This window comes from Carcharodon carcharias, chromosome 3 (genome assembly GCF_017639515.1).
Source record: "Carcharodon carcharias isolate sCarCar2 chromosome 3, sCarCar2.pri, whole genome shotgun sequence".
Taxonomy (NCBI): domain Eukaryota; kingdom Metazoa; phylum Chordata; class Chondrichthyes; order Lamniformes; family Lamnidae; genus Carcharodon; species Carcharodon carcharias.
In genome coordinates, this window is record NC_054469.1 from 75,915,528 (window position 1) to 75,987,616 (window position 72,089).

Consider the following 72,089-nt stretch of genomic DNA (forward strand, 5'->3'; position numbering starts at 1 on the left):
CCATCAACAAAATTTGATAGATGAAGAGACTGAGGATAATGTAAGTCATAATATAGAGCGTAAATAGCTGAGGCCCCAGCACAGATGCTTCTGCCACTCCACCTGTTACAGCCTACTAACGTGAAAATGCCCTGTTTATTCTTACTCTGCTTCCTGTAAATTAACCAATCCTCTATCCAAACTAATTTATAATCCCCAACGGCATGAGCCTTTATCTCACCTATTAACTTTTTGTGTGACATCCTATTGAATATCTTCTGGAAATCCAGGTATGCTACATTTACTCGCTGCCCTTTAACCATTCTATTAGTTGCACCCCTCAAAAGTCTCTAATAGATTGGTTAAACATGATTTCCCTTTTATAAAACCATATTAACACTGTATGATCATACTATGATTTTCTAAGTGCATTGTTAAGTCTTCCTTCATAATAGATTCTGGTGATTCCCCAATGACAGATGTCATGCTAACCGACCTGTAGTTCCCTGTTTTCTCCCTTGCCCCCTTTTTTGAGTGCATTCACAATAATATGTCTTTTAGGACCCTCGATGTAGACCATTAAGTCAGGCTCTTAGACCCTTAATTTTCTCCAAAACTTTTTCTCTGCTGATATTAGTTAAGTTTGTCAATCTTGTTAGTCTCAAGAATACACAACTTTTTTTGTTCATTCATGAGATGTGGAGATCACTGGCTGGGCCAGTATTTATTGTTCATCCCTTGGTGCCCTTGGGAAGGTGGTGGTGAGCTGCCTTCTTGAACCGCTGCAGTCCATGTGGTGTAGGTATACCCACAGTGCTGTTAAGAAGGGAGTTCCAGAATTTTGACCCAGCGACAGTGAAGGAACGGCGATATATTTCCATGTCAGGATGGTGAATGGCTTGGAAAGGAATTTCCAGGTGGTGGTGTTCCCATGTAACAGATGCCCTTGTCCTTCTAGATGGTAGTGGTCATGGGTTTGGAAGGTGCGCTCTAAGGAGCCTTGGTGAGTTCCTGCAGTGTATCTTGTAGATGGTACACACTGCTGCCACTGTGGGTCGTGGTGGACAGAGTGAATGTTTATAGATGGGGGTGCCAACCAAGCAGGCTGCTTTGTCCTGTTTTGGCACGTAACTTGTACCTTCTACTGTAAAGGCAGACAGAAAATATTTGTTCAATGCCTCTGTCATTTCTGTACTCCCTCATGATAATTTCTCATGTCTCTGCCACTAAGGGGCCATCATTTAACAATGCCACACTTCTCTTTTTCAAATAATTGTAAAAACTCTTATAACCTGGTTTGATATTCATGGGCAGAATTTTTCATTCCGCGTGTGTGCATGCGCCCGACCTGAACGGGAGTGAAATAGTGTGTGCTGACATTGGGCGAGCAACCCTGTGTCATCACGCACCCTTGCAATCTTTTGGTCGGTGGGTGCACACGAGAGGCACCCGCCAACAATTAAGAGGCCTATTAAGGCCCTTAAGTCATTAATTAAGATGCATTTTTTGCTGCCCGCTCAACCGTTCGGTTGGTGGACGGGCGAATAATCCAGGCAGCCTTTGTGTTTTTAACAAAACCTCATCCATGGGCGGGATGAGGTTTCCAGCGCTTGCTAAAAGAATTTTTTTTTAAATTTTAACATCCTTTTTCACATGTCCGTCTTTATGTGACTGAGTCACATGTGTGGACATGTTTATCTCATATGTTAAAAGTTTAGTTTTGTATTTAAAATCTGTCAGTCCCCGAGGCAGCTCTGTGCCTTCAGGGAGCTTCAGTGCGCGCTCCCCCACACATGCGCACACCTCAGCGCTTGCGCTGTCCCCGCCCCGACCCCGACAGCGCTGAGACTCCCAGCGTGTGTTTCACACTGGCTGACCATTAATTGGCCAGCCAACGTGAACTCATAGTCGGAGCCCGATCACGGGCGGCGATCAGTTTTGCAGCCGCTCCCGGTCCCGCCCGCCACACCTGCCAACCGAGGGAAAAATTCTGCTCCATGGTTAGTTTACTTTTATATTCTGTTTTTTTCCTTTTTTAAATCATCTTTTTGCTCACCTTTTGCTGATTTCTAAAACTATCCCAATCCTCAAGCTTATTATTATTTTTTGCAACACTATAAGCCTCTTCATTTAATCTAATGCTATCCTCAACTTCCCGCCTAAGCCATGGATGAATTTTTCTTACTGAGTTTTTGTTTTTTTAATGGAATAGATTTTTGGTGAACATTTGGAATTGTTTCTTTAAATATTTCCTGCTTTATTTACTGCCATATATTTTAGACAACTTATTCAACCAACCTTAGCCAGCTTTTCCCACATGCCTACATTACATTATGCAAGTTTAAGGCTCCTGTTTGGGCTGGATTATGTCGCTCTTGAAGTTAATATGAAATTCAATTGTATTGTGATAACTTTTTCCCAGAGGATCTTTTACTCTGAGATTACTAATTAAACTGACTCATTACACAATACTAGATCTAAAATGGCTTTATCCCTAGTTCACTCCATAATATGTTGTTCCGGGAATCTATTGCAAAAACATTCTACAAACTCAGCTTCCAGATTGCCTTTGTCAGTTTGATTGTCTTGTCTGTATAAAGTTGAAATCTCCCCATGATTATTATGTTGACTTTGTTACAAAATCCAATGATTTCTTGCTTAATGTCCTGCCCAATGGTATAACTACTGTTAGGTCTATAAAGTACTTTTCTGGCTTTTCCTGACCCCTGCTATTCCTAACCTCTATTTATACTGATTATACTTCCAGATCTCCTTAGTCAAGGTCTTTTCTTGCTATTGTCTTCATATCATCCTTTACTATCAGGGCTACACCCTGACCTTTTCCATTCTGAGAATCTTTTCAAAATGCTATGTACCCTGGAATATTTGTTCATTGGAATGATATCAGGAATGAGACATTACTGTTATGAAGTCAGGTTTGAAATTTGGAGTTTATCATTGTAAACAAGAAGAGTTAGGGAGGATCAAGTAGAGATATTCAATATAATGAAAGGATAAATAGTGAAAAATTGTTTCCAATGAATTAATAAGAAAGGATTTTTTAAAAATTCATTTATGGGAGGTGGGCATCACTGGCTATGCCAGCATTTATTGTCCATTCCTAATTGTCCTTGAGAAGGTGGTGGTGAGCTGCCTTCTTGAACCATTGCAGTCCATGTGATGTAGGTACACCCACAGTGCTGTTAGGGAGGGAGTTCCAGGATGTTGACCCAGCGACAGGGAAGGAACGGTGATATATTTCCAAGTCAGGATGGTGAGTGGCTTGGAGTGGAACTTCCAGCTGGTGGTGTTTCCATGTATCCACTGCCCTTGTCCTTCTAGATTGTAGTGGTTGTGGGTTTGGAAGGTGCCACCTAAGTAGGTTTGATGAGTTTCTGCAGTGCATCTTGTAGGTGGTACACACTGCTGCCATTGTTCATCTGTGGTGGAGGGAGTGAATGTTACTGGAAGGGGTATCAATTAAGTGAGCTGCTTTGTTCTGGATGGTGTCCAGCTTCTTGAGTGTTGTTGGAGCTGCACACATCCAGGCAAGTGGAGAGTATTCCATCACACTCCTGATTTGTGCCTTGTAGATGGTGGATAGGATTTGGGGAGTCAGGAGGTGAGTTACTCACCACTGGATTCCTAGCCTCTGACTTGCTCTTGTAGCCACAGTATTTATATGGCTAGCCCAGTCCAATTTCTGGTCTGTGGTAACCCCCAGTTGATAGCGGGGGATTCAGCAATGGTAATGCCATTGAATGTCAAAGGACGATGGTGAGATTCTCTTTTGTTGGAGGTGGTTGTTGACTGGCACTTATGTGGTGTGAATGTTACTTGCCTCTTGTCAGCACAAACCTGGATATTGACCATGTGTTGCTGCATTTGGACATGGACTGCTTCAGTATCTGAGGAGTCGCAAATGTTGCTGAACATTGTGCAATCATCCCCACTTCTGGCCTTATGATGGAAGGAAGCTCATTTACGAAGCAACTGAAGATGGTTGGGCCTAGCACTCTACTCTGAAGTACTCCTTCAGTGAAGTCCTGGAACTGAGATGATTGACCTCCAACAACCACAACTATCTTCCTTTGTGCCAGGTATGACTCCAACCAGCGGAGAGTTTTCTCCCCGATTCCCATTGATTCCAGTTTTTCTAGTGCTCCTCGATGTTACACTCGGTCAAATGCCGCCTTGGTGTTAAGGCCCAACACTCTCACCTCACCTCTTGAGTTCAGCTCTTCTGTCCATGTTTGAACCAAGGCTGTAATGAGGGCAGGAGTTGAGTGATCCTGGCAGAACCCAAACCGAGTGTCAGTGAACAGGCTATTGCCACTTGATAGCATTGTTGATGACCCCTTCTATTACTTTACTAATGATGGAGAGTAGACTGATGGGACAGTAATTGGCCAGGTTGGATTTGTCCTGCTTTTCGTGTACAGGACATACATGGGCAAATTTCCACATTGCCAGGCAGATGTCAGTGTTGTAACTGTACTGGAACAGCTTGGCTAGAGGCCCAGCAAGTTCTGGAGCACAAGTTTTCAGTACTATTGCCGGAATATTGTCAGGGCCCATGGCCTTTGCACTTTCCAGTGCCTTCAGCCATAACTTGATATCATGTGGAGTGAAACAAATTGGCTGAAGACTGCCATCTGTGATGCTGAGGACCTCTGGAGGAGGCTAAAATGGGTCATACATTCGGCACTTTTAGCTGAAAATTGTTGCGAATGCTTCAGCCTTGTCTTTTGCACTGATGTGCCGGGCTCCCCCATCATTGAGGATGAGGATATTTGTGGAGTCTCTTCCTCCAGTGAGTTGTTTAATTATCCACCACCATTCATGACTGGATGTGGCAAGGCTACAGAGCTTAGATCTGATCCATTGGTTGTAGAATCTGTCTATCACTTGTTGTAGCTTCACCTGGTTGACACTTCATTTTTAGGTATGCCTGGTGCTGCTCCTGGCATGCCCTCTTGCACTCTTCATTGTACCAGGGTTGTTGATTCCCTTGCTTGGTGGTAATTGTAGAATTGGGAAATGCCAGACAATGAGGTTACAGATTGTGGTTGAGTAGAATTCTGCTGCTGCTGATGGCCCAGAATGCCTCATGGTTGCCCAGTCTTGAGTTACTTGATCTGTTCAAAATTTATCCCATTTAGCATGGTGGTAGCACCACACAACATAATGGGGGGTTGTGCCCATGTGAAGATGGGACTTCATCCCCACAAGGACCGTGCGGTGGTCATACCTACTGATACTGTCATGGACAAATGCATCTGTGGTAGGCAGGTTAGTTAGGATGAGGTCAAGTGTGTTTTTCCCTCTTGTTGGCTCCCCCAACCACCTGCTACAGACTTAGTCTAACAACTTTGTCATTTAGGGCTCGCCCAGGTCGGCCTCTGGTGATGCTACAGAGCCACACTTTGTGTTGGACTTTGAAAATCCCCTTCAAGAATATATTCTGTGCCTTGCCACCCTCAGTGCCTCCTCTAAGCAATGTTCAACATGGAGACGTACTGATTCATCAGCTGAGGGGATGTGGTATGTGGTAATCACCAAGAGGTTTCCTTGCCCACAGTTGACCTGATTCCACGAGACTTCATGGGAGCCGGAGTCGATGTCAAGGACTCCCAAGGCCACTCCTTCCCAACTGTTTACCGCTGTGCCGCTACCTCTGCTGAGTCTGTCCTGCCAGTGATGGTGGTGTCTGGGACATGATCTGTAAAGTATGATTCTGTGAGTTCTCCCAATTTTGGCACAAGCCACCAGATGTTATTAAGGAGGACTTTTGCAGGGTCGACAGGGCTGGGTTTGCCATTGTTGTTTCTGGTTCTGGTTATGAGGGGTATAGACAGAGTAAATGCGAGTAGGCTCTTTCCACTTAGATTAGGAGAGGTAAACATGAGATGACATGGCTTTAGGGTGAAAGGGGAAAGGTTTAGGGGGAATATTAGGGGGAACTTCTTCACTCAGAGAGTGGTGAGAGTGTGGAATGAGCTACCATCTGACGTAGTAAATGCGGGCTCACTCTTACGTTTTAAGAATAAATTGGATAGATACATGGATGGAAGAGGTCTGGAGGGTTATGGACTAGATGCAGGTCAATGGGACCAGTGGAATAATATTTCGGCACAGAATAGAAGGGCCGAATGGCCTGTTTTCTGTGCTGTAGTGTTCTATGGTTCCTGGGTCAATGCCGGGTGGTCTGTTCATTTTCATTCCTTTTTATTGACTTTGTAGTAGTTTGATACAACCGAGTGGCTTGCTAGGCCATTTTCAGAGGCCAGTTAAGAGTCAACCACATTACTGCAGGTCTGGAGTCACATGTGGGCCAGATGGCTGATTCCCTTCCTAAAGGGTGAATCAGATGGACTTTTACAACAATAGTTTCATCATTAGACTTTTTTTAATTGCATATTTTTATTGAATTCAAATTCTACTATCCGTCATGTTGGGATTCAAACCCAGGTCTCCCAGAACATTACCTTAGATCTCTGGATTACCAGTCTAGTGAAAATACCATTAAACCACCTGAGGATCATCACTAAAGGAACAAACAGGAATGTCAGAAAAATTTTCAAACATATTAGTTTATCAGAAATAGGAATGCTTTACCACAAGTGGCTATTAAAGTCAGAAGTATACCGGTTGAATCTAATATACAAACGTAGTCTGCAAGCTTGGATTAATTAACGTCTTGACATTTATTTCAGTTAATTGGCTTATTTGTTGCTTGACAAGCGGTAAAGGATCATTATTGCAGGAGTTCTTTGATTGGCTAATATTTCTCTATCAATTATGCATTTTCAGGTATCTCTTTTCAAAAACTTGCTTTCCTGCATCTTTGGCGTCATTCATTAACCTTCATAAAAATAAGGCAGCCTCTTCCACACTTCACAAAAATCAGAATTTTTTTGGACAATTGCACTGACCGTGTTTGTCACCAATGCACTTCAGTGGCAAATGATAGGAAATTTGGAGACATAGTTGGTAACAAGTAAGAAGTCATCACCTCTGACAGTAAATAAGTCAGTAGCTATTCTTGACCATGGATGTGGTGCGACTTCATGAGGATGGAGTGGCTCTTTGTGTTGACTTGACTGATGACCTGGACATGCATTGCACATCCTCACTGCTCACTCTATTGATCCCTGGCCAATAAGCTGTGTCACATGCAAGCTGTCTTGTTTTAATGTCCAAGTGATCTCGATGTAGCTGAGTAAGGAGTTCTTGACAAAGCACTTTTGGTATCAGCACTTGTCTGTCCTTGAAAATGGCCAAAAGGTTTTGAGGTCTGTGGAAATCTCTTGTTCTGTATCCGGCCATTCGTCAGTAATGACCTGCCCTAATGCCCCAAGATCTCTGGAAGTCTCTGTCTGGAGCTTCTCATGTTTATTTTGTCCATTTAGCATTGGTGCTTCACTGATCTCATGTATCATCGCAAGTTCACTGCATGCTGGCAGTCCTGCTACCACTGGCCCATTGGTGTCAACAATGTAGAAGACTTGTAATGACCATGCAGAACTTCCACACCTGTACTTCAGCTTCAATACATCCATCCAATACACTTGACAAACCATTATATGAGTCTAGATCTTGTTGGCTATAACATGGACTCCACTTTGTCAAGTACATGTCTTTGAGTATCCACAGTGGTAAAATGTTGGCACTTTCCCCAGTATCTATCTTCAGTCATAGCTTGTACTTGTGATTTTTACCAGGACATGTGGACCAAGTCTTCCAAGGAGTGGCAATCACCATCAGATTGCCAGTCCACTCCTTTTCACTTACCCTAGTGGAGCTGCACATTTCTTGCCTGGACTCCTGACCCTGGCCTGGAGAGAAATATGTAGCATAGCTGCTCCAGAAGACCCTTCTGTGCAGTGAAGCAGTGTCAGGGGAAGTGAAGCCACACCCCCTTTTTATGGCACTAGATGCCATAAACTGGTAAGATCAAATGTCCCAGTCACTTTGACAGGAGAGAAGGTAAATGTATAAGATAATTGGATGAGGGGTTAGGGTAGTCAGTGGGTGGGGGAGATTATTTGGGGGTTGGGGGATAATCGGGGGGATTATTCAGGGTTGGGGGTTGGTCTGGGATGGGGCTGCGAGTTGGGCAGTAAGTGGTCGGAGGTATCGGGTGGTCGGGGGTGTTGGGTTGTTGAATGGGTAATCAGGGGGTGGATGGGTTGTAGGGTGTGTGAGGTTAGTCAGATGATTGGGGGGATGGGGCCGGTAGTCTGGGGAATCAAATCAGGGGTCAGAGGGTCAGTACCATAGTTATCCAGGAGTTAGAAGTGGTTTTAAACCTTCTAACTTTTCCTGGGTAACTATTCTGCTAAGAGAACCATCTGGAGGCTCTGATTTAATTCATTGTTTCAGATGGTTCCAGACGCAGAGTAATTGCCCATTGGAAGTTGAAACTTCCCAGGCAATTCATGTGCAGTCCTTGTATGGGAACTTACGGAAGAATCCATAGCGCATTTTCAGGGATACCTCTGGGGTATGATGCCCCCTCACCCTGCCCTCCGCACCCCCCCCTCCCTCCCCCCCCCCTCCCACCCTGGGGAATGAAAGATCTGGGCCATGACATCAACCGTGGTGTAACCTTCCAGTGGGTGACTGCATCCACATACTGCACAACTGTCATTTATGTTACGATCCTTGGCCTGACCCCAAATTGTTGGTGAGATCTGGTTAAGGAGCAATAGTGCTTTAAGTAGACAAAATTTGAGATCCAAGACACTTACTAAGCGAAGAAAGCTACAAGATTGGAATGGTTTTGAACAAACAATAATAATCTTCACTATACAATGTTAGAAAGATAAAACAATTTACAATATCTATCTTATACTCAAATATTCAGGGTAAGTATGAGGTACATGTAAATTAACAAGCAAATTGTGGTCGAACACCATACACTATAGATTAAATGCCAAATGCGACCAAAACAGTTTCCATGGATTTTGCAATAACCCACCCAGGCATCTGGAACACTGAGTCAAGCAGTCTCACTGAAACTTCGTGTCTCCCAGGAGGGTTTCCAATCTTCACCTTTGAAGATCTCACCTTTGGATTCTCTCCAAAAGTTGCTCCAACTCAGACTTCTTCAATGATGACGCACCTCACAGGGTTTCAATCTCACCTTCCAAGATTCAATTCCCCATGGTTTGCAAGTGCACTCAAGCATCAGTTTACAAGCACAATTTCAGTTCTCCAGCTACGCCAGCTGAACATCCAAAGGGGAACCTTTTCCCCAAAGGCCTGCAACATGGAGCCACAAACCTTCAACTGCCTTCTTGGATCTTCAGGACTTCTTCTAAGCCCTCTTTGATTACCAGGGCTTCTCCAAAGCCCATTTCACTTCAAACTCTGCTTTCTGCAGTCCTTTTTCTTATTGGAGCCTGTTTCTCTGATCCTCTCTTTTTCTTAACAGAACTGGAATCTGTTTTTGTTCCCTGTCTTTGCCCCTTACCTTGGACTTCAAGTTGGGACCTTTCCCTTTCCCCGTCCCTTGTCCCCCTCTCTGGGACACTTCTTTTCAGATTAAAGCTGACTTACTGACTGCCTTAGAACTGTTATTCATTGACCCTTGAACTGATCTGGTGACCTATCAAAACTCTCCAAGAGTGTCCCACCCTTGTTACCAGGCAGGAACAAATGTAACAAGCAGTTGAGCATCCTGTCCCTTAAATGTTACAATCTCGATAATCTGCTAATTTAGCACATGGGGACACAGAAAAAATGGATTTCATAACACTGTATAGAAAGCTTAAAAGCAAAATACTGCAGATGCTGTAAATCTGAAACTAAGGGTCATACGGACTTAAAACATCAACTCTGTTTCTTTCTCCACAGTTACTGTCAGACCTGCTGAGCTTTTCCAGCATTTTCTGTTTTTGTATGGAAAGCTTGTCCACTTTTGATTAATCTCTCTCACTACCTCTTTGCTGTCCAAGTCTCTGCCTACCTTGTGGACATGTCTGTGCTTGAACTGGTATTTGGTTAATTATTTCTTATTCTTGCCCCAGTATGGCATATGCTTTTTACTGAGCTGTGGATTCTGACACCTCCCTCGCTGCCAAACTTTACGCACAATCTTGCCCAGTGTTCTTTTGAATCACATGCCCTGCAGTTATCTCTAAATGCAGGGCAATTACATGGTTGGCACATTAGACTGCACTTGCCACACTCGTTGCCCTACCTGGGTGCCTTGCATACTGCACCTATGGTTGTTGCTGCTCTGAGCAAGGCGTTGGGGAGTTTTGGAGACAAGAGCAAAAATGTTGAAGTTGATATGTTCAGAAATGGAGAGTCAATGATGCTTCACAAGGATGAACATGACAGATGAATGTGAGCTTGTGAAGAATAGGAAACTGTAAATAGGTCATCCAGCTGGTTTATCTCTTTGATACAAAAATTGGTTGTGTGGCTGGTGATGAAAAGAAAGCTGCAGACTGCAGGAAGATATCAATGGGTTAGTCAGATGAGCAGAAAAGTGGTAAATGGAATTCAATCCAGAGACCTGTGAGCTAATACACTAGAGGAGGGCAAACAACTCAAGAGAATATTCTCAGTAAATGATAGGATAATGAGAAGTGCGGAGGGACAGACAAACTTTGGATTGCAGGTCCAGAGATCTCTGAAGGTAGCAGGACAGGTAGATAAGGTGTTTAAGAAGGTATAAGAATATGCTCCTTTATTAGCTGAGGCATAAAATATATGAGCATGAAGGTTATGCTAAAACTGTACAAAACACTAGTTAGGTCACTGCTAGAATACTGCATCTACTTTTTAAAAATATTCATTCATGGGACGTGAGCGTCACTTGTTACGCCAGGATTTATTGATCTTCCCTAATCGCCCTTGAGAAGGTGGTGGTGAGCTGCCTTCTTGAACTGTGGTAGTCCATGTGGCGTAGGTACACCCACAGTGCTGTCAAGAAGGGAGTTATAGGATTTTGACCCAGCGACAGTGAACGAACAGTGATATATTTCCCAAGTCAGGATGATGAGTGACTTAGAGTGGATTTCCAGGTGGTGGGGTTCCTGTGTGTCTGTTTCCCTCGTCCTTCTAGATAGTAGCAATTGTGGGTTTGGAAGTTGGTGAACTCCTGCAGTGCATCTTGTAGATGGTACTCACTGCTGCCACTGTGCATTGGTAGTGGAGGGAGTGAATGTTTGTGGATGGGGTGCCAAACAAGCAGACTGTTTTGTCCTTGTTGGTGTCAAGCCTCTTGAATGTTGTTGGAGCTGCACTCATCCAGGCAAGTGGAGAGCATTCCATCACAGAGCTGATCTGTGCCTCATAAATGGTAGACAGGCTTTGGGGAGTCAGGGGGTGAGTTAGTCATGGCAGGATTCCTAGCCTCTGACTTGCTCTTGTAGCCACAGTATTGATATGGCTAGTCCAGTTCAGTGTCTGGTCAATGGTAACCCCCAGGAGGTTGATAGTGGGGGATTCAGTGATGGTAATGCCTTTGAACATCAAGGGGCAATGGTGAGGTTCTCTCTTTTTGGAGGTAGTCATTGCCTGGCACTTTTGTAGCATGAATGTTACTTGCCACTTGGCAGCCCAAGCCTGGATATTGACCAGGTCTTGTTGCATTTGAACATGAACTGCTTCAGTATCTGAGGAGTCGTGAATGGTGCTGGACATTGTTCATGAACGAACAGCTCCATTTCTGACTTACGATGGAAGGAAGGTCATTGATGAAGCAGCTAAAGATGGTTTGGCCTAGGACACGATCCTGAGGAGCTCCTGCAATGATGTCTTGGAGCTGAGATGATTGCCCTCCAACAACCACAACCAACTTCCTTTGTGCTCGGTATGACTCTAACCAGCGGACAGTTTTCCCCCAATTCCCATTGACTCCAGTTTTGCTAGGGTTCCATGATGCCACACTTGGTCAAATTCTGCCTTGATGTCAAGGGCAGTCACTCTCACCTCTGGCATTCAGCTCTTTTGTCCACGTTTGAACCAAGGCTGTTAATGAAGTCAGGAGCTGAGTGACCCTGCTGGATCCCAAACTGGGCACCAGTGAGCAGGTTATTGCTAAGCAAGTGCTGCTTGATAGCATTGTTGATGACCCCTTCTATTACTTTACTGATGATAGAGTTCAGACTGATGGGGCGGTAATTGACAAGGTTGGATTTGTCCTGCTTTTTTTGTATAGGATCTACCTGGGCAATTTTCCACATAGCCAGGTAGATGCCAGTGTTGCAACTGTACTGAAACAGCTTGGCTAGAGGCGTGGAAAATTCTGGAGCACAAGTCTTCAGTACTAGTGCTGGACTATCGTCAGGGCCCATAGCCTTTGCAGTATCCAGTGCCTTCAGCCATTTCTTGATATCATGTGGAGTGAACCGAACTGGGTAAAACTGGCATCTGTAATGCTGGGGACCTCCAGAGGAGGCCGAGATGGATCATGAAATTGGCACTTCTGGCTGAAAATTGTTGCAAGTGCTTCAGCCTTACCTTTTGCACTGATGTGCTGGGCTCCCTCATCATTGAGAATGGGGCTATCTGTGGAGCCTCCTCCTCCAGTGAGTTGTTTAATTGTCCACCCCAATTCACGACTGGATGTGGCAGGTCTGCAGAGCATAGATCTGATCCGTTGTTTGTGGAATCGCTTAGCTCTGTCTAACACTTGCTGCTTACGCTGTTTGGCATGCAAGTAGCCCTCTGTTGTAGCTTCGCCAGGTTGACACTTCAATTTTAGGTATGCCTGTGCTGCTCCTGGCGTGCCCTTCTGCACTTTTCATTGAACCAGGGCTGATCCCATGGCTTGGTGCTAATGGTAGAGTGGGGGATATGCCAGGCGATGAGATTACAGATTGTGGTTAAGTACAATTCTGCTGCTGCCATTCACCCACAGCACCTCAAGGTTGCCCAGTTTTGAGTTGCTAAATCTGTTCAAAAGCTATCTCATTTAGTATGGTGGTAGTACTACACAACCCGGTGGAGGGCATCCTCAATGTGAAGACGGGACTACGTCTCCATAAAGACTGTACGGTGGTTACCCCTACTGATATTGTCATGGACAGATGCAAATGCAGCAAGCAGGTTGGTGAGGATGAGCTCAAGTGTGTTTTTCCCTCTTGGTTCCCTCAGCACCTGCCGCAGACCCAGTCTAGCAGATATGTCCTTTGGGACTCACCACCTTGATCCATAATGGTGCTACTGAACCACTCTTGGTGATGGATATTGAAGTCCCCCACCCAGAGTACATTCTGTGCCCTAGCCAATTTCAGTGTTTCTTCCAAATGGTGTTCAACATAGAGGAATATTGATTCATCAGCTGATGGGGGGGGGTTGCGGTATGTGTTACGCAGGAGGTTTCCTTGCCCATGTTTGATCTGGTGCCATGAGACCTCTTGGGGATCGGGAATCGATATTGAGGACTCCCAGGGCAACTCCTTGACAGTTTTATATCACTGTGCCGCCACCTCTGTTGGGTCTGTCCTGCCGGTGGGACAGGACATACCCAGGGATGGTGAAGGTAGTGTCTGGGACATTATCTGTGAGGCATTATTCCTTGAGGATGACTATGTCAGGTTGTTTCTTGACTAGTCTGTGAGACAGCTCTCCCAATTTTGGCACAAGCTCCCAGATGTTAGTGAGGAGGACTTTGCAGGGTCAACAGAGCTGAGTTTGCCGTTGTCTTTTCCATTGCTTACATCAATGCCAGGTAGTCCGTCTAGTTTCGTTCTTTACTGAATTGTTTTTAGCAGTTTTGATACAACTGAGTGGCTTGTTAAGCCATTTCAGAGGGCATTTAAGACACAACCACATTGCTGTGGGTTTGGAGTCATGAGTAGGTCAGACCAGTTAAGACGGCAGATTTCCTTCCCTAAACCCTAGATGGATTTTTACGACAATCGACAATGGTTCCATGGTCATCATTAGGTTTTTAATTCCTGATATTTTATTTAATTCAAATTCCACCATCTGCCTGGGTCTCTGGGTTACTAGTCTAATGACAATACCAGTACGCCATCGCCTCCTCCTCTGGTCACAGGATTGCCGAAAGTATATGATCACACTAGAGAGGGTACACAGGAGATTTACAAGGAAGTTGGCAGGAATGAAAACTTCTGGCTATTAGGAAAGATTGGATAGGCTGTGCTTGTTTTCCTTGGAACAAGGAGGCTGAGGCAAGATTTAATCAGGATGTATAAAACTATGAAGGGCTTAGACAGGCTGGACCTATTTACCTCACCTGCTTACTCAGGTGAATGTAAAACATCCCATGGCACAATTTCGAAGAGGAACAAGTTGTCCCTGGTGTTTTGAGCAATATTTATTCCTCAATCAATGTCACAAAAAATAGATTATTTGGTCATTATCACATTGCTGTTTGTGGGAGTTTGCTGAGCACAAACTGGCTGCTGCGTTTCCTAAATGAAAACAGTGACTACACTTCAAATGTACTTAATTGGCTGTAAAACATTTTGAGGCATCTGGCATAAAGGCGCTATACAAATGCAAGTCTGTCACATCTGTCTAAACAGAGGTCAACAGGAGAAATTGATTTAAAGTATTTGGTAAAAAGATTAGAGGGGACTATGAGGAGAATGCAATAATGTCTGCAACTGAAATGGTTTTAGAGGCAAAAAACTCCTCATTTAAAAAATACTTCGATGTGCAGTTGAAGTGCCATAACCTATAAGGTTGGATCAAGACCTGGAAAGTGGGATTAAGCTGGATAGCTATTTTTGGTCAGCACAGACGTAATGGGCTGAATGGCCTCCTCTGTGCTGTAAATTTCTATGATTCCACGATTGAACAGTACTTCTGCGAAGGATTGTGGCAATTACTCAATGCAGTTTCCAGTGAAGGAGTAAAGATGTTTGCAGTTTTGTTTTCAAATGTGTCATTTATCACAGTAGGATCTACTCTAGAGGTTCCATCCTCATTCTTAATTCCCATAATTATTATTTTGGCTATCTCCTTATCGTCTGAGCAAACCAATGATTTCCCAACTCTATTTCATGTTCAATTTTGTTGACTTTTATCCTTTCATGACCACCAGGGTTAAAAATCTGATGTATTTTGATTTTTTTTTCTCTTAAAGTTACAGCAGATGAGACTGCACTAACACTTAAAATTATTTCCAGACAGTCTCCGAGATCTCAAGCTTTGACAACTATCTGATTTTCTGCTCTTTCTTTTCCTGGATGGTGCAATCAATTTTGGGTCACGAACCTGACCACCGCAGCAGTGGGACTGCCCATGCAATCTTCCGGTCGGCACCCAATGAAGAGGCATCCAATTAAGGGATGGCGGGTAGATTGAAGAGGCAGGAGGGAAATTCAGTATGTGTGATTGCAAGGGCAGCCGCGGCTTTCACTATGTCTGGAGTGAGAGTACTGCTGAGGTGAATGGGACGAGAGAGGTCAGGACGAAATGAAAGCATGAAATACCTGGAAGAAACAGTAGCCACTTCGTCACATTGTGCACCACCCATGAAATATCTATGCAATTGATCATGCAATTGCAGGCCACTGCCTGCAAATGTAAGGAAATTCCTAGTTAATGCAGGCTGGTAAGTTTAACATCAGTGCTGGGTAAGGTTTTGGATACAATAATTAAAGAAAGATCAACAGGCACTTGGGAGGTTTGAGTTAATTAGGGAGAGACAGCACGGGTTTGCAAAAGGCAGATGGTGCTTTACTAAACAAATTGAATTTTTTGATGTATTAACAGAGAAGGTTGATGAAGGGAATATAATGGATCTGGTCTACATGGATTTTAAGAAAGCAATTGACAAATTACCATACAAAGGGCTGGTAAACAAAATTGATGCTCATAGTATAGGAGAGTCAGTGCCTCTTTGCCTGTTTTATGTGCTCACCATTTTCCCTGTTATAAAAACAAAAAACTGTGGATGCTGGAAATCCAAAACAAAAACAGAATTACCTGGAAAAACTCAGCAGGTCTGGCAGCATCATTTTCTGTCGAAGGGTCATGAGGACTCGAAACGTCAACTATTTTCCCTGATATCCCTGGTGGAGTGTATATCATTCAATCATCACACTTTTCTTTACCTGAAGTAATTTTTGAGAGCACTTACCACCATATCGAAAGTGGATGTGTCTTCTCTGAGTTGCTCCTATATTTGCTCGCCTTGTACTCTGAGGCAATGATCTTATGGCAGCCTCCCATAAGATTGCGGTGGAGGTTACACTGATGAAGTGAGCAGAGTCGAGACCTGCAATTGGTCTCATGCCTGCAAATTTTTAAAGCTGAGAAGATTCCACCCTAGGTGAGCCCTGATCATTGTGCCCTGATCTAGGCTGCAATGTATAAAATGGGTTAATGATGTCATGAGGTCAGGAATTGTTCTGCTGAAGGGTCATGAGGACTCGAAACGTCAACTATTTTCTTCTCCGCCGATGCTGCCAGACCTGCTGAGTTTGTCCAGGTAATTCTGTTTTTGTTTTGCATTTCCAGCATCTGCAGTTTTTTGTTTTTATAAGTGAGTACATTTGTTGGCTCAACAAAATCCTGCACTCAAAGCCCCCCACCAACAGCACCCTCCACCAACCTGCCCACTTCACTCTGTCACTGTCACAGCATGCATTCATCCATTGGGTGAATAACTGACCTTCAATTACTCAAAGGTCTATGGTTTTTTTTGGCCCTGGTAGAAGAAAGGAGCACAAAATGCAAGGGAAAAGACAGAACAGGAGATGGGTCACCACAAATAACTGACAGATGCAGAGGAGGACACACTGGAGGTAAGTGGCACAACTGTATCCCTCTCAAGCAGAAATGAAGAGACAGGGAGTTCACAGATAGCTGGTGACAGAATTACAAATGTCTATGCCACATATATGCCAACTTTATTTCATCAATGACTAAAACTATGAGAAAAATGAGTGTGGTGATTGTCAAGATTGTACTTTGCCATGAGTAAATCATTTTGGCCCAGAAGACATAAGCTGGAAACATCTCAGCAGTCAAAGCAGGAACCTGAGCAGCCTGCCACTAACTCTGCTGAAGCCACAGGGGATGCATCATTTAGAGATGGTAGGAAGCATTCATTGACGAAATTGTAATTCACCGAGTATATACACATGGATGTTTGACAAAATGTTATTTGTTAAGTTTCCTGTTTTTTTAGGTTCGGGTTCTGCAGCTTCATGGAAGAATTATTTTATCACTTATAGCATGTTGTTGACAAACCTAAATATGAGTGTGTAGAGATGGACTTCTCTATGAAAATCCCTCCCTTTCTGAGGAGGAGGAGGAAGATCTGGAAGCAGATAGAATGAGGAGATGCTTGTTTCCAAAATGTAAATACCTATGCCACAAGGCATAAGATCACAAAGGCCCTACTTAGTTTGCTCATCCCATCACTGTCTCTGAATCCTGCCTTTCTCCCTGGTGGCTATTGCAAAGTTATGGCAGCTGCTGGCTGAACATTTTCTGCACCACGTGTTCAGGGGAGCTTCTGTAGTACTGAAAGCATACAATGCATTGAATTTATTTTGCAATGGTTCCTTCCAGGTAGCCTTGTGTGACCTTTATCATATTAGTCAGTTAGGAGCTCACTGCTGCATAAAGGTCACTGATACCCAATTCATTATTTTTCCAGTGGAACCTGCAAAATAGAGAGCACAAGAAATGCAATTCTATAGACTGTCAGGGTTTCCAGAGGTTCAGTGAGCAATTTGCTGTATGCACATGACCTTTGAAATTCATGAAAACAATTCCTTCAAGTTCATTAAAGTAAGGAACTCTATTCAATTACAGTCCATGTCGTGTGTGATACCAATCACCTTATGTTCCTATCCATGCAGTTGTTGAGCTGCCCAAAATACAAGTTAACTGCTAGTTTAGGCTTCCATTCCTCGACCATGCCTGTTGTTTGTTTCATTTGTTCTTGGAATGTGAGCATCACTGGCAAGGCCAGCATTTATTGATTGTCCCTAGTTGCCCTTGAAGTGCTGCAGTCCATCTAGTGTAGGAAAAGCCACAGTGCTGTTAGGGATGGAGTTCCGGAATTTTAGCCAGCAGCCTGAAGGGACAGAAATATAGTTCCAAGTCAGGATGGCATGTGGCTTGGACGGGGACTTAAAGGTGTTGGTGTTCCCTTGTAACTGCTGTTCTTGTCCTTCTAGGTGGTAGAGGTTGCAGGTTTGGAAAGTGCTGTCAAAGGAACCTTGGTGAATTGCTGCAATGCATCTTTCAGTAGATGTTACACATTGCTGCCACTGTGTGCCAGTCATGAAGGGTGTGAATAATTAAGGTGGTGGGTGTAGCTAATTTTGGAGCACAAGACTTCAGCACTATTGCTGGGATGTTGTCAGGGCCCATAGCCCGTGTTGTATCTGGTGTCTTTAGCCATTTCTTGATATTATGTGAAGTGAATGAATTTGTCAGAAGATTGGCATCTATACTGGCGGGATCTCAGGATGGGGCCAAGGTGGATCATCCACTTAGCACTTGACTGAAGATTCTTGCAAATGTTTCAGCCTAGTCTTTTGCACTGATGTGCTGCACTCCCTCATCATTGAGGATGGGGCTATTTGTAGAGCTTCCTCCTCCAGTTATTTGTTTAATTGCCCACCACCATTTACGACCAGATGTGGCAGGATCACAGCTTTGATCTGATCTGGTGGCCTGGGATCGCTTAGCTCCGTCTATAGCATGCTGCTTCTGCTGATTAGCATGTACGTAATCCCATAATTGCAGCTTCAGCAGGTTGGCACTTCATTATTAGGTATGCCTGGTGTTGCTCATGGCATCCCTGCGCTCCTCACTTGAACTAGGATCGATTCCCTGTCTTGATGGTACAGGTGGAGTGAGGGATTTGTCGGGCCATGAGGTTAAGGGTTGTGGTTGAATACAATTCTGCTGCTGCTGATGGCCCACAGTGCCTTATGGATGCCCAGTTTTGAGCTACTAGATCTGTTCTGAATCTATCCCATTTAGCATGGTGGTAGTGCCACACAACACGATGGAAGGTTTTCTCAATGTAAAGATAGGTTTTCATCTCCACAAGGACTGTGGTTACTCCTAGATAAATGTTCATAAGTATCATCAGTGAACGGCAGCAGTGATTGCCATGAACATGAGAAGCTGGCTCTTGGTGATCAGCCTGCTTGGATGTCAGAGATTTCAGGCAGATTGTGCAGAAGCTCGCTATTCCCACCATCGCCCAGCCATGCTCCTGCAAGGCGGTTCAGGGCATCTTAGGCTCTGTTACTACTTTCTCAAAACTGGCATACAAGAAGAATATAGTTCCAGAAAGGAGAGGGAAAACTAGGATTTTCATTGATTGTGACAGACGTTGTCTGGAACCATCTCCTTTGTTAAATGGGCTGCTGCAGAGTCCTAATGTGCGTCTAATTAAAATCTCTCAGCTGGTTAAGAGAGCATTTTTAACCACTGACTGGACTGGTTTTGGGGTGACTTTGTTCTACCTAAACAAAGTTAGTGAGATCTTTTATTGTGAATATACATGTTGAATCTCATCCACCTCACACCTACAGTATTTGTGCATGAGAATCTGTATCACTGGTACTGCGTCACTTTTGAGATTGGAAATGGGGTATGGCTGTGCGCTCAGGATCATTTGAGGTGAAATCTGCATTTTCAAAGTTTGTATTTTGTGAGGCAGAACCAAACTGAAAACAGAACCTGAAAATAGAAACTGAAAAAGGAAGCAGAAACCCCAGATTTTCCAAATCCCAGTTTATAAGAAAACAAAAACTGAAACTGGGATTTGGAACTGAAACTGGTTGAGGCTATGCAAAGAGACACAGAACTACCCAAGCTCAGTAATAGTAATTGATGAGCCTAGTATTGCCAGGCAAGCTGAAGAAGACAAAGTCCAGGCTCAGAAGCTGAGAATAAGTTGCTGCAGCTGTGTCTATTACTTGAAGATAACATTGGTGGATCTATGCCCTCCAGGCCAAGTTGAGGAAGTTCTGTAGATGTGTGCCATTTTTGGTGAAGGCCGTGCCCTTGGAACTCAGGTTGGTTGTGCGCTGGTGTTGGTTGTGGATTAAGCTATATCCTAGCTGGGGAGGAGCTGAAATTCTTTGTGAGGAAGATAGAATTTTGAACGACTTTGTGACTGAGATTAATGATATATATCTGGGTGGACTGCCGAGCCAATTGATAAGATCTGTCTTAGTTGTATCTGCTACTTAATGTGCAATTTGCAGTTTATAATGGCCCACATTTTGACTGTTAATTCATGTTTAACTTATGTTGATTCTGGATGTGAGAGTATAGGAGTTATCTACGATAATGTTTAGTGTTTGTATTTTTTCTCTTATATAGTAAAAATTCTTCTGTTTTGAACCATAGAAACTTGTGACTTCATTCTTTTAGTAAATAACTGGGAATCGGATTTCCTCTTTTTAAAAAAAAGTTACTGTTCTCTTCTGAGATTGTAACACATTGGAAGACTAGGATATGGAAGGGCACGAGAACCAGTTAGATTGTTATATTGAAAGAATGGACATGACTTTTGTAGCTAATAATAGGATAAAAGGGAAGAGATCATGACTCAGAATAAGGCAATTCTTGAGTGCAAGAAAGCAGTTTTGTTATTGAAATTGATCCAGCAGGGCATGGCACACTGACAAATCTTGCATCCAACAAGGCAAAGTAAATGCCTTTCAAGCTCGTGACACTAGATTCCCAAGAGTATAGCATGGACAGAATGACCAGAGAGACAAGTTTCTTCTGAGAATTCACAATCGATTTATTGAATTATCTACAGCCCTCAGAAAAGGACTGCATTCAGCAATCATGGGAAGAATTTTCCCCCCATTAGGGGGGAAGTGCAGGTGCGCCTCCGATCGGGAGCGTGCCACCATTTTACGTGGGCGGGCCAATCAAGACTCGTCCAGCGTGGCATCTGCCAGGAAGTGCTATGTGCTTCCTGTGTGGGCTGGGGGGATTCCCTCAGCTGAGAGTGGGCTTTTTTGCGCATGCACGCAAAAGAGCGCACTCATCTCCCTGAGGCTAAGTGCTGCCTCAGGGAGATCGGCTCCAAATTAAAAAATGCTAAAGGTGCATAAACAAAATTTCCCTGACATGTCCCCTCATGTGACACTGTCACGAGTTGGGATATATCCATCACTTTAAATCAAACATTTATTAAATTTTTAAAAACCCTCATGAAACCTCATCCCGCCCGTGGATGAGGTTTCATGCTTTTTCTGAAGCCCACCAGGGCTCCTGGCCTGCCCGCCAACCTTAAGGTTGGATGGGCAGGCCCACTAATTATATCAATTGCTTTTTAAATGGCCTCAATTGGCCATTGACAGGTCGCCAGCAGTACAGCTGATTCGGCTGCGCCCCCGCTGACTTGAAAATTGAAATGACGCATTGTGACATTGGGAGTTCCGCCCAACGTCATCCCGTGTCCTTTTACGCATCAGCGAGCGGGCCCCGCCCTCCCGCTCACTGACCTAAAGATCCTGGCCCATGAAATACAGTTAGAATCACAGTTACCCAGATCCCTGTCCCATCAGAAGCTAAGCCCCCACCTTCTTCCTAACTTAATACTTAAATTTTTATATCCTAACTTAATACTTATGATCACCTATATTGGTCTTCCAATAGTGCTGTAGGTCCTTCGGTGGAGTTGATCAGACTCTACCAACTTCCTTGCCTGCCTGCAGAAAACAGTGGCATCCTATGATTTCTATCCCCAATTTTACCATTTCTGCTGCTGGCCTGGCCAACTCATTCCAATGTCCAGTAGTTAGCACTCTTAGTTTATTCTACACATAGTCCAGACACATATGATCAGCTCATGCTAGTTGAAACAAAAGTCTTTCCATGGAACATATATCCCAGAAGAATATGATCAGCTCTCACATTGTTTAAACAATCCTCCTGCTGTTTTGAGACAAAACAATCACAGCACCTGTCTCCGAGGTTGAGGAAAGTTTGAATATCAATGGCATGTTCCTTGTGCCATTGCATTGGGTAATCAGTCTCTTAATTGCATTAGCCAATGAAAGCTAATGGCATTTCCCTGGCACCATTGTTCGATGATAGCAATCAGTCAATGTCCAAATCTATTGATGAGCCACTGACTTACTAAGTGTTCAAATTAACCCCTTGCTGCACAGCCCTGTGCAGCTTGGTTTCTATATTGTGTCATACAAAATGAGGTCAAAACATATCTGTGGGTTTGGGTTTTATACTTCATAAATTACCCAGTTGGAAGGGATTTCATCCTACAATACATTGTGGCAATGAAGAACTTGTCATTACATTGCAACTTTGTACATTGTTAGGCTGTGCATTATGTTAGAATCCCCATAGAGACCGATAACTTTAAAAAAAAGAAAGGAATTCCCACGACGCCAACGTAAAGAAACACTGGACAAGATCATACCTTTCTAAAATGTTTACTATAAGAAACCAACTAAAATCAAACATTGATTAACAGTTGAAGGATATTTCAAACAAAGAGGTAAATTTCACTTTAAATCATGAATACAACAAAGATACACCTCACATAGTTACAAGCTCTCACATTACTTCCGATGTAGGATCTCTACTACTGACTCAATCACTTTGACCCTTGAGCCATATTCACCAGCAACCATATTCCATCTGAATTCCCTGGACAGGGTTACCAGTGACAAGGCACACATCTATGAACCTACTCTCACTCAGGTCACAACAATCCTGATGGCACAGAAACCTCACAGACTCTTTTCTCCATCCCTTTAAATGGTCAGGTAAGCTCTGGCAACACTGAAATAGCAGAAATGGGTCTTGTCTAATCCACAACCCCTTCCCTTTTATGTCTTCAGCTCTCTGCTCTTTCCAACTGGATAACACACATCATTGCACATTCTCTGCTCTATTCTCAGAAACCTATTTCAACTTCAGGATCTTTTTGAAAACTGCCAAACAGAAAACTGTTCCATTTTGGACAGAACCTTGCTTGTTTTCAATTTATATGAATTTTCAGTATTCAGTATTCTGAATTGCCTGTCACAGAGGCAGGCTAACAAAACCCAATCTCTGTGTAATTAGCTTTCTCTTTACCCTTTGCTTCTTAGCTGTTCATCCTTTTAGCTACCTCAGATTACATGGATATTTCCCGGAACATAATGATGTCATAAGCAAGAGACCAATTAACCATCTTTCAGAGTACTCCTAAGTTTGCCCTGGTCTTAAAGGGACAGCGCACAAAAAAAAATATAGGCTGCAGATTCACAGGAACAAGATTCACCTAACATCCACCCCCCCCCCTCCCCACACAACCCCCACATTCTCCATACCTTGGAGCAAGTTCAAGATGAGCAACAGCCACCTTGCCTTTATCCTAGAAGAAGAGGATAAGGTGAGCGAGAAGAATGTACTTTGTCAGTGACTATGACTATTATAAGATCTAGTTGAGAGTCTGGCACCATGTGTAACCTCGAGGGTAGCTTAGAAATAGATCCTCAAAGTGGGACTCAATAGGCACTGGTGGGCAGTTGACGTGCAGACTGGAAGGGACACCACGAGTATCACTTCTCCTGGGCTAAGGTCATTAACTAGTTTTGCTGTAGAGGGGTCAGATCAGGACCCCTTCAGAAGAGGCTGATGAGTGTGATAAACCTAATGCTGGGTACAATGTAGAACAGCACTGACACAGCACTGTGGGTGTGTCTACTGCAGATGGACTGCAGCAGTTCAAGAAGGTGGCTCAGCACCGCCTTCTCAAGGACAAGTAAGAATGGGCAATGAATGCTGGCTTATCCAGCAACACCCACACCCTGCAAAATGTTTAAAAACCTGCATGCAAGCTTACGGGTTGGGGTTAGGGGGATGGGGTCCAACTCCACCTGGGTCTGTTGCTGGATACAGAGCCTGGAACCCGATCTGTCCAGTGTGGAGATGCTGGTCAGTTCCAGCCTGTGGAGTTTGACATCTTGCAGCATCTGACAGAGCTGGCAGTTTCCAATGTGGTTGTTGCAGTTTACATAGAACAGCTAACTGCTGCAATGGAAGCTCAGGTAGCAGCCATTGAGCTCTGGGTCCCTTGCTTGAAAAGAGCTTGTAGGTTGCCTCTGATACCCACAAAACCCACAGGTTTAATGAAGCAGGAACCTACTGTTTTTACCCCCCCCCCCACCCCCCCTCCACCGAGATGCCAGCATGGCTTCTCCCTCCCCCAGCACTCCATTCTTATTCTTGTCCTTGTCTGTCAGACAGGCAGCTTAGTGTACTGTGGCCCATGCCAAGGTTGTGCAGCCTGAGGCATAGCCATCACAGCCCACAGTTCCTTGACGGTGTCCCAGGAGTACATCTGAACTGCCCTCTTCAGATTTTCAGCAGCCACCTACCTCACTTTCTGCGGCCATTGGAGTTGCGCTTCATTGAAGCACTTATAGATATCCACTAAGGGTAAGCTCCAGGGTGAATAGTTTAATATTTATTAGCGCCTTTGGTTGTATGATGTTTACATTGTCTGTTCTGGATGTATATAAACAATAATTATGGTAATTGGGTAGTGGTGAAAGCTTTAGTCTTTTTATTGTGATTTTCATTCAGAAAAACCTGAAAGAACTGCTCCTAAGTTGTGAATGTGTACCTGTGGTAATGGTACTCCTGATTTTGATGGTGGGATACACCTCTCGAAATCACTCTTCAATTAGAGGATGACAAGTGTACTTTCCAGATGTGGATCTTCTACCTGGAACCCTCCAGTGTTCCCCCTGGTTCCTCCCATCTTCTTCTGCTTCCTTTTGTTGTGGATCCTGCACTTGATCCTTTGGCACAGTTGCTGGTCATAATGACTTGTCTCTCATGAGTGCCAGATTGTGGAAAATGCAGCAAATAACCATGAATCTGGACATCTTCTCACCCGAGTGATAGAGGGAATCTCCTGACCAGTCAGAGCATCTAAACCTCTGGTTGTTGATGCCAATTATCTGCTCAATGATATTTCAAGTGACTGAGTGTCTCTCATTGTATGAGGGCTCAGATGGTGTCTGGTGCTTTCCCAAGGAAGTCAATATGGCATCAATAGTCATCCCTTGTCACCTATTAGCTAGCCATGCAAATTACACTGGGGCTCTAAGATCTGTAGATTGATGGCTCATTATAAAATCCTTTGTGGCAGCTCCCTGTATCGCAGGCTTATGATACGTTACATAGAATAGGAGCAGGAGTAGATCATTCGGCCCTTGAAGCCTGCTCCACCATTCATTATGATCATGGCTGATCCTCTATCTCAATGCCGTACTCCCTATTCTCCCCATGCCCCGTGACACCTTTAAAGTCCAGAAATCTATCTATTTCTTTCTTAAATATATTCAGTGACTTGGCCTTCACAGCCTTCTGTGGTAGAGAATTCCATAGGTTCATCACCCTCTGAGTGAAGAAATTTCTCTTCATCTCAGACCCAAATGGTCTATCCCATATCCTGAGACTGTGACCCCTTGTTCTAAACCCTCCAACCAGAGGAAACATCATTCTTCAATCCAATCTGCGTATCCTTGTCAGAATTTTATATGCTTCAATGATATCCCCCCATTCTTCTAAACTCCAATGAATACAGACCAGTCAGCCCAATCTCTCCTCATATGACAATCCTGCCATCCCAGGAATCCATCTGCTGTACTCCTTCTATGGCAAGTATATTTCTTAAGACCAAAGCTACACACAATACCCCAGGGGTGGTCTCACCAAGGCTTTATACAGCTGCAGTAAGACATCCTTGCTCCTGTACTCAGGTCCTCTTGCAATGAAGACCAACATACCATTTGCCTTCTTAACTGCTTGCTGCACCTGCATGTTTGTTTTCAGTGACTGGTGTACAAGGACATTCAGATCCCTTTGTACTCCAACATTTCTCAATCTATCACCATTTAAATAATACTCTGCCATTCTGTTTCTCCTACCAAACTGAATAACTTCACATTTATCCACATTACACTGCATCTGCCATGTATTTGCCCACTCACTCAACCTGTCTAAATAGCCTTGAAGTATCTTTACATCCTCCTCACCGCTCACGTTCCCACCTAGTTTCGTGTTGTCAGCCAACTTGGAAATATTACATTTGGTTCCCTCATCCAAATCATTGATATATATATTATGAATAGCTGCGGCTCAAGCACTGATTCCTGCGGTATCCCACTAGTCACCATCTGCCACTCCGAAAAAGACCCAGTTATTCCTACTTTCTGTTTCCTATCTGCTAACCAATTCTCAATCCATGCCAATATATTACCCCCAATCCCTTGGGCTTTAATTTTACACACTAACCTCTTATGTGGGACTTTATCAACAGCTTTCAGAAAATCCAAATACACCACATCCACTGGTTCTCCCCTATCTATTCTGCTGGTTATGTCCTCAAAAAACTCCAGTAGGTTCGTCAAACCTGACTCCCCTTTCATAAATCCATGTTGACTTTGCCTAATCCTGTTGTTGTTTCCTAAGTGTCCTATTGCTGGTGGTTGCAGACAAGCTGCACAATCATGAATGGAATCACTTCCAGTTTCTGAATATTGCTGAATTGAAATGAGAGACTCACAAGGCCACATGCGCTCCTTGGACCATGGGGACTCCTGCAACCCTCTTGATGCCTCTTGAGTTTCCTACCTCTGGTTTTCTTTGGTAATAGGGAATGACATGTATTCATTTCTTAGAACAGATACAGACAGGATCAGAGACCTCGCTTACACAAAAATACACAAGGGATTGTGATTATATTACTGTATACTTGGGGCAGCCGGAAAGTACTACTCTGAACTTGACGGCTACAAGTAATGCAGTCTGGCTATGCTGCAGCATGCCTTCATCCTACAAGGTTTCAGATCTCTATAATGATCTCCTTTTAAAGTGCAGGCTGCTCATGCACTGCTCTTGGGTCATGTCAATATAGGTCTACTGCTCTTTGAAGACCCTGAGTGGATAGAGCCTCCTGTTGCAAGCTCTCTTTGCCCTCCCACCCTTCGCTTCTACATCTACTGATGCTCTCTGTCTGCCTCATCACTTCCTCTGATTTCTCATGCAGATCAAGAGCCCACCCCACCCCCAGAAGATGCTCATGATCAAGCACGCCCTTTCTCCAGGTGACACCTGTAACATAGAATAGCACACCACTGACTCTTTTTAGATGAATCCTTCAAAGAATATTTGGGGAACATGCTGATAGGATGTTGACGTAGTCTTGATAAAGGTGAAGTGATTTTTGTCTTAATGAATCTGCTATTAAATGTCTGGTCACCTAGCTTTTTGCATATTTAAGGGTGCCAGGCGCAAAGATTGTAATAATAGTCTAAGGTCGCAGCTTTTGTCTGTGTACCAGAAATAAAAATTCTAAATGCGGAGTCAAACTCTTATTAAGGGTTAAAGGCATGATAATGCTTTACTGCAGAAGATCACATGTTAAGGTTTTGAGTTCAATTAACCATGGATCTACTTTTTCTTCTTCCCATTTCCGACTACAATCTTGCTCTTTTTTCACTGATCCACATACATTCCAATGTATATTCCACTAGCTCGCACCAGTTTTTATCAACTCTCCCATTGACTACAATCTGTCCTCACAATCCCACCACAAGACTCACGCACCAGCTGCAATCTCTCCCTCCCTTCTGCCTGTCCCTTGACTGTGGCCTAGTGCCACAAGCTGTCCCATCTGACAGTCAACCATCCTGTCAATACGTCTTGCTATTGGAAGAGGAACGATCGGGAAAAAAAAACCCAAATCTGAATATGATACAAATCGATTTGATACTGTTGTCTGCATCATAAAGTCAGCTATTATCAACTAAACCAGGTTTAGTTTAATGCAACATGTGGACAGTTTTTCAGATATATGCCATATATTTTAAATGGACTAAATGTTTTATACATAATCAGTGTTAAATGACTTTAATGAAGTTATTAAATTATCTATTGGACCTTTAAACTGAAATTCTACGTTATTTCACAAGATTTATCATATGAAGAATTTATTATATTTCATGCTTGCTCATTTTACAATATTGACAGAGAAGGACATTAGTATTAGAAAGGGACATAGGAACAGGACTGGGCCACTCAGCCCCTCAGTCTGTTCCACATTCAGTGGATAATGGCTGATCTATATTTTAACTCTCTCTACCTGCCTTACACCCGGGGCTATGGCCCAGATTTTTACACTCAGGTCAGGTGCGCAAGGACTGAAAATCCGGAGGGGGTGAGGATGAGTGGGCTAGAATAGGAATTGGGGTGGACAGAGGGATTTGGGAGTTCTTATGCATGAATCCAAAAAAGCTAACATACAAGTTCAATAGGTAATAGGGAAGGCAAATAGAATGTTGATCTTTATTTCAAAAGGAATGGAGTATAAAAATAGGAAAGCCTTTCTAAAGCTATACAAGGCACTAGTTAGACCACACCTAGAATACTGTGAACAATTTTGATCCCCTTATCTAAGGAAAGGTATACTGGCATTGGAGGCAGTCCAGAGAAGGCTCACTAAATTTGATCCCGGTTAGGGAGGGATTTTCTTATGAGGAGAGGTTGAGTAGGTTTGGCTTGTACTCTTTGGAATTTAGAAGAATGAGAGGCGACTTTATTGAAACATATAAGATTCTTAGGGGTCTTGACAGGGTAGATGCTGAGGGGTTGTTTCCCCTTGTAGGAGAGTCTAGGACCAGAGTGCATAATCTCAGAGTAAGGAGGCACCCATTTAAAACAGAGATGAGGAGGAATTTCTTCTCTCAAATGGTAGTTAATCTGTGGAATTCTTTACCGCAGAGGGCTGTAGAGGCTGGGTCATTAAGTATATTCAAGGCTGAGATAGACAAATTTTTAATCAGTAATGGAATCAAGGGTTATGGGGAAAAGGCAGGAAAGTGGAGTTGAAGATTATCAGATCAGCCACGATCTTATTGAATGGCAATGGGTGGAATGGCCTACTTCTGCTCCTACATCTTATGGTCTAACCTCCAGAAGAAATGAAGAGGTTGTGAGGTGCAGAGGCAGGGTGATAACCACTTAGGTCCTTCACTAAAAATTTTCACATATCCGTCTCTCTTACAGTAAATTTTCTGCCACGACTATGCAATTTTCTGACTTCCCTGGCTTCTTTCCACCTTCCCCCCTAAACTTGGTGCTACTAAGCTCAGTCTCATCCTGAGATGGCGATTCATTGACAATTCCGCAGGTGTGACACCTGTTGTCATGTGAGGGGTGGTTCTATAATGGAAAAGAAAACGTGCTAATTTGGTCGCCATGGAGTCTCCAGTTAATTTCTTCATACTATTTTTTAATGTTTGAGCTGCTCACATGGCCAGTCCATTCCAAGAAGGGCGGTATGGTGAAGTTTTCACATGAGTAATACCGTTGAGGCTGATAAACCGTTGAAACTCAGCACTTGTAAACGTTGTCTCACTGTCTGATATGACCACTTCTGGTAGTCCGTTGATGGCAAAACTTTGAAGAAGCTTGTTAATTGTAGCAGAAGATGTTGGTGACTTTACCTCATATATGTCCATCCATTTTGAGTGAGCATCAACAATAAGGAGAAACAATGTTCCCATAAACTGTCACACATAGTCAATATGCAATCACACCCATGGCCTTCCTGGCCACTCCCAAGGAGTAACAGAGCTGTTGGAGGTAGCTTTTGCACTTGCTGAAACTGCATACAACTTTTCATTAAGCTCTCTATTTCTCCATCCATTCCAGACCACCATAAATATCTGTGTGCTATGGTCTTCATTTGGGAAATACCTGGGTGTGCACTATGTAGTTCAGTTAACAATGGCTTTCATCCTTTTGAAGGAACAATCACTCGAGTTCCCCACAATAAGATACCAACCTGGCTGGTTATCTCATACCTTCTGTGAAAATGCAGTTTCATTTTGTCAGGTTCCTGTTCTTGTGACCAACCGTGAAGAACTTGTTCTCGTACTTTGGATAAGACTGGGTCTCGACTTGTCCAATCTCTGATCTGTCTAGCACATAGATGAATCTAAGAAGTTCAATAATAAAACAAGTTCTTGAGGATCTGGAACATCCTCATCGTTTTGTTTCAAAAGCAAACGACTAAGTGCATCAGCGTTTGCAATCTGATTTCCAGGCCTGTGGATGAAAGTATACTCATACGCTGCAGAATCAAAGCTCATCTCTGTATTCTTGCTGAGGCTATGGGCGGTATAGCCTTGTCCTCGCTGAACAATCCTAGCAAAGGCTTATGGTCCGAAATGATAGTAAAATGACGACTGTGTATATACTGGTGAAATTTCTTGACACCAAAGATGATTGACAGGCCTTCTTTTTCTATCTGTGAGTATCCCTTTTCCACTATGTTGAGCATTCTTGATACATACCCAATAGGTCATTCTGAGCCATCATCCATTCGATAGGAGAGCACTGCTCCCACTCCATAAGGAGATGCGTCACATGTAAGAACTATCTCTTTTCTTTGGTCAAAATGTACGAATAGGGTGGATAAATGCAACATCTGTTTCACTTTTGTGAAAGCTTCTTTCTGTGGTGTTTGCCAAGGCTAACATTGGCTTTTCTTGAGTAGGTAATTCAGGGATGCCAGCTCTGTCAGCAAATTAGGCAAAAAGCATCCATAGTAATTGATCATCCCCAAGAATGATTTGAGCTCAGAGTATCCCTTGGCGCTGGTGCCTCTCTAATTGCTCTCACTTTTTCTCCAACCTGATGGAGACCCTGTGCATTTAACCTGTGACCTAAATAGACTAGCTCTTTTGCTTAGAACATGCACTTTTCTTATTTTAAATGCACTCCCACTTGTGAAAAATGCTTCAAAACTTCTAGGTTTGCCAAATGCACCTTTTCAGTGAGTCCTGTCACAAAAATGTCATCTAAATAAACTACAATATGAGGAATCCCTGCAGTAAATTTTCCATTGTCCTCTGGAATATGGTGCATGCAGAGGATACCCCAAAAGACAAGTGGATATACTGGTACAACCCTTTGTGTGTATTAATTGTGACAAATTTCTGGGATGCCTTATCTAACTCCAATTGTTGATATGCATCGCTCATATCAAGCTTTGTGTAGGCGATTTCACCTGCCTACTTAGCATAAAAGTCTTCAATTTTTGATATAGGGTATCTGTCCAACTTAGCCACTTTATTGATAGACAATTTGTAGTCTCCACAAATTCGAAAACTTTGGTCAGGCTTAAGTACGGGGATTATTGATGCTGCCCATTCCGAGAACTGTACAGGTCATAACACTCCCAGTTTCTCTAATACATTCAATTCGGCATCTACCTTTTCCTGCATTGCCTTCATAAATTGGGGGGTAGAGTCTGGATCAACATAATTTTTTGCTTGTTGCCCTTGGATCTTCCTAAGTTCATTTTGGGAGAAAGGCATATTTTTGTAGTAGCTCAGGTAACCCAGTGGCTCTCAGTTGGAAGATCTCAGACAATCCAACTGAATTTCCTTCAGCCAATTTCATCCAAGGAGACTTGGCCCCTCACCTGCTACCACCATCAAGGGTAATCTCACTGATTGACTTCTGTACTGTCCAGTCAGCCTGCTTTTATCTTTGATTTGATGCCTTCTCCTATGTAAGTTTTCAATTTGACATGTTTCTTCCAAATTTAATTTACATTTCCCATGATTCAGGTATTTAAAAGTATGCTTACCTATCGCTGTAATGGAAGCCCCTGTATCCACCTTCTGACGGGCCTATTATTCATCCTCATTGTTACATAGGTTCTGTTCTTCCTACATTTAAATTATACAATGAATAAATATCTGAATCTGTTACTTCAGGTTCTTCTATGTTATGGATCTCATGGGGCTTTTTCTTTTGATTGAAAACTTGCCGCCTTCTGTCCTTACAATGTCTCATGAGATGTCCGTTCCGATGATAGTAAAAATATTCGATTTTTTTTAACTTTGATTCATAACAAAGTTGTCTGCTTCCACCTCTATTATCATTATTCCATGGCTTTGCTGCTAAGTCATTTCTTTTTATTTGTCTGTAAGCTGTTGCTGCTTCCCACTTTCCATCAGAGCTGTATATTTTCACGCCCTTTTTGGCTGGCGCTCCCTATTCAACGTAGAGGAGGGTGCTATTTTGTATGGCGTTCGAGTCCCTCACTGCGCCTTCTTTAGCCAGTGCTATTTCCTGTGCCTTCTGAAAGTCCAAATTTGTTTCAGGCAGTAGTCTCTTCTGAATCGAATTTTCATTTTTACAGCACAATCTCTAAGCATTTAATTTATAGATGTACCAAACTTGCAATATTCTGTTAACTGTTTCAGACATGCCACATAACAAGCAACTGTCTCCCCGGGCCTCTATTTCTTGTTAAATTTGAACCATTACATCGTTACCGAAGACTTGGGCTGATAATGATTCTTCACAAAGTTCACTAAATCATGAAAACATTTTGAATTTGGGGCACTGGGTGCCATTAACCTTCAGATCAATACATAAGCCTTATTCCCACACGTGAATGAGAGGATCACGTGCCTCTTTTCCTCCCTCACAATGTCATTAGCTTGGAAAAAGAACGTGAGGTGTTCAACATAATGAGACCAATCATCCACCATTGGATCAAAAGGATTAATTCTTCCAAACTGCTGCATGCTTCGAGGAGACTTCTTCGATGATTAGGATGGAAATCCTATTTACAATTATCATGTGAGGGACTGCCTCACCTCGGTTCACTTGATTTCCTTCCTCGCTTTTTTTCTCATCCTTCCTTCCTTGTCCTTGCTTTTTTTTCACCTCATTGCCAGTTTGTTGTCACTAGTTTAGTTGGACTAATGAATCCAGGTTGCACGCTTGTTTCAGGATGACCAAGTTGGTACCAGAGACATAGCAGATCAGTAGACGGCTCTTATGTAGAACACATTCTATTTATTTGCAAAGATTCAGCAGCTATGCTTGTGTACTTACAACTAAAACCCTATTTCTACATTACAGTCTCTTACTCTAGACTATTCACTGCTGACTACAGACTACAGGCTACTAGGGTAACCTGTGCTACTCTGTCATTGGATAATAAGATCATGTGATCTTCTATTATAACATTCTTCTTAAAGGTATATTATGCACCAGATTACCACAATAAAAAGTAAAGATTAAAACATAAAACATCTCTATAGTCCTCACTCTCCTCAAACCCCCACATACTCCCCATGCCCCATCCATGTCAACCCAAGTCCTGTACTCACTCCCATAGCCCTTCATATTTCCTATGCCAGCCTATGCCCCTGTACCTACCCACCGTGGTTGTTTATAGCTCCATGCCAACCTATGCCACCTCATGCCCTGTACCCACCCCCATGTCCTATTATAGTCCTTATGCCAACCTATTTCCCTGCACCCACTCCTATGGCCCTTAATAGCCCATGCCAACTTAGTGCCAAATCATGCCAATCCATGCCCTCCATCTACCACCCCTTGCCCTAACACCTATCATGCCAACTCACCAATATCCACCATAGATAGGCATTATTAGTAAGTGTACTGGGGGCCTTGCATGGTTGAAAGCCATGGTGGTGGTTAGATGTCTCTTGCTTCAAATCCTCAGCTATTCACCCTTCAGAAGTGAGAAGAATGTGTACTGCATTGAGAAAGTGAGCAATCCTCCAACCAGTTAGAAGAACAGCATTTGGAACAATGTTGTGCAATGTTTGTCACATTGTCCAAGTACTGTCTTCAGTTCAATAGACAGTAGAAGCAGAGTTCAGCACCACCTCATGCTACCATCTGGTGGAATTGCAGAGATACATTTTTCTATACACTAAAGCATCATAATGCTATTCCCAAGATTTTAAATAAAAGAGGTAGTATTGATGGCAGTATTGATATTTTGTAGGAGAGAAAAAGAGAGACCTTTTAATTCAGTGATATTATTGCCTCTAAAATGCTCTATTCCAACTGTTTTATGTCCATCAGTAGAAGTTATGTTTGCAATTCAACACAATTAACAGCTCCTGCAGAAAAAAATAATCTGAACAGTCAACCAAATCTTCTAGAAAGTGTAGGGATTAAAGGAGGAGCACTGCAATGAATTCTGAATATTTACCTTCCTCTACATTTAAACTTCCAAATTTAAAAAAATGCCCATTATTCAATCAAATTTATTCCAACATTTTTAACAGCCGTTGATAGTCCTGCTCACTGTTTTTTTTTCACATCATCAATAGACCAGGGTAATTCCTTTATTTTACATGAAATCTTATCCAAAACTTGTAGTGTGATTCTTTTCTTTCCAGTATTCAGCCATTTTCCCCCTGGTGTAAGATATCACAATCTTTTATTAATAATTAGAACTTGTCCTCAAAATTGTCAATAGGACATGTTGAAATTCCTATCTTAACAAAAATGACAAAATATGTATTTTAATCATCAAGAATGTTTCATAGTGCTACTTTCCCTGACTCTTTTGTTCAGTGTATAACTTATGGGAAAAAAACAGCATTCTCGTATTTTTTTTTTGCTATTTGAGATTGTGACAAAATGAAACTGTTTTTGTCTATAATATACCATGATGTTAGCTTCCTTTTATTTCTCAAGGTAAATAAGGTGTTAAAAATCAGGTTTTGCAATAGAAAATGATTCAGCTTGTTTTGATGGGATGAGGGAGGTTTTGAAGTTTCCAGCCTGGTGGAAATGAGGCGATCGCATCAAATAAATGACTGGGAACAATTAATCTCCTCATTCCTGTCATCGCTATGGCTGCCGCAATTTTGCCAGGGTCTTTGAAATATGTGACCCAAGCAGGCATCTAAAGCAAGTGCACTGATAACATACATATTTAAATCAAAATTATATAACATCAGTAGGATCTGGATGTTATTTTGGACTGAACTGGGGGCAACATGGGTGGTGCTGGTTCTCCATCCAAAGAGCAGCTTCTCAGACTCCACAAAATCAACCTGGTGTGCTACTGGTTTGCCAACACTTCTACCATCAACTCTTCTCTTACCTGCCCGAAGTTCATGAAAACCATACAGACTTACAGAATCACAGAATTTTACCATGCAGAAGGAGGCCATTTGGTCCATCTTGTCTGTACTGGCTCTCTGAATTAGCATTATGAATTAGTGCCATTCTCCTGCCTTCTTCCCGAACCCCTGCACATTGTTTCTATTCAAATAATCATCTGCTGCCCTCTTGAATGCCTCAATTGAGCCTGCCTCCACCATGCTTCCAGGCAGTGCATTCCAGACCCGAACCATTTGCTTTGTAAAAAAGTTTTTTTCTCAAATCACATTTGCTTCTTTTGCAAATCACTTTAAATCTGTACCCTCTCATTCTCTCGGTCCTTTTATGAGCAGGAACAATTTCTCCCAATCTACTCTATCCAGCCCCCTCATGATTTTGAACATCTCTATTAAAACTCCTCTTAGCCTTCTTCTCTCCAAGGAGAACAGTCCCAACTTCTTCAATCTATCTTCACAATTGAAGCTTCTCATCCCTGGAACCATTTTTGTAAACCTCTTCTGCACTGTCTCCAATATGTTCAGCTCCTTCCTATAATGTGGCACACCGAACTGTATACAATACTCAGCTGAGGTCTAACTAGTGCCTCAGTATAATCTCCCTGCTCTCGTACTCTATGCCTCTATTAATAAAACCTAGGATACTGTATCCTTTATTAACTGCTCTCTCCATCTGTCCTATCCTTCAATGATCTATGCACATATACACCCAGGTCCCTCTGTTCCTGCACCCCTTAAGAATTGTACCCTTTATTTTATATTGTCTGACCTTGTTCTTCCTACCAAAATGCATCACCTCACACTTCTCCGCTTTGAACTTTATCTGCCACCTATCTGCCTACTCCACCAACTTGTCTATGTCATTTTGAAGTTCTACACTATCCTCCTCACAGTTTATAATGCTCCCAAGTTTCATATCAACTGCAAACTTTGAAATTGTCCCCTGCACATCAAGATCTAGATCATTAATATATATCAGGAAAAGCAAGGGTTCCCCTGGGGAACTTCACTACAAACCTTCCTCCAGCCCAAAAACTATTCATTGACCATAACCCTCTGTTTCCTATTACTCAGCCAGTTGTGTATCCATGTTGCTACTGTCCCTTTTATTACATGAGCTATAACTTTTCTCACAAGTCTGTTGTGTGGCACTGTATTGAATGCTTTTTGAAATTCCATGTACACCACATCAACAGTATTACCCTTATCAAAAAACTCCAGATAACTAATCAAGTTACTTAAATCCTATTTTCCCTTAAGAAATCCATGCTGGCTCTTTCTAATCAACCCAAGTTTTTCCACATGACTACTAATTCTATCCTGAATGATTGTTTCAAGAAGATTCCCTATCACTGAAGTTAAACTGACTGGTCTGCAATTGCTGGGCTTACCCCTACAACCATTTTTGAACAAGGGCGTAATGTTTGCAATTCTCCAGTCCTCTGGCACCTCCCCTGAGTCTAGGGAAGACCGAAAGGTTATGGCCACTGCTCTTGCAATTTCCACTTTCACTTCCTTCAATATCCTTGGATGCATCTCATTCAGTCCTAGTGCCTTGTCAAGTTACGTATCAATAGTTTATCCAACACTTCCTCCTTTTCAATTTTGAACCCTCCTAGCGACAGAGTTTCCTCCTCTGTGACCTCGGTAGCATCTGCTTCCTTGGTAAAGATGCAAAGTGTTAATTTAACACCTCAGCCATGCCCTCTGACTCCATGTGTAAATCTCCTTTTGGTCCCTAATCGGCCCTACACCTCCTTTTACCACTCTCTTACTACTTGTGTGCTGACAGAAGACTTTGGGATCTCCCTTTATGTTGGCTGCCAATCTATTCTTATAATCCCTCTTCACTTCTCTAATATGCTTTTCCACCTCCCCTCTGAACTTTCTGTATTCCTCTTGGTTCTCAGTTGTATTTTCTACCTGACACCTGTCATTAGCACACTTTTTCTTCTTTATCTTAATTTCTATTTCCTTTTTCATCCAGGGAGTTCTGGATTTGTTTGCCCTACCTTTCCCTTTTGAGGGAATAAAGCTTGACTATGCCCGAACCATTTCTTCTTTTGAAGGTAGCCCATTGTTTCAGCTACAGTTTTTCACATCAACCTTTAGTTCCAGTTTATCTGGCCCAGTTCCATTCTTGCCCCATTGAAGTCGGCTCTCTCCCAGTTAATTATTCCAACTCTGAATTGCACATTGTCCTTTTCTACTGTCATCCTAAAACATACAATACAGTGATCACTGTCTCCTAAATGTTTCTCCACTGACACTTGATCTACTTGGCCCACCTCATTTCCAAGAACCAGGTCTAACAGTGCATCCTTTCTTGTTGGACTGAACACATATTGCTATAGAAAATTCTCCTGAACACAATCTAGGAACTCTTGCCCCTCTCTGCCCCTTATACCACCATTGTCCCAGTCTACATTTTGGTAATTAAAATCCCCCATTATAACAATCTATAACATCTCTCTGTAATTGCCCTGCAGATTTGCTCCTCCACATTCTCCCCACTAGTTGGTGGTCTTAAGACTACATCAAGCAACGTAATTGCATCCTTTTTGTTCCTTAGCTCTAGCCAAATTGATTCTGTCCTTGAATACTTTGGGATGTCTTCTTTCTCCAGCACTGCAATTCTCTCCTTAACCAATACTACCACCCCTCCCCACTTTCTTCATTTCCTATCTTTCTGAACACCTTGTACCCGGGAAGATTTAACACCCAGTTGTGCCCTTCCTTGAGCCAGGTCTCTGTTATCGCCAAAACATCATATTTCCACATGACAATCAGCACTTGGAACTCCCCAATCTTATTTACTGTACTCCGTGCATTCACGTACATACATAGTAACCCTGATTTAGATTTCATTACTTTTTCCCTTACTTTGACTCCACCTATTAATTTAATATTCTCTATAGTGTTATCTGTCTCTCATAGTATTTTGTGCACCTTGGTATTCCTCTGTAATATTCTCCCCCAGTTCCCACACCCCTGTGTAATATTCTCCCCTAGTTCCCACACCCCTGCCAAGTTAGTTTAAAGGCCTCTCAACAGCACTAGCAAAACGCCCTGCAAGGAATTCAGTCCCAGCTATGTTCAGATACAACCAGTCCAGCTTGTACAGGTGTCATCTTCTTCAGTCCCAGTGTCCCAGGAATCTAAAACCCTCCCTCCTGCACAACTTTCCAGCCAAGCGTTCATCTGCCTTATCCTCCTATTTCTAGGAGTAATTCAGAGGTGACTAAATTTGAGGTCATGCTTGCTAATTTTCGACCTAGCTCCCTAAACTCTGATTGCAGGAGCACATCCCCCTTTCTACCTAAGTTATTGGTACCAATGTGGACCACGGTCTCTGGCTGATCACCCTCCACCAGAGGAATGTCCTACTGCTGCTCGGTGACAACCTTGACCCTGGCACCAGGGAGGCAACAGACCATCCTGGAGTCACGTTTACGGCTGCAGAAACGCCTGTCAGTTCCCCTAATTAATGAATCCCCTATCACTTTTACTCTTCCTTTCTTCTTCCTCCCCTCCTGTACAGCTGAGCCACTTGTGGTGCCACAAACCTTGCCCTGACTGCTCTCCTCTGAGGAACCAGTGCCCTCACTAGCTTCCAAAATGGAAAACCGATTTGTGAGCAGGACCCTGGCGGACTACTGCCTACTTCTCCTGGACTGCCTGTCAGTCACCCATGCCTTTTCTGCCTCCAGGCTCCAAAGCTGCAGTGTGACCATCTCTCTGAATGTGCTATCCACGTAGCTCTCTCCCTCGAAGATGTGTTACAATGACTCCAGCTACCGCTTGAGCTTGGAAACCTGGAGCTCAAGGTTCTGCAGCTGGTAGCATTTCCTGCACATGTGGTTGTCTAGGACACCGGTAGCATCCATGACTTCCCACATATTACAGGACACACAATCCACTCGACCGAGCTGCCTTACCATGTCCTAACTTTATTTTACTTTGGTTTATTTATATTACTTTATGATACTGACCCTGATTTTCCCTTATTCCTGGTGTTTCTCACTTAAATCCAAGTATAGCTAATTCTTTAAAAATAATGCGCTTTTCTAATTTACAGCAATTTAAAGTCCGTCCCTAACAGCAGTTTCTTACCAACCAATGAACTGAAGGTTTTCCTGTGATGTCAGTATTTGTTTTTCTCATTCTCCTTCTGAACTCAGCGTGGGCCAGTTCCAGCTGACTGGTCCCGGCACCTCTCCGACTCCCAGGTAAGTGGTGTAGGTCTCAAACCTCGGTCCTGATTTATATTCTCCCACTCTGATTTGCTTTCTCACAGGTCTGCCGCCTGTCTGATTCCTAGAGGAAATCCTAGCTGCACCAGATTCCACTTTCATGAGGGTATTAGAACATGTGCTCTGTAAAACTGATTTGATGTCAACTTTGCTGTTTTTGAGCTCAATGCTCCAGCTAATGCCATTATTTAATCACACACAGCTGAACATAAATTCCACAGTAGGAAGGAACCCACACCAGTGCCAAGTAAAGGGATCAACAACTACTTTCAGGTTAGTAGCTGGAGCTTTTCTGCAATTGTGGAAATGTTTGGTGGTTTTACAGGTTGTTTGAAGTTATTAAAGTCTTCAGCGAGTGGTGTGCCACATGCCGAAGGACTTCCCCCGACTGTAAGGATTCTGTACAAGCCTCTTGCTCCCAGATATGAATGCAATAATTTGTATCCTCTGTGGATCACAGTGTGACATGGAGAATGAATAGACATAAAACTAAGTAAGATAAATTCCTAAAACAAAGAAGGTGGGGGGTGGGGGGTGGGGGGTGGTGTTGGTGCGAAAAGGGATCTCAGCAGGAGACCATATCCATCAGGGTGTTCAGAGAACAACCCTCCTCCCTGAACCTCAGCGAGGAATGCGTCAGACATCTCTACTTCACTAAAAAGGTCCTCACTGAAATCTGTTACCTGGTGCAGACACAACTGCAGCTTCAGATCAGGTCAAGGATGACATTGCCAGTGGCTGTGGAAGTGACAGTGGCCATGAACTTTTATGAATTCCTCCTCCTTCCAGGCTGGAGCCGATGATATTTACGACATCTCCCAGTTCGCCATGCACTGTTGTATAAGGAGGGTCATTGAGGTTCTTTGTTTCAAGAGAACTGAATAAATTTCACTTTCTCTTGCCAGAGATAAGCAGGTGGGATGAGCACACAGCTTCACAAGGGTTTCAGACTTCCCCATAGTGCAGGGTGTCATTAACTGTCCAGGAGGCATGCTGCTTTGTGAGAGTCACATGTCAAATCTGAGGTGTATTCATATGTCAATTCTGAGGTGTATTGTAATGAAACAGGATTCTACTCCATTAACATCCAGCTGGTATGCAACCATATGCAGTGTATTCTGCATCCTTTGACAACATGGCTCATGACTCTGATCCGCAACCAAAGCGCATGTAATGAAAGCTATGCCACATGAAATATGATGCAGCAGACCATTGGGTTGCTTGAACAATCCTTCCACTGTCCACTGTCGGCACTGCTCTGGAAGAGCATGTGTCATGATTTGTGATGCTCTGACCCATAATGTGCAATTCACCATCATGTAGTTATAGCCCTTTCCACTGATTATACAAAGACCAGCTGAGGAGGAGCTAGAGGAGGAGGAAGGGGGAAGGCACCAACATTGCTCCTTTCTGGCTGTCCTGTCTAGGGTAGACTCATCTGACTGTGATACCAGAGAACACAGCCCCAATTCCCCATTCACCATCAGTCCCATACCTTACCACTGTCATTGACAATTACAGCATCTAATTGGCCTTGGTGTAAAAATAAAAGCCACTGCAAATTTCCAAACCAAATTTATAAATCAATTTATGCCATATTCCATAGAAAAGTCAACTAACTGCCCTTGTAGTTAATGCCTGTCTTCCCAATGTCTTTGCCTGGCCTAGTACTACAATGTAGTGCTGCACCCCTGGCTGATGCATGGCTGATAGAAGGCTGCTGACTTTCAGTGGAGAAGACTGAAGATAGCCTTGCAGTAGCTAGAAGGCAGATTTGGACTTCACCACCTCTGCCCCAGAGTGGTCCTCAGCAATCTTAGTAACCTGTTGTTAGACTGATTGATGGACTGTTGTGAAACCCTGCAAGCCCCTTTGAACACTGGTATCCACAACCATGATGGTAGCTGTCTGAGCTTATTTGGCAGCAAGCTGACCTTGCATGGCTTTAATCTGAGCTTCCACTGCAGCTGGATAGCTTTTGCTTGTGCTGCAATGCAAGCTGAGACATCAGGCATCAGATAACATATTTGGGTCTGCAAGTGCACTGATGGTCACCACCTCCATGCTGTAAAGGATGTGCTCCAAGATCTGCAGAAAGTCCAATACCAAGTTGGTGCTGGCTCCTCCTTGTTCCTGGACATTTCCAAAAGGCGTTCGATAAGGTACACAGGGCTACTTAATAAGATAAGAGCCCATGGTATTAGCAAGGATAAAGGGTTGGCTAACTAATAGACGACAGAGAATTGGGATAAGGTGATATTTTCAGGATGGCAACCTGTAACAAGTGGAGTTCCACAGGGATCAGTGCTAGGGCCAGAATTATTTACAATATATATTAATGACTTAGATGAAGGAACTGAATGTACTATCACCAAGTTTGCAGATGTCACAAAAATTGGTGGGAACGTAAGTGGTGAGGATGACACAAAGAGTCTACAGAAGGGTATAAACAGGTTAAGTGAGTGGGCAAAAACTTGGCAGATGGAATATAATGTGGAAAAATGTGAAGTTATGCACTTTGGCAGGAAGAATAGAGGAGCTGAATATTATTTAAATGGAGAAAGACTGCAGAAACCACTGCACAGAGGGATTTGGGAGTCCTCGTGCATGAATACCAAAAAGCTAACATACAAGTTCAGCAGGTAATAGGGAAGACAAATAGAATGTTCGCCTTTACTTCAAAGGGGGTGGAGTATAAAAATAGAGAAGTCTTTCTAAAACTATACAATGAACTAGTTAGACCACACCTAGAATACCATGAAGAATTTTGGTCCCCTTATCTAAGGAAAGATATATTGGCATTGGAGGCAGCCCTGAAAAGGTTCACAAGGCTGATCCTGGGTATGGAGGGATTTTCATATGAGAGGTTGAGTAGGATGGGCCTGTATTCATGGAGTTTACAAGAATGAGATGTGACCTTATTGAAACAAATAAGATTCTTAGGGGGCTTGACAGACTAAATGCTGAAAGGTTGTGGGAGAGTCTAGGCCTGGAGGGCATAATCTCAGAGTAAGGGATCATCCATTTAAGACAGAGCTGAGGAGGAATTTCTTCTCTTAGAGGGTAGTGAATCTATGGAATTCTTTACTGCAGAGGGCTGTAGAGGCTGGGTTGTTAAGCATATTCAAGGCTGAGATAGACAGATTTTTAATCAGTGAGGCAATCAAGGGTTATTGGGAAAAGGTAAGAAAGTGAATTGAAGATTATCAGATCAGCCGAAATCTTATTGACTGGCAGAGCATACTTGATGGGGCGAATGGCCTGCTTCTGCTCCTATGTCTTATGATCTTATGACATTGACTGCAGGCTTTCTGGCATGCCTGCCGATACACCAATCATTTCATTGCACATACCCATCTGCCTTCTTTTGTAGGCTGCCCTCTTCTGTGTCTCCTGCAGTAGAACCTGTGTGACCTCACCATGCAGTAAGGTGACACCTGTGGTATCTTTCTCCCCTGCCCTGGTTGCAGGCTGCTCATTCTTGATGTCTCACCATGTCAGATTCTGCTTCTAAGCTGTCCTGTAAAGTACAGTCAGTGCCAGTATCTGACTATTACCCACAAATGTGAAAGTGAGTGAATACATTTCTGGTTCATCACTGTGTTTCTGCTCTTCCAGTCCTTGCTTCTCCAAAAGTGCCTGGCCATGTTACAGCTCTTCCATATCTGAAAGGAGAACGGCACAAAGATAGGAATGTAATGAGAGGACTGGAGGAAAGCAAGAATGCATGTTTACACTATCTGCAGCTTGTATATCAGAAGAGTTTGGGGAATGAGGGAGAAGTGGGTTGTGAGAGGAGGATTAGGATTGAGGATACTATTAACTTTAATTGTTTTAGCCCCATTGCTGGCCATGGCCTTAGTGATGGGCATTCCAATAATGGTGAACACTAACTGCTCCATCAGGGTGAGGACATGCTCGTCTCCCACCAATTAGGACAAGCTTCCCTTGGTTATGTAGTTATGCTCCCTCCAGTTACGTTGTCCTGCAAGAGAGGGAAGTTTTTCAATGAGTATGGTGCAATGTATTTGAGTGATGTGGCTGTCATGGTTGAATAGCTAGCAGTGTGCCTAGGCTGTCAGATATGAGTATGAGACTTACAGCAGTGCCAAGTACGCGAGGGTGAAATGGAGCTATGAATGTGAGTCATAAGTTGCGATTGATAGAGATTGTTGGTAGCGAATAAAGGGGTTGAGGTGCATTGAGCAATGTGAGTCTAGTGGTATAGATGTGGCATTTGAGGATGAATTCACTGACCTTGGCCATTCATGTTAAGTCATTGAACTTCTTGCAGCACTGCATTCAGATTCTTGGGGCTCGACTCCTGGCATTGACCGCCATGGCTATCTGCTCTTACTGCCTGTGTAAAGTTTGTTTGTGGGGCCTCCTGGTCCACTGTGAATAGAAGACCACTGTACTGTTTTCAATCTCTGCACCAAGCCATTCAGACCATCTAGTAGCATGTTTTCAGCCCTGTTGCAATTCATTAATCTTCTTGCTCACAGTCTATTCTGCAACCAGATCGTACAGCTGCTCCTACCATGAATGCACGTCCCCTTTAAAAGTTGCAGGCTGGCTTTAAGTAGTCAGGCTAGTTTGAAGCGATGCTAGCTTTGCGCAAACTTGGGCTACCTGCTGATGCATGCAACCACAAACAGCACATTTAGCAATGGCTGCATGCAGCTATCATGTAAGTCAGCAGGCAGCACAAAGTTTGCATGCTGCTGGCCTCAGAAGCAACAGGCATGAATTAATTATACATTGCAGTACTTGTGCCCATTTTCAGGCCCTGACCAATTTCTCAGCCTTTATGTCTGTTCAGGCGTCCAATGAAGACCCAAGTTATTCAATAAAATGCAAGTATTTTGTGTATACATGGCTATGGTATCCTGTTTGATTCCTGGCTGAGTTTTCAACCCCATATTCTCTCCATCACAATGACTGCCTATTTCCAACTCCATAACACTACCTGTCTCCACCCTACATCAGCCCATCTGTCTTGAAACCTTCATCCAGACCTTTGTCACCTTTAGACCTAACTAATCACAATACTCTCTGGCTGGCTGCCCATACTGCAACCTCCATAAATTTCAACTCTCCAATCAATGCTGCTTGTATCCATTACTCCTGTCATCACAAACCAATATTGGCTTGCAGCCCCCAAGTACAGTACCTCCAATTTAAAATTCTGATCCTAGAGTTTAAATTCCTTCATATTCTTGCCCCTCTGTTGGACCCAGTGCCCTAGTTTGTTGGGGCTAAAGGATCCAGTTGCACGCTTGTTTCGGGGGGCTCGAATTGGTACAAGACAGAGAAGATCTGTAGACCGTTCTTAGATAAACACATTCTGTTTGTTTACAAAAGGAACTCAGCAGCTACACTTGTGCTTGCAACTCAAAACTCTGTCTTCACTCTTCAGACTCTAACTCAAGACTACTCTACAGATGTTGCCCGTGCTAATCTATTGGATGTCAAAATATTGTGATCTTACATTACAACATTTGTCTTAAAGGTATAATACACATCAGAATACTGCACTTCTCCCCTTTTACTCAGAAATACATTTCACAATTTTTCTCAAAAATCAAATTATTCACACAGATAAATAATTTATAAAGTCAGTCTTTCTGGAGGTTTCCTTATGCGTGCAGAATGTCTCAGCTCTACAGCTTCTGATCCAGAAACTCCTTTACTGTAGTCATCTGAGCACCTGGTTCTTCAGGACCCATCTGCAAATCTGTTTCTTTGACTCTTCCACGTACAAATGGCCCTTCAGATACATCTATACTCGGTTGAGTTCTTTCAACAGGAGAAATTGATTCAGTCAGGGCCACTGGTGGGATCATTTCTGGGTATGTGCAACCTGGATCCTTTAGCCCCAACAAACCAGGGCACTGGATCCCAGGTCCTGGGAAAGCAAAGCAAGTTAAATTAGTCTTCCAGTCTTATATTTATATTACCAACCTGCCTCCTGCCTGTAGGTTGGCTGCTTAATCCTTGACCCACCTTCAATGAACCCACAAATGGCTGGGTTGAAGGCTGGTTACAATTGGGTTTCAGAATTTTTAAATTTTTACTCTGACCTGACTGCAGTCCACCTGTTTTAGGGTGTTAAAGTTCACAATATACTGTTTAGTATCATCATTTTTTGAAAAATATTTCTCAAACTACCTGATTAAAATTGATTAGCCTATTTGACAATTTGTATCTTTCATAGAGATACATTATAAAAGAGACTCTGTGGCCAGTCAGCAAGAAACAATCGAATATTCAGGAAATTTTTCTAACTACTATAAATATGTAGTAAGTCATTGCTTCTGGTCATTTATTGTTCAATAAATCAGTTTGCCAGTTTATAGTCTAAGCAATAGTCTAGTGAAGTGATTATTCGACCAGATTTGAAAGCTGAAGAAGGTCACATGACTGCAAGTGATATAACCAATAGCCAAAGCACTGTATTAAGCATTTTCTTTTGAATCGCTGACCATGCTACAAATTGCCCAGATATTGGGGAGGTAAAGGCACCTTCCAGGCAGTTGAATACCAGTGATCACCCATGGCAGTAGTATGAAATGCAGAGAGATATATTTAGAACCCAGTAAGGAAGAGGTGGAAATTCATCTTAAAGTTAAAACAACATCACCAACTTGCACTTATTTAGCACTTTTAACATAGTAAAACATTCTACAGTGCTCCACAGGGGCACTAGCAGACAAAATTAAGGACACATGAGGAACTATTAGGACAGGTGGCCAAATGTTTTGTCAAAGAAGTAGGTTTTAAGGAATACCTTAATGGAAGAGAGAGAGGCAGACAACAAAGAGATATAGGAAGGAGATTCTAAAGCTTTGGACAGAGACAAATGAAGACACGGCTGCCAAAAGTGTGGTAGTTGAATAGCTGAAGGAATTTACAGAGAAATGGAAGGTTGAGGCCACAGTGGAATTTGACCCCAACAGCGAGAATTTTAAGATCAAAGCCTTAGTAGATCGTGAACCAGTATAGGTCAGCGAGCACAGGGATGATGTGTAGACAGAGCTCAGGATGAGTTTGGATATGGGTAGCAGAGTCTTCGATGAGATGAATATAGGGAGGTGGAAGATGGCCAGGAGAGCATTGGAATAGTTGAATCTTAAGGTAACAAAAGCATAAAGCAAGTAACCTCAAATTGGAAACTATTTTAATGGAAGAACTCACTGTAATAGATTCTGTGATTTATTGCTCATATTGGGAACGATCAAGAACTATTTTGTAGAAGTTGTATAATTGTGTATTTCAGTTACATTGCCTGTTAGGATGTTCTGAAAGATTCTGGTAAAGATTGAAGACTGAAGAAGATAGTTCAAAATAATATAAAAAGCTTTCTATTTAGTCATATGCAATCTCTTATAGTATAATAGAATTATACAGCACAAAAGGAGGCCATTTAGCCCATTGTGCCTTTGCTGGCACTTTGAAAGAGCTATTCAATTATTTCTTTTCCACTGCCCTGTTCCCATAGCCCCTAAATGTTGCCCTTTGACGCATTTATTCAATATTCTTTTGAAAATTATCATTAAATCTGCTTTCACCACCATGCCAGATCATAACAACTTGCTGTCTAATTATTGCACATAAATGCAATTGTTCCATGCAATTTCTGATTACTTTATCAATGAAGAATTGCTCTCATCACTGTCTATGTGAATATGATATTGCTATACAAGCTACTAGGCAAATCCTTTCCATATATGGACATTGATGCACAAAATGAATGGATGCAAAATCCAATGTGGAGGGGTGTGGGGTGGGGGTGGGGTGTGGTGTGCAGGAGGCTCCTCACACTGTGAGCATGAACTGGTAACAATAACATTGATATTTTCTATTTACATCCCTGTGTAAATAGTAAAAAGATGCTGGTTACCCAAGAACGATATTTAACAGAAAGCAGTCTCAACTCAAATTAATTGACCACTCACTGGACAGAACGTTAATGCCTGACATAATCCTCTACATCTTCAGTTTTATTAATAGTGTCACTGTTATCTTCTAAATCCTAAAATTCAGAATTAACTCTAAATATTAAGGTATCTTACATCTAGGTACCTGACTGATTTTGAAACCTATCCAGCTCATTTTACAACAAATGCTCTGCAGGATTTGGTGCTCCATTTTGGTTCTTCCCCTAACTCAGCCTATCCACTACTAAATGCTTAAAGCCTCTGATACTACCGGCCTTGACCAATCAAATGCTTTCCTTGCTGGCGTTCCATCCCCTATTCTAAAACTCCAAATTATATATATAGATTGTGTGTAATGTTGCATGCTATGTCCCATTTGCCCATCAATAGCTCCCTTTACTGATTCAGCAAATTCAAAATCTTTATCTACCTCTCTAAACCCCTGCATGATGTTATTTATATGCTACAATATCTCTGTAATCACCATCAGGCCTATCTCCCTTCCTGAATTGTCTATTTTTCTGCTTTAGGTGCGTCCCATAATTTTGACCCATTTCTGGTGGCAGAATCTTCAGCTGCCTTGCTCTTACTTTCCTGATCTTCCCTCTTTAATCCTCTCCTTTTCTCTTTTTTCCTTTAAAACCTAAAGGAAGCATATTTTTGAGATAGCTTTCAAACACCCAGTGTAATCTAATGAGATTCGTTTTGAAATGCTGTAGCAAAGAATCGAGACTGATAGCATGGGCTAAAGGGCCAACCGCTGTGCTGTAAAGTTCTGTGGTTCTATCCCTCCTTTCCTGGCTCAGCAGCTGTTTTCATTGGTTTCCCCAAGGGGCGTTCTTATCGACAAAGGCGCATTATAATTCAAGTTGCTGCTTTCTAACACCTAGAGGTTGTTATCCTATATTACCCCTATTAGCCCTACTATCACGCATACTTATTACAAAATGGTTTGTTAATATTTAGCTATGTCATGCATTATTTGAAATATTACACTTAAATTGTGTGTTTTTGCAATTTATTATTTTCTGATCGTGATACTTATTCAATCTTCGAAACATCTGATTCCTCATGACTCATCTTTGAGGGTGTCTCTCACACCCTGTTGGGTAATGTTGACTAGTTGCCTATATCTAAGTTTGGCTCGGGGAACCAGTATTTGGTACCTTGAAGCCGAATCCAGAGACCTAGTTCTATCAGACGTTGTGGCCCATTCTCCGGGGACAAATGGGGAAGGCAAAGGGATATCTCGCCCATGACCGCGGAAAGCGAGCAGGCTCGTCTAACATGATTGAAGACACGCACATCCACAGATCGTGGACCATCAATCACTTGCTCAACCCGCATAATGAGGAGGAAACTTACAGGAGGAAAGGGGAGACGGCAGCAACACACGGAGACATTTTGTGCTTGAGTACCATCATTTTTGAACGGGATAGATAGGAAAACATGAATCCGAAATGATTTCAATTTACGTTTGACCAAATCAACAAAAGTAGTTCGCCCCCCCCCCCCGCCCCCACTTCCCCTGCCAAAAATCCACAACATGTACATTCAACCTTACTGTTTTAAGCTCGTCTATCTCCAGTGAAATTACTGATTTTCTGAAGAATTTAATCTATTTCGGCGCCGTTCACTACAGCAAACTGAACAGTTGTGGTTATTTTAACGAACTGACAATCAGCGCCTTTTAAAAAAAATATCTCGCTGTTGGACATATCCTCACGCTATCAAGCATATGATGTCATTTTGTAAACTAAAGGCAATATTTGGTTGCATATGTATAGCGGAGAAATTCTGAGCACTTTTACCCTGAGCTGCTGGTTCCATATCTATTCGCCTTATTTATCACCGCCTTGCACCGTGGAGCTAACTGGACTGGAAGATTGATGTCTGTGTTTGAGAATCAAATTCCATAACCAAGATCTCCCAGTAATATGCACAATAAATGTAGGGGGAGGGGAGAGATTTGCGACTGTACATGCTTATAGTCAGTTTTTCTTATGTGGGCGATTTTGTATCAATATTTTGGAAACCAAAATTACTCCGTTATGAATTATATTATCCAAGGCCGACAAAGTGCAATTAATTGCTGCTTGATTATTAAGCCTGCCTCATGTCTCGCATGGAGAGTATTCACTAAATCTCTATACAACTAACTGAAACGTAAAGTGAGATAGGCACGGCTCCCTCCTCTCACCCTTGTTTACTGTTTTATTCCTACTATATGCGGCCAGACATTTCGTCTTGTGCAACTCTGGTTGCTTTAAACAACAAGAGTTTTATTTGCAATAAGAAGGGAAACAAATTCACGAATAGCTCATTTCTATTTATGCGTCAACCATAAACACAAGTCGGAATAATGAGCGTGTTTTGGAGTTATTTCCAGATACTTGAAAAAATACATGTGAACTTAAGGCGAGCAGGAGGATGAGGTTGGTGTTTATTGTTTTTTTTTTGGTGACTGTCAGATTGTCCACTGGTGCCCCCTCCCCCCACCCCACCTTTAATGTGTGTGGTGTCCCCGCGGTCATGTGATGTGATCCCCCTCCCCCTCCCCCCACCCTCCTCTCCGCCGTCTCCTTTGTTGTTTCTGTGCCTCAATCCCCCTGAATACGCCCGAGTGTCTGCGAGGAGGAGAGAACAACAGAGGGGACAGAGAGACAGGGGGAAATAAAGCAGCTGAGCAACTCCTCACATTTCTCAATAACATTCACTTCACACCAGGGGAGAGCCTGAGGAGCTGTTTGAAAGAATTGGGAGGATAAAAGCAGCCGGCACAGAGACAGAGTGAAGAGGAGTGAGGAGCTGCTGGGTTGGCACGCACACACACACACACACACACACACAAGGGGGAATGACCGGTGTGAGGAGGTGATGCTCCAGGAAGGACGAGCGTTTCTTCCCCTTGACTGAGGAGCTGCGGCCGCTGCCTGTTCGCTGTCTTCCTCTCTCCTCGGCTCCCTCCCTCGGCTCCTCGCTGTTCGCCTTTCGGTCCGGACATGGTAGGGACAGAGTTGTCCCCCTTTCCTCAGCGCAGCTCAGCCAGCTTCTCGGGCGGCTCTTGTTGCCTCTGGCTTGTCGCCGTGTTGGCACTCAGCCGCCTGCCGGTGGCACTGCCCGCTAACCCGCTCTCCAGTGCCGAGTGTCAAAGCGGCAAAGGCAAAGGAACCAACTGCTCAGGTGGGTGAGAAACAAAGAGTCATGTTTTTTTTCTCTCTCTCTTTTACTAAGCTCCAGAACAAAGAGGATGAGAATTAGTTAAACCATCAGCATGTGTAGCTTTACTTCTCATTTTTATTTCTTTGTGTGTTGAACGGGCAGTTGTTGACAGAGCGAATGTCTGGAAAAGGTGACAGATTGGACGGAGCACTTGGACACTTTGATGTTGCCGAGCCCCATTAATATGCTCTTTGAATGGATGTTGCATAGGGGAGTAGCAGGTGCATTAAGGAGGTCTGGAGAATGGCTCCCCACCCCCATCAGCCCCATCCCTCCCCCCTGGCCAGCTCCAAGATTGAAAGATGGAGCATCCCCTAGGACTTCACGTGACCTTCATCATTAAACATTTAACAAAAGCGGGGGGTGGCCCATAAAGAACAAACTGCCCGAGAACACGAGAAGCTTGAATAGGGCTGACGGTCAGATGTTAATATCAGAATCAGGAAGTTTCTTTAGGAAAACCATATGTCATGGTGAAATCTTCAGGCTTTGACTTTTTTGCCATTTGAATTTTGTAGGTCAGCATTACAAGCGATATGGAAAGGGACTTTCCAATTGTCATCGATTAATTTTAATAGCTGTAGAATGCGAATGAGTTTCCTGCCGACCAATTTTCCTTTAATTTAAGGCACAGATCTTAAAAAGAGAAGTCCTTTCTCCTCAACCCCCTTTCCCGTGATGTGGTCCATACAGTGAAGCAGCTTCGCAGCTCTGTCTTGACGGTAACTCTGAGGTGTGTTCACAAGCAGTTCACTTCAACTGCTCAGTGTTTAAGATCAATTCTAACAGCTCCAGCCTATAACTACAGAACTGAATCATCATTGTTGAGGATAATGTGCTCGAATGCTGTCTTGCTTTGGTTGAGAATATATTCATTCAATTTGCTATGCTCGTTTTTTGTTCTGGTGCTTTAAATATGTCTATATAATACAGCAAATGTTCACGAAGAAAGTGGGCTTGCTCATTTAAAATAGATAGTTGCCGGGCAGTGTCATGAAAGAGATAGGGATGTACGTAACGAGTTTTTTAAACTTTACTGTTCACATGCTTGATCCGTGCAAAATTCCGAAGTGTGCGTTGTGTCACATAGATTAGCAATAATCAAAGAAAACCATCGAAGATACCCATTGATATTTATAAATAATGTTTCGGAAAGCAGACTTTTATCATACGCTGTTACATTTCTCTTAGACAAATTGTTTGCTCGTAGGGGAAAGAAGGAAGTTAACCTAGTTTGAATCCGACTCAGGTAACTTTTCACTGTCCTTTCATTTCCCCACATCGACTGTTGGTTTATGTCCTAGAATACCGCATGAACGTCATAACGACCTCCTTTCTTTATCTCAGATCCCTGAGATCAATAGTTTAGCATTTGCCAGAGGTCTTTCTCTGCCCCTTTCAGAATTATAATCCGCTTTACTTGCGCACATCCACGTATCCAAAAGTAAATCAAGAATCCACAATCCAGGAATGGACTCTTCCACCACAATCCATTTTCTCGAAAGGTAACAATAGGTTATTACGTTGAATTTTAATTAACACTCAGTTAGTAAATGGGTAAATTGACTAAAGCATTAATGCAATTTACAGCAACCCTGATATGGTGTATGAATTTCTTTGGGAAATTCTAATGATTTTTTTTTAGGGATTTAACTGTGCAAGTTAGAAAGCTACTACATGCTACACTGGTTTGGTGGGCATTTGATATATTTTCTAGTTGACAAAGCCCTGCTATCACCAAGGTTGGGAATCAGGAAGGCTTGAATAGACGACGCCAAAATCAGGTTTCAAATGGCAGCTGTGTGAGCATGTCATTGAATGTGGGGCGGAGGGAAGAGGGGAGGGGTTTCAAAGTTCTGAGGCCCTGCCAAAATATAGGTGCTTGTGGTGATCTGCAGTACGTTCTCATTTCAACACAGTGGAGAATTAGGGAGACGAAATCACATATAATATAGCAGATTGGTTGTTTAGAAGGAACAAGTGAGGAGAGATTAAAGGAGTGATCATTATAATTGTATCAACAACAAAAATAGAATTACCTGGAAAAACTCAGCAGGTCTGGCAGCATCGGCGGAGAAGAAAAGAGTTGACGTTTCGAGTCCTCATGCCCCTTCGACAGAACTAAATAGAAATAGGAAAGGAGTGAAATATAAGCTGGTTTAAGATGTTATAATTATAATTGTATTGATGAGATGAGGGCTAAAGTTACCAGTGGAGACAAAGATTAGAGCTAGAGGTGAGAGATGGATCAAATGACAAGCTTTTTACATCCAGAAACAGCCTCTTAAACGTGTACACAGTATTCAAGTTTGAACATGGTTTTCTAGAGTATTAAGGAACTAATGGCTAAAGCAGTAAACTAGAAACCAAGTTTCTTGAAAGCAGTTTTAGGAATGAAGAAGTGGTAGGTCCATTTGAAATCATAAAAAATAACAATGCCAATAGTGTTAGTACATGAAAAACTAACAAAAGTAAGAGCTGATAGATCACAAAATAATAGAGAAATATGGATGATGTTCACCTTCCATCCTGATTTTTCAGGTGGTAACCAGACAATAACTTTCTGAAAATCACAGGAGCTGAGCTTATTATTCCATTTTTTCATTCATGGGATATGGGCATCACTGGCTAGGCCAGCATTTATTGCCTATGCCAAATTGCTCTTTTTCAGAGGGCATTTAAGAGTCAACCTGCTGTCACAGGAAGGCCAGACCAGGTAAGGATAGCAGATTTCCTTCCCTAAAGGGCATTAGTGAACCAGATGGGTTTTTACAACAATTGTTTCATGGTCATCATTAGACTTTTAATTCCAGACTTTTATTGAATTCAAATTCCACCATCTTCAAACTCCACTATCTGTTGCGGTGGGATTCAAACCCAGGCCCCCAGAGAATTATCATGGGTCTTTGGATTATTAGTCCAGTGACAATACCACTACACCACCACCTCCCTTCATAACGTTGATCCTCCCACCAACATTTTCAGTGTGGTCTTCAGATGGATGACTCAGGTTTCCATCTGTTTCAGAGGAGATTTCCTTATATTATGCGATGCAGCTTTGAGGATCCAGTGGGTGGACTGTGCACTACATGTCCTTCTCCCATTGGTAATAGCATTGAATGGCCTAACTAGTGGTTATTAAAGGCACCACTGCAAGCCACTTCAAGATCAGGCAAGGTTCTTATTTTTTTAACAGATAATTGAGAGGATGCCATTGCTCAGTCGATTTTCTTCCAAGGTGAAAACTGGCCCCATAAAATTTATAGCTTATTTAACCCATTCTACCTGTGAACATCAGCTGATGCTGTCTAATCCAATTTTCCCGCAATTTCTATATATCCTTATAAAGGCTGTTGGGTAGACTTGAGAGTCATGAAGAAACTGACTTTGAAGAATTGAATGAAAAAAGATATAGCTTTCTGATCTGAATTGTAAAACCCAGGGCGTACCCACTGGGAAAATAATGCATCATGTGATTGCACATAAATTATTAATGCGCTATCCATGTAAAGCCACTTCCATGCCTAAAACCTTTTTTTATTAGTCATATCTAAGCAGGATTGTCAAATTGTACTGTGGGTGGCCTAGAAAATGTGTATGTTTGTTTAAATTTATGTGTCCTTTATGCAATTATGTTGCTTTTCTAAATGCAGAAATGCATAATATTGTCTAGTACAAACCTTCAAAAAATAACAGACTTTACAGTGTGTCAAAGAAAGAAGAAAAATGCAGAGAGGGAGCAGCAGAAGAGGACTGAGAAGAAAAAAGAGCTAAGGAGAGGAAAGTTGATGGAAAAGGAACCAGAAAATGAGAGAAGTAGGGAGAAGTAGGGATATGAAGTCAACAGAGACAAACATTTCTCGGTTCTTTACAATGTACAATGACGTGGGAAATTAGCTAAAAATAATAATTGTACCACATAGAGAGGACAGCAGTAATGATCTATTTGTGTAATAGGAAAAGTTAGGTATCCACATTTTTCCTGTCCATCATGATAATGCATTTTGAATGGAAAGCAAAGGATTGGAAGCAGAGGATATGCATACAATATACCAACACAAGAAATAAGAGCAGGAGCAGAGCATTTGGCCCATCAAGCCTGCTCCACCATTCAGAACACTCATGGCTGATCTTGGGCTTCAACTCCACTTTCTCGTCTGTCCCCCCCATATCCCTTAATTCCCTGAGAGACCAAAAATCTGTCTATCCCAGCCTTAGATGAATTCAATGATGGAGCATCCACAACCCTCTGTGATAGAGAATTCCAAAGATTCACAATCCTTTGGATGAAGTGGTTTCTCCTCATCTCAGTCACTCAGCATAATACCAGGGATAAGAAGATATAGTTATTTGGAGAATTCTTTGATTCTGGGACATAAAAAGCAAACAGGAGATGCTATAGAGAAAATGTTAAAATTTTGAAGGGTTTTGATAAGGTGACTGGGGAAAGGTTATTTCTTTGGTTGGGAAGATATTGCCCAGTGATTATCAATTGAAAATTGTCATTAAAAGAGTGAGGACGTAAGTTAGAAAAATTCTTTATACAGAGATTTGTTAGAGCATGGAATGTTTTGCCACAGGGAGCAGCTGAGGCAGAAACCATTACATCTTTTAGGGGAATAGCAGGTAAATATTTGAACCAAATGAAGATATAGGACTATGGGGAGAGAGCAGCCTAGTTGAATTAGGGTTTGATTGCTCCAGCAAAGAAGTAACTTTTTTTTAAAAATTACCAATTACAGTTAAACAAAAATCACCATTTGATCCTATTACCTGCAATTAAGCTCTGATTAACTTCACCATCCATAGTTCCCTCACCAAACAACTAAATTCCAATTGAATTGAGCCTCTGTTATCTGAGCAATTAATCTTTGTGGCCACAACATGATATGGCTACACCTTAATAACAAATTAATACGTTAGGACAGACTTAACCATAACAAAAACAGAATTACCTGGAAAAACTCAGCAGGTCTGGCAGCATCGGCGGAGAAGAAAAGAGTTGACGTTTCAAGTCCTCATGACCCTTCGACAGAACTTGAGTTCGAGTCCAGGATAGAGCTGAAATATAAGCTGGTTAAGGTGTGTGTGTGGGGGGCGGAGAGATAGAGAGACAGAGAGGTGGAGGGGGTTGGTGTGGTTGTAGGGACAAACAAGCAGTGATAGAAGCAGATCATCAAAAGATGTCAACGACAGTAGTACAATAGAACACATAGGTGTTAAAGTTAAAGTTGGTGATATTATCTAAACGAATGTGCTAATTAAGAATGGATGGTAGGGCACTCAAGGTATAGCTCTAGTGGGTTTTTTTAATATAATGGAAATAGGTGGGAAAAGGAAAATCTTTATAATTTATTGGAAAAAAAAGGGAAAGGGGAAACAGAAAGGGGGTGGGGATGGGGGAGGGAGCTCACGACCTAAAGTTGTTGAATTCAATATTCAGTCCAGAAGGCTGTAAAGTCCCTAGTCGGAAGATGAGGTGTTGTTCCTCCAGTTTGCGTTGGGCTTCACTGGAACAATGCAGCAAGCCAAGGACAGACATGTGGGCAAGAGAGCAGGGTGGAGTGTTAAAATGGCAAGCGACAGGGAGGTTTGGGTCATTCTTGCGGACAGACCGCATGGCCTGACCTGTTCCGATCCAATCTAGGATCACCATGATTTCCGATACCTGACTACATAAACAGCCGAGGACATCCTCAGCACAGGCTCACGCCTGGCAGGGTGTAACACCAGAAGATAGGGAAGGAAGATGAGGCAGAGTTGCAAGCCTGTGAGGGCTACAACCTGCAGTTGTATGTTGAGTTTGGACATCAGGAACTTTTAGTTGCCGATGGAGATGAGCAACAAGAAAGTCACAACTGAACTTTACATCCAGAGGGGAGATTAAAATAATTGCAGCCTGTGCTTATCAGAAGTCTTTGGTTTGCCCCTGCGGTCCCATATATCCTCTGGGAGCAGGACACAGAACTGTGCTCTTTGGTAAGGACAATGCTAAGTATTGCAGCAAAGAATTAGGATAAGAGGGCTTGAATGCTTCCTTGTAACTCCTTAGTATGCCCCTATGTTAACCTACATCTACTGCAGGTGGGAGCCAAGCTTTGCAAGCCCTGGAAAGGGAATTCTGGAAATCCCAGTGTAATATAAAAGGGGAAAAGACTGGGTAATCTGGGCCTAGCTGTTTCGGGGGGGACTAAGGCCAGGAAAATCCATCCACTTGTTTAGTAAATGTTATAGCGTGGTTTATAACACGGTTGTTATAAAGCAACTTAACATCTGATCTGTGTTAGTAAAATCACAGGAGATTCACTAATAATAATTCACCCATGCAGTACACATTATAATGTAATAAAAAATAAATACAGGCAGCACATAATAATATTTTAACTAATAACAGCCAGAGCATCATCATTGGGCCCCAACCTCTCAGTTCCTTCTGATCTCAGATGCTGGCTTCAATATGCCAGACATGAGTTCCAGTTTTTTTATGCAGCTATCACAAGGTATTACACAGCCCTGTCTCCACCCATTCACAGAAAGACAAATGGGAGGTAATTTGAACCTAACCCACTGATTGGGTGCCAGTTTTACAGCCAGGCTGATTTTATTCTTTATTGATTTCAATTAAAATTATTCCTAGAATTCCTTCAGCCATCAGCCATTTGGAGTGGTTCTGTGTTCACTCCCCATTCTTAATACAGGTTAGAAGGAGAAAGAGGAGCACTCAGAGAACACTACACAGAGAAAAAGGAGAGAAAGCATATTAGAGGTATGCAGAGTGCCAGGCCAATAAAAAGAGAGAAAGAAAAAATATCCAAGGAGAGGAAGAGTAACGAACAAAAACTGTTTAAGAGACATGGAGAATCGGTAGGGATGTAGAGACTTAGGCAATAGAAATTTTAATTTGATTAATTTAACTTGATTTTAGCTATGTTTAAATGAATGGGGTTTGGGTGGGTTAAAATCAAGCCCTTAGGGTCAGAAACAAACTAAGGGATAAAGAAAGTGTGGTGAAGATGTGTGAGATGCTTGGTAGGAAAGAGACACAGAGAGAAAGAAGAAAAAAGAGGTGAAGATGGAGGGAAGAGAGAGGGAGGGACTCTAATGTTTTCGAATTTTTGTTGAACAACACCAGGGAAGATCAACTGCAGTATCAACTGTTTTCTGTGTCCATGATATAATGGTCCCATTATTAGTCAACAGCAGGGTTGACTGTAATTTGTATCGCCTGCTGTTCTTTGAAGTTACAGCTTTGTCAACCCCCACAATATGACCAGTGTCATTTTGGAAGAGGCCCACTGAAACGCACCTGAAGCACATTTCTGTTTTAGGCGGTATCAAATTGTAAACTCACCCTTGAGCCCAATGACATTTGAACTTGGAAATGATTGGACTGCGGGTTGTGCACAATTCGATTATTTCTACCGGGAATAAAAGGGAACAGAAGTTTGGAATTATTTTTGTGGATAATGTCCCCACAGAGTTAATCTGAGCTGTGGCTGCTGGCCTGGCTACCCCACCGTTGCAAATGTGACATCCCCCCTCCCCTGCCACGTCCTTTTCGACCCGATATCAGTAGATCTCAGCTCGGGAGCTCAATCACAACACTTATTTGATGTCCTGCAGTTTACAGGTCCAATGTTAATGAGGGTGTGGCTGAAATTTATGCAACTGTTTCTCCAGGTGCAGTGATAGGCTAAACTCAAAATTGACCCCAGTGGATCCTTCAAAACACAGTGATCAATGCCATGGGAGTCCTGCCTGGTGTATGATATAAAACAAAAACTGCCACAGAATGGGCTCAAACTGTAACCTAATTACAGGAATCAATTGATCTTTTTAAATCTTATGAGTGTTATTTCCACAATTCATGTTTTATTTGAACCCTTTGATTATCGGATCTATTACTCTGTATGTAAACATTTTGTCAGTTTTAGATTTCTTTGTGTCATGTACAAGGTGAACATCAGGCAGTGTTTCTTTTCATTAGTGGGAGGTCAACTGACCATGCTACATATTGAATAAAATTCATTAGCCATCCTTTCACTCATTCCAGTGGAGCCCACATGTAGTAAATTCAGACAAGATCAAACCCTGCCATCCTTAAAATAAAATCCATGGACAAAATTATTCACTGCAATGTAATTTATTATAGATAAATTATTTATAGCCCTATTTATTATTATTGATAAATTAATTGCATTTCCTCAAATGTTCTTTAAGTTGCATCTTTTCAAGTATAATATTCGTGTAACATTGCTACTCTTAGAAATAAAATTATTCTGATTTCTAATCCTTTGTACATTAGTTTTCTAGTGTCTGTTCACCATTACATTATATTAGGTTTTTATTTTGCAAGGCAAGGTACGTAACAGTGAACTGATGAGATCTTGATGGTACTTTTGTTTGACTTGTTCCTTGATTTTCTTTAGTGAAAGACAGTGAAATAAGGGACTTGAGAAAGCCCAGCACATTTCTACCAGCTTTTTTTTCACAGGTTTTGTGTTTGGATCTGTCTATAACACTTCTGTTCACACCTTCAATTCCTTCAAAGTGCGACAGTTCTGTGAATTTTTAATTGTCAAAATGGATTCTTGTGGCCATAGTGCAGCTTTTTTTAATTCATTCACGGGATGTGGGCTTCGCTGGTTGTGCCAGCAATTATTGCCCTACCTTAGTTGCCCTTGAGAAGGGCTATCAGATTATCTAGGAATTAAATACTTTAGAAAAATATTAATTGCTTGTGCAGGCTTTCTGTCTTTTTTTTCAAGATACCTATGACTGCAAAAAACAATTGATCAGTTTAGAAGCAGTTGTAAAAGTTAATGTTGTGGATTTCTTGTTGGGATGAATCACCTGAAAGGAGCATTGTTAGTCTTTTGTGGTTAATCACCATGCACAAAATGTTTTATCTATTTCACTTTAACTGGTGCTGATGAAGATCTAATGATGTGACAACTTTGTGAGAGTGCGGTATTTTGGAAATTCAGTTTAATGCTGTTCACCCAAGACAAATGGAACATTTTACTTCTGTGAAAAAAGTGTTACACAATCAGTGTAGGAAGTTGATTGTGATGTGCATAAGCTTTGAATTTTCCATTAAGTTTGCCCCATCAAAGCACTTGGTAAGTGAAGATAAAACTGATGAAGGATTGTGCATTTCTGTTGGTACTTATGATGTACAGTGATGCAGTGTTGCTCCACAAGCTGGATCCCTGCATTTTTGTCATGGATTTGAAGATCTCACTTAAGATGCTTTGAAATTAATTTCACTAAAACTATTTATGCACATTTTGAAAATAATGGATTTCAAGTTGTGCACAAATTCACTGTCTGGTTCAAAAAATATATTTTATCGAAGCAAACCTTTTGACATATAATTGCCATCAATGTGGAAGCAGTCATACGTAAAATAAAAAGAGTATAACATATGCGGAAATTTGCTTCAAACTCAAAAATCAATAATGTAGAACTTGTGGTACTATGCTAGCATTTAGGGATTTAGTTGTGTTGCTGGAGGAACTTGGTCTCTACATGTCCACAGAGATAAAACATTCTTGTAAATGACTGCCTAGTACTCGTGTTTCACTACCTTTAATGCAAGAGTGGAATATTTTAATAAAAGTTCGTACAGATTAGCCAGCCTTGAGTTGTTCATATATAATTTTTGCTCTTGGCTGTAATTGTCATTGGCAAATGCATTTTTGTCCTCTCTGGTACCTTCCACAGTAGATTAGCTGAATATTTCTAGTATTCACGAGCAGAAATTGCATTTATTTTTCACATGCACTTGTACTATTGGGTGTATTACCATGGGTAAATATTTTGTTTACTCACTGTTGCAACTTGCACAACAAAGCTGTTTCTGATATACCATAAAGTTGTTGCTAGTGTGGTGATGATTATCAGTTTAATAATAAAATTTAATTACATCTTCTCTGAGTGTTGAAGCTGAAGTGTGTATCTGTGAATGTGTATTCCCATTTTTTAAGTTAGCTTTATGTTTCCCTTTCCTTTCTGAGTCTTCCCGCACAAACACATTATCAGCTGAATCGGGTAGTCAGTGACCTGTTATCAGAACTTTTCCACTGTTGGTCTGTAGCCAGAAAAACATCGAAGTTGTCTTGGGGGATTGTTTGATTTTCAGAAACACTACCTTGCACTCATCGATCTAGCCTTTCCAGCTCAAGACTTACATCCATCCTGGAGATACTCTACTCTGATCCAGGTCACCTTTTCTAGACTGAGGGGCATTTGTATGTTATAGCTGGAATGCCTACCTGGTGCCTGGAAATTGTGCCACAATGGGGTGATGATTTGTTAGGGCACACCTCAGAGCCTTCTGCAAAGGAAAGAAAAAGACAATCATCTGATGTTTAACGTTGCTGTTGAAGCCTGGTCAATTCTTGGGCAAGCCCCTTAATAATCCTCTAAGGATCGCTCTGCTGATCATTAAACACTTGATCCCAGGCCCCAACAGGTGGAGCAGCATCACCCATATTCCAATTTCATTAGCAAATGAGCAAGCAGATTTTAGAGTGCTGAGTGCACTTGTCCAGAAAAAGACAGAGATGGAGATATGGTAAATCACACGTCTGAGAGCGCAAGAACATTAAAATGTAAGAACATAAAAACAGAAGAAATAGGAGCAAGAGTAGACCATTTGGTTCCTTAAACCTGCTCCACCATTCAATACAATCATGCTTGATCTTCTGTCTCAACTCCACTTTCCTGCTTGCTCCTCATTTCCCTTGATTCCAAGAGACACCTAAACTTTGTCTATCTCAGACTTAAATACGCTAGATGCTGATGTATCCACAATTATCTGGGTAGATAATTCCAATGATTCACAACATGTAAGTGAAGAAATTTCTCCTCATTGCAGCCCTAAATGATTGACTTTCCCTATGACTGTGTCCCTGTATTTTAGATTCCCCAGTCAGGGAAACAATCTCCTAGTGTCTCTACCCTCTCAACTTCCTTTAGAATCTTGTATGTTTCAATGAGATCACCTCTCATTTTTCTAAACTCCAGAGAGTATCGGCCCAATACACTCAGCCTCTCATCATAGGACAACCTATGGACTCTCAGGAACCTTCACTTTACTGCCTCCAAGGCAAGTATATCTCTCCTTAAGTATGGAGACCAAAACAGTGCGCAGTACTTCAAATGTGGTCTCACCAAAGCCCTCTGCAATTGTAACAAGACCTCCTTATTCTTATACTCAAATTTCTTTGCAATAAAGGCGAACATGCCATTTGTCTTTCTAATTGCTTGCTGTTCAGCATGCTCACTTTCTGTTTTCCTTATACAAGCGCAGACAAGTCTCCCTGAACCTCAGCATTTAAACATTTCATGCCTTTTAAAAATATTCTATTTTTCTATTCTTACTGGGCAGAATTTTCTGAGTTGGCAAGTGGGGGCGGGGCCTGCTCGCTGACGCACTCCCGACATCACCGCACCCGATTTAAATTTTCAGGAAGGCGGGGACTCAGCAAAATCAGCTGTGCGCCTGCCAACCTGTTAATGGCCAATTGAGGCCATTGACAGGATCAATTAAGTAATTAGAGGACCTGCCTGTCCAACCTTAAGGTTGGCGGGCAGGTCAGGAGCCCCGGTGGGAACTAGAAAAAGCATGAAACCTCATCCATGGGCAGGATGAGGTTTCATGTAGGCTCTAAAAAATTTTAATAAAGATTTTGTAAAAACTATGGACATGTCCCAACTCATGTGACATTGTCACATGAGGAGACATGTAAGGAAAATTTTATTTTTCTATTTTTGCCTTTTTAACATGTGCAGCCAATCTCCCTGAGGCTGCACTTAGCCTCAGGGAGATGAGTGTGCCATTTCGTGCGCATGCAACACAAGTTCCATCTCGTAGAACCATTTTCACTTTGTCTGATCACACTATGATTTCTAAGTGCATTGTTAATATTTTCTTAATAATGCATTCCAGCATTTTCCTGATGACTAATGTGACCCTAAATGGCCTGTAGTTCCCAGTTTTCTCTTTCCTTCCTTTCTTGAATAGTGGTGTTATATTTTCAAAGCTGTCACCGTAGTTCCACTGGAAAACTAATGGTGCCGACATGGAAAGCCTAGGCTGCTAAAATTTCCTCCTCCTCCTCACCAGTGCTGTGCCGAGTTCCAATCTACATCAATTGCAGCTCATCCAGAACATGCAAATATATAAAATATCAGCCAGGAAAAGTCCAACTGCTCCCTGCTGTGTGCTCCATACAGTTGTTATGCCTCCTTTTAGATCACAGTACATCTATTCCCTACCAACCTGGAGACATATAATCTCCTGGAAGAGGCTGATCAGAGAGAGGCAGCATGGATTTATAAGGGGTAGGCCATGCCTGATGAATCTGATTGAATTTCTTGAAGAGATTGCTAAAGTAGTGGACAGGGGAATGTCTGTGGCTATTTATATTTATATTTTTATCTTTTTATATTTGATAAAGTCTCTCATAAGAGACTGTTAGATAAAGTTGAAGCTCATGGAATTGAAGGCAAATTATTGACCTGGTTAGGAAACTGACTGAGTGGGAGATAGAGAGTACGGATAATGGGCAAGCACTCTAGTTGGCAGGACGTGACTAATGATGTCCCTCAGGTATCTGTGTTAAGGCCTCAACTGTTCATTCTTATTCATTAATGATTTAGATGATGGGATAGAAAACCATATATCCAAATTTGCCAAAGACACAATGATATGTGGTATTGTAGGCAGTGCAGATGGAAGTGTAAGATTATACAGAAATATTGATAGATTAAGTCAATGGGCAAAACAGTGAACAATGGATTTTGATGTGGGCAAATGTGACGTCATCCACTTTGGACTGATAAAAGATAGAATTTTGAATTTCCAATTTTGAAAAGCTAGAAAAGATTTGGGGGTCCAAGTACACAGATCATTAAAATGGTCAAAAATGAGTACAGCAAATAATTAACAAGCCTAATGGAATGCTGGCCTATATTTCTAGAGGGATAGAATACAAAAAGGTAGAAGTCATGCTTCAGCTAAACAAAGCCCTGGTTAGACCACACAGGGATTATTGTGAACAGTCCTGGACACCACACCTTAGGAAGGAAGGATATTTTTGTCTTAGATGGAACACAACTTAGGTTTATGAGAATAATACCTCTAATCCAAGGTTTAAGCTACAAGGCAAGATTAAACAAGCTAGGAAAGCACAGTGATTTGATCAAAATTTTAAGATATTAAGGAGAACAGATAGAGTAGATTGCAAGAAACAATTCCTGCTAGTTGAGGAGTCTTGGATTAGGAGACAAGGGCAAAAAGTAGCCAGACCTTTCAAGAGTGAACTCCTTCACACAAAATGGGATAGAATTTTGGAACTTTCTTCTGTAAACCACAATTGATGCTAAATCAACTGTTAATTTTAAAACTGAGATTGAGGCAAAGGTTGCCAAATGGAGTTAGTTTGCAGATCAACCATGATCACATTGAATGGAAGAACAGCTCACGGGGCTAAGTGGCTTACTCCTCTTCCTACGAAAAATGTAGATAAAAGTTTAGGCCAGTTAGGTGGAAAAAAAAAATCAGGGAAATTTCTCTCCAACACATTAACTGCATGAGCCAGTAACCTTTCCCATTGGTCTACAATATTCTGGGAAAAGAGGAACCTCCTAACACCAACCTAGTTCTGCCATTGAATAACCTATAACTGCTGTTTAAGTTCCAGTTTTGTAACCATACTCTCCCAGAACCCAAAGACTTTGGTTTTCCAGAAGCTGCTTGGCGGGTCATCTTGTGTGGCTGTATGCCATTTTTCCCTCCAAGAAGTTGGACGTGGACTGTTCAAGGGCCGTGTAATTATTTGGCATGGAGAGGGGAGATGGTGATGTAGTGGTAATGTCATTGGATGAGTGATCCACAGACCCAGGCTAATGCTCTGGGAACATGGGTTCAGATCCCACCATGGCAACTGGTGGAATTTGAATTCAGTAAAGAAACCTGGACTATGAAGCTAGTGTCAGTAATGGTGACCATGAAACTATCATTGAGTGTCATAAAATCCCACCTGGTGCATTAAAGTCCTTTAAAGGAAGAAATCTGCCATCCTTACCTGGTTTGGCCTATATGTGACTCCAGATCCACAGCAATGTGGTTGATTCCTAACTACCCTCTGCAATGGCCTAGCAAGCAACTCAGTTTAAGGACAATTAGGGATGGGCAACTAATGCTGGTGCCCACATCCCATGAAAGGCAGCATGGTTTTGTGAAGGGGAGGCCATGTCTCACTAACTTGATCAAGTTTTTCGAGGAAGTGACAACGATGATCAACGATGGAAGGGTAGTGGATGTTATATGCATGGATTTCAGTAAGGCCTTTGACAAGGTCCCTCATGGCAGACTGGTACAGAAGGTAAAGTTGCACAGGATCAGAGGTGAGCTGGCAAGATGGATACAGAATTGGCTTGATCATAGAAGACAGAGGGTAGCAGTGGAAGGGTGCTCTTCTGGATGGAGAGCTGTGACTAGTGGAGTTCCGCAGGGATCAGTGCTGGGACCTTTGCTGTTTGTAGTATACATAAATGATTTGGAGGAAAATGTAACTGGGCTAATTAGTAAGTTTGCAGACAACACTAAGGTTGGAGGAGTTGCAGATAATGAAGAGGATTGTCAAAGGATACAACAGGATATCGATCGGTTGGAGACTTGGGCGGAGAAATGGCAGATGGAGTTTAATCTGGACAAATGCGAGGCAATGCATTTTGGAAGGTCTAATACAGGCAGGAATTATACAGTAAATGGCAGAACCCTTAAGTGTATTGACAGGCAGAGGGATCTGGGTGTACAGGTCCACAGGTCACTGAAAGTTGCAACGCAGGTGGATAAGGTAGTCAGGAAGGCATATGGCATGCTTGCCTTCATTGACAGGGGTATTGAGTATAAAAGCTGGGAAGTCATGCTGCAGCTGTATAGAACCTTGGTTAGGCCACACTTGGAATATTGCATGCAATTCTGGTCGCCACATTACCAGAAGGATATGGAGGCATTAGAGAGGGTGCAGAGGAGGTTTACCAGGATGCTGCCTGCTCTGGAGGTTATTAGCTATGAGGAGAGGTTGGATAAACTCAGATTGTTCACACTAGAGCGATGGAGATTGAGGGGCGACTTGATAGAAGTTTACAAAATTATGAGTGGCATTGACAGAGTAGATAGTTAGAAGCTTTTTCCCAGGGTGGAAGAGTCAATTACTAAGAGACATACATTTAAGGTGCAAGGAGAAAACCAAAGAGGAGATGTGCGGGGCAAGTTTTTTACACAGAGGGTAGTAAGTGTCTGGAATTCGCTGCCAGAGGAGGTGGTGGAAGCAGGTACGATAGTGGTGTTTAAGAGGCAGCTTGACAAATACATAAATAGGGGGATACGGACCCCCGAAGTGCAAAATGTTTTAGTTGATGGGCAGTATGATCGGCGCAGGCTTGGGGGCTGAAGGGCCTGTTCCTGTGCTGTACTTTTCTTTGTTCTTTGTTCTTTGAAAGATAAAGAAAAAAACAATAAATGTGATCCCTCCTCCTTCCTACCATATCCAGCTGAAATAGTTTTTCCATGTAAACATAATCTAGTTGTTTCATTATTTTATAAACCTTGATCAAATCATCTTGGGGCTTTTGGTTTTTGAAGGTATATAGACCCTGTTCTTTAAATTTATCTGAATATTTCAAACTGCTAATCAATCTTGTCCTTCTCTGTACCATTTCCAAGGCTTCAATATCCCCACTATGTGAGTGAATTAAGACTGGGCACAGTTTTCTAACTGAGTTGAATGCCGGTCTTGTGCAGGTCAAAATGATATATTTTGGAGTTAGTTAAGGAGAAATGAGGTGGAAAGGTTTAGGGAGGGAATTCCAGAACTTAGGGTCCAGATAGCTGAATGTTGATGGGGTGAACTCTGCAGATTTTAAAAAAGGCATGGGTGAGGATTTCAACAGTGAATGGGCTAAGATGGATGCAGACATGTTATTGCAAATGTGGAAGTCTTGGTGATGGAGGGGAAGTTGGGTTGAAAGCTAAGTCAGGGTCACATAGGGCACTGATGCTGTGAACAGTCTGTTTCAGGCCTGAGATAGTGATCAGAGAGGTGATGGAAGAGCAGGTTCATTTAAATAGCACTGCTTAAGATATGCAACCTTTCTAATGTTTGTAAAGAAACACCAATAAATCTGGAAAATGTGTATCGTAACATTTAAAAATACACCAAATTCTGTAAATTATATCTATGTAATGTCATGTTAATTTGTCACGGCAGCTTGTTTTCCTTTCTTGAGTTCCTTCCCTCCTACCTCTTACATTCAGTTTCCACCGGAAAGTAGCTTCCAGTTTGTCTTGACAATTTGTATGCACCCTTTGCTTTTCAGTAAACCATTAGTGCATATTTTAATATTCTTGTAGGTACACAAAGTTCCTTCTTTCTTCCGGTTCAATGTATTCATCTGCAACTTCTACAATGTCAAATTGACAGATCCCACAAAATTTAAATTAAATACCACTGAAAATGTTTCTAAAGTCATACCGCTCATGAGAAAACATATTTCATAGCTACCAATGCATTACCTCATTTTATCAGTCTTTGCCTTTCACCATATCACTAACTGTCATGATTAAGAGCTTTCAGTCTTGCAGTACAGTTTTAAACCTACACCGCAAAGTTTAAATGTTGCTGTGCAGTTTTGGCGACTACAAAGTTTTTTTCACAAAATTAAAATTCTGTGGAAGGTTTTCTTATAATTTTTCACAAATAGCATGCATTTACTTATAACAAGCACTTGAATTTTGATTGCATTTTCCCATGTAAAGTATACGCTATTTTTAAAAATCATGTACAGAGCAGAGGCTAACCATAGTAGAGCCATCATAGAACCCAGTGGGGGTGATTTTCCTTGCTGTTTTTAGCATTTTTCCAATGTATAATCAGGACAAGGAATTTTTTGTGGCAAGGAAATTGTGTAGAAGCCACTTCTGCTATTTTTCAGCAATTAAATTTTACGTTTTACATACGTTAAATTATACTCTGCCTACATACACTTGGACTTGGTTCTCACTGCTCTGACAGGGTCATACCACCAGCTAATTTTCTGCAACTCCTGTCTCACTAAGGAATTCTTAGGAGTGGGTGTAGCTTGTCATTTGCTGCACTCAAGCTGGTAATTATGGTGGTGGAATAGGAGCAGCATAGAATGGGGCAAAGGAGAGCCAGGCAACATTTAAGAAGGATGCAATCCACCAGATATTACTGGTCGATGGCTGGTTTGTGGATAACAACCCTGCTCACACAAATAATAACCCCCAGTAAAAATAGTCTAAACAGCAGTATTGAGATATTACAATGAGGCACATGGCTGTACTACATTGGTTGCTGGCTGGGCATGATGATAGCAGCTCTTCAGCATGCACTAATTGTGTGAATTAATGTGCCCGTCACAACTTCACAATTCACAAATGGCTGAACTTTGGCATGGCTGGTGAGGAGATCTTGGTATTGTAGACAGAAATAAGTCATTGGGCCTAAGCAGTCCATATTGCTGTTTACCTTGTGCATGAACGTATAGACATAGGCCTGAATTTTACCTTTGGCGGGCACGCCCGATCGACAGACCCAAGAGCAGCCGGGAAACCAACCGCTGACCGCAATCAGCCCTCGGCTGCAATTTCACGCTGGTTGGCCAGTTAACAGCCAGCCAACGTAAAACAGACGCTGAAATGCTTAGTGCTGCTGGGGTGTGGGCGGGAAGAGGCCAGGCGATGACGTTTCCACAGGCGCGGGTGAACGCTGTGAGAAAGCTCCCTGAAGGCAGGTGGCTGCCTCAGGGAGCTGGAGACCTGAAAAAGCTGAAGTAAAGGTTTTAAAAGCTGAAAACATGTGTCCATGCATCATCATCAATCACCTGAAAATGTAGCTGCTAAAAATGCAGTCCACAGGAATTTATTTTTGTTTTATTTCATCACAGAAATTTCATCCCGCCCTTGGATGAGGTTTGATGAAAAATGCCTAGCCAATTCGCCCATCCGCCAACTGTAAGGTCGGACAGGGAACGAAAAATCAGAATCAATTGCATCGTTAATGGGCTTAATTTAGCTCTTAATTGTCAGTGGGCACGCTTCCGACTTTTGCGCGTGCCCGCCGAGTGAAATATTGCGCGAGTGTACAATGACGTCGGGATGCTCACCTGACGTCTCCTGGTATGATTTTACGCCCAATCGGGTTGGGCGTGCACCAGCCTCCAGGATGTAAAATTCTGTCAAAAATTAATTTTTGGTAACCCTGTTCTCATTCCTCCTCATAATGTTTCCCTTCATCCATCTAATCTGATGTTGAATGATGACAAAAGGGGCGAATTTCCTCAGCTTCTTCTGCTCCATTGCTGTAACTTTGACGGAAGTCTAGCACCCATTTAACTCACTTTAGTTGACAGAAAGTGTGCCAGAGAGAATTAAACTGGGAAGAATAACTTACACCTGTTACCCTGCCTTCATGCTGGGTCTCAATATTAACCTGTTCTTTTGAGCAAAGGAAGTGCAGGACAGAGAAGAGGCTCAAATGTGTAGGTTGGGTCAATTTGACTCTGGGATCTGAGCAGGGGATTGATAGTATAATCTTTAGAATGATTGACCTAAACTGAGTTGGTGTATTTGGTGACTGCTTTGGTGCCTTCGGAGACAGTGTGTTTGGTCAGTTCTCCTGGCAGCATGAAGTCTGGATCTCCCTGGCAGAGATGGTGCGGCGCTTGTTGTAATGAATGAGGTGCAAAGCCTCGGAGGTGATGCGCTCAAAAATGTTGACAACAAAGGAATTCATAACACTCCTGGCCTTGGACAAGATCCTGGTGGAAGGTTTGACCTGGGTCAGCACCCTGTACACGTAAGTGGAATAGCTCTGCTTGCGAGATTTCCTCCACTTCTTAGGGCGGCTTCTTGGTGACTTTAATCAGCCACTGCTTGCGGGACACAGTGCCCTTCACCACAGCTGCCACTTCAGGCAGCTTCCACTCAACTTGGACCAACTCAAGTCAAGAGGAGTGGTTTTGGCTTACTCATCAAGCTAAAACATTGAGAAGGAGATAGAGGTTCAGAAAAGGGCCAGGCAAGTAAGTTTTTAATTTTAGGTTTCATTGTGGGGATAGGAGTGCTCCTTCAGGCCCCACAAGGAAGCCTTGGGCCTCCCTTACCGCGAGATTTCATCACTCACCCGATTGTCTTTGCCTTTCCCCAACCTCCTTATACAATAACTTGTATTTATATAGCACCTTTAAAAACTCCTCTTAAGGAGCTTCACAGGTGCATTTCCTAGATTCCTTGGGAGTGCCATCTGCTTCAGGGCCCACCCACGCCAAACTTGCCCACCCATTGAATCGGGGCTCCTGTTTAGCCTGCCGTTATAGTGTCAGACCAGGAGAAGCTGCTAGAATTTTTACTCTGTGCTTTCTGCCTCAACTGCTAACCCTGGAAGTGAATTCTGCAGTCTCTCAAATCTCTGTGTACAGTAGCTTCCCTTTCTCTCTGTTATAAATCTTTGGCAGAATTTTATGACCCCTCCCGCCAGTAGGATCTTCTGGTCCCACCGAAGTCAATGGAGTTTTGAATGGCTTGCTGTGTTTTCTGGCCCTGTCCCGATCTTGACGGGGCCATAAAATTCCACCCCTTGCATCTATTTAAACATTTAACCTTGTGTCTATAATCCCTCATTCTGGATCCCTCAATGACTGGAAACAGTCTGCTTCTATGTAGTCAGCCCCATCCTTTTAATTTAAACATTTCCATCATATTGTCCCGTAATCTGCATTGTTCTAACGAAAAAGGCTCTAATCATTCAAATGATTCTTCATAATTGTAACATCTTAATTTTCCTATTGTACGGAGCCTAATATTGCACACAGTATTTTAACTGAAGAATTATTAAGATTTCAGATAGACTCATCTTTGCTTCTTGGCTTTTATATTCTAAACCATATAATAGAACATAGAATTCCATTAGCTTTTGTTGCAGTCTTTATACCCTGAATTCTGCCTTTAATGTTTTAAATCCCTCTGCTCTTCCACAGTACCTAACCTATTTTGATTCAGAATATAATTACTTTTGTTTTCTTAATTTCAAAATGTATCACCTAATATTTACTGACATTAAATCCTGGCAATTTTTCCATCTTACAAATGTTACAGTTTCCTCTAATTTTGCAAAGATTTAGCTATGCAGACAAGCTCCTATTTCAGCTGCAAATTTCAACATCAATCTCTCTAAACCTATCTGAATAATTTTAATTGATTTTAACTCTCAGCAGTGTTGGTGTGCGGCGAGTGTTCAGATTTCAGGCCCAAACATTTACCTCCTGGACCTCATCACAGAATCACAGAATTGTTACAGCACAGAAGGAGTCCATTCAGCCCATGCCTGTGCCAGCTCTCCAAATGAGCAATACACTGAGTGCCATTCCCCTACATTCCCCTTGTAACCCTGCACATTCTTTTTAGATAATTCAATTATTATCCTTGATTGATACCTCCACCAAATATTTGGCAGCGCATTCCAGATCTTAACTACTTGCTGTATGGATAGGTTTCTCCTCATGGCTCTCTTGCTTCTTTTGCCAAATACTTAAATCTGTGCCCTCTTGTTCTTGATCCTTCCACCAATGGGGCCAGTTTTTCCCTATCTATTCTATCCAGGCCCCTCATGATTTTGACTATCTCTGTCAAAATCTGCTCTCAAATTTTGTCCTCTCCAAGGGAAACAGTCCCAACTTCTGCAATCTATCGATGCAACTCAAGTTCCTCATCTCTGGAACCATTCTCCTGAATCTTTTCTGCACTCTCTCTGATGCCCTCACATCTTTCCTAAAGTGTGGAGCCTAGAACTGGACACAATACTCTGTTTGAGGTCAAACCGGTGTTTTCCACAGGTTTAAAATATCCTCCTTGCTCTTGTACTCTATGCCCCTATTTATAAAGCCTGGAATACTCTATGCTTTATTAACTGTTCTTTCAATCTGTCCTGTCAACTTCAATGATTTATGCACATATACACCCAGGCCCGTCTGCTCCTGCACCTCCTTTAGAATTGTATGCTTTATTTTATATTGGGCAAAATTGTTAGCTTGGCGCGTGCCTGACCTGCTCCGTGTGAAACGATATGCATTGACGCTGGCTGAGCATGCCAATGTCAATACACAGTCATGCGATAGTTTGGTCGGCGGGTGTATGCTGGAGTTGGCAGCACACTTGCCGACAATTAAAAGGCTTGTTAAGGCCATTAAAGAATCAATTAACTTAAATTTTTTGCTACCCATCCAACCTTATGGTTGGCAGGCAAGTGAAAAGGCTAAGTGGCCTTTGCATTTCTTTGGAAACCTCATCCACCGATGGGATGAGGTTTCCAAAAGCAAATAAAAATAAAATAAAAGTTTTAAAATGTAATTAATTACATGCCCCTGCTCATGTGAAGAGTCACATGAAGGGGCATGTTTTAGTACATTTTTCAAATCTTTATTTTTTTTAAATACTTCATCTCCCTGCAGATGAGCGGTTAAAGTAGGGTCAGTATTGTCAGCTTTTGTGGCTTTGGTGAAAACTCAAATGGCTGCCATCCAGAATTTGGGCTCCACCTTGGAGAGGCTGCTGGTCTGAATGGGGAAGAGCTTTGAATGCATCCTTCATCTCTTTCAGCCTGCTGTCCTACAGATCAGTGGAACTATTCCCCTGCTGAGAATTGTGGGGAAAGTATTTGCTCATG